This window comes from Triticum urartu, chromosome 2A (genome assembly GCF_056163025.1).
Source record: "Triticum urartu cultivar PI428250 chromosome 2A, HENAU_Tu73, whole genome shotgun sequence".
Lineage (NCBI taxonomy): Eukaryota > Viridiplantae > Streptophyta > Magnoliopsida > Poales > Poaceae > Triticum > Triticum urartu.
In genome coordinates, this window is record NC_141874.1 from 369382766 (window position 1) to 369454854 (window position 72089).

The window sequence follows — 72089 nt, forward strand, 5'->3', positions numbered from 1 at the left end:
GGGCACGCCAGGAGGCCCAAGTGCGCCCTGGTGAGTTGTGCCTACCTCGGGTGCCCCCCGGGCAGCCTCTTTGCTCTATAAATACCCAAATATTCCAGAAACCCTAGAGGCATCGACGAAATATTCATCCAGCCGCCGCAGAGTCCAGAACCACCAGATCCAATCTAGACACCATCTCGGATAGGGTTCACCACCTCCATTGGTGCCTCTCTGATGATGCATGAGTAGTTTTTTGTAGACCTTTGGGTCCGTAGTTAGTAGCTAGATGGCTTCATCTCTCTCTCTCTCCTCATTCTCAATACAAATGGTCTCTTGGAGATCCATATGATGTAACTCATTTGCGGTGTGTTTGTTGGGATCGATGAACTTTGAGTTTATGATCAGATCTATCTTTTTATATCCATGAATGTTATTTGAGTTTCTTTGATCTCTTATAGCCTCGTATTTCTTCTCTGATACTTGGTTATTGTTTGGCCAACTTGATCTATTTATCTTACAATTGGAAGAGGTGCTTTGTAGTGGGTTAGATCTTACGGTGCTTGATCCCAGTGATAGAAAGGGAAACGACACGTATGTATCGTTGCTACTAAGGATAAAACCATGGGGTCTATCTCTACATAGATAGATCTTGTCTACATCATCTCATCGTTCTTATTGCATTACTCCATTTTCCATAAACTTAATACACTAGATGCATGATGGATAGCGGTCGATGTGTGGAGTAACAGTAGTAGATGCAGGCAGGAGTCGGTCTACTAATCTTGGACGTGATTCCTATATAATGATCATTGCCTGGATATCTTCATGAGTATTTGAAGTTCTATAAATTGCCCAACAGTAATTTGTTCACCCACCGTTTGCTATCTTTCTCGAGAGAAGCCACTAGTGGAACCTACGGCCCCCAGGTCTTTCTTCTCATATTATTTGCCTTCGCGATCTACTTTTATTTGCATTTATTTTCAGATCTATTAATCCAAAAATACTTTGCTGCACTTTATTTTATTGCGATCTATTTATCTAATCTATTACAACCCTTTTACCATCATGCACCAATTTCTGCACCGTTACCCGAAAGGGGTTAACAAGCCCTTTAACACGTCGGGTTGCGAGGATTTGTTATCTTTGTGCGGGGGCTGTTTACGTTTTGTTGCTTGGTTCTCCTACTGGTTCGATAGCCTTGGTTTCATATCTGAGGGAAATACCTACCGCCGATGTGCTGCATCAACCCTTCCTCTTTGGGGAAATACCAATGTAGCTTCTAGCAACATCACATGTATGCTATATTGAATAATGATAGACATGAAACTTGTCATTGTGATTTTAATTTTGAATCCCATGATAGTTATTTTCTTGAGTTTTCTCCCACTACTATTCATGAGAATAAATTTGCTTATTTGGAGAGTGAGAAAATTTCTATGTTTATGTATCATGAAAAGAATACTTTATGTGATAGCTATTTTGTTGAATTCATTCATGATGCTACTAAAAATTATTATGAGAGAGGAACTTATGCTTTTACATATCTCAATAATACCAAGTTTCCTCTCTTTATGTTGAAAGTTTTGATGTTGCACTTGTTTTGCCTTCCTATGCTAGTTGATTCTTGTTCCCATAAATTGTTTGCTCACAAAATCCCTATGCATAGGATGTGGGTTAGACTTAAATATGCTTGCCATGTGATTCATGACGCTCTTGTTATGTCTCAATTCTTATCTTTTATGCGAGCATCATTGAAATCATCATGCCTAGCTAAAAGGCATTAAAGAAAAGCACTTGTTGGGAGACAACCCAACACTTTTACCTACTTTTTGTGTGTTAACATGATTAGGATATTGTAGTAATCATGTTTTATTGCTTTTTTTCAATAAAGTGCCAAGTAAGACCTTTGGGATGGCTTAAAGTGATAGTTGATTTGATCTTGCTGAAAAACAGAAACTTTTGCACTCAGGAAAACAATTCTCGTTTTTATCAGAAGCATGGTAAAATGCTAATTATTTTTGCCGAAGATTAATGGACAAATTTCCCAGGCTTTCCTAAGTTTTCAGAATTTTTGGAGTAGCATAAGTATGGTTAGAGTACAGATTACTACAGACTGTTCTGTTTTTGACAGATTCTATTTTCAATGCATACTTTGCTTGTTTTCTAGTTTCCATGGCTCATATTGCTCAATATAAATTGTGTAAATGATATGATACAGTAGGCATTGTGTGAGAGAAATTATGAATCTTTTCTTTGACAGTACCAAAAGTGAAATGGTTTGCTCTTTATCATACTAACCTATCTCACAAAGTTCCGTTAAGTTTTGTTTGATTGAAGTTTTCCAGATTTGGGTGAGATATCGATTTGAGGAGAATAAGTAGTGACAAGACCCTAAGCTTGGGGATGCCCAAGGCACCCCAAGGTAATATTCAAGGAAGATCCAAGCAACTAAGCTTGTGGGTGCCCCGGAAAGCATCCCATCTTTCGTCTCCAACATTATCGGTAACCTCACTTGGAGCTATGTTTTCATTCGTCACATGATATGTATTTTTCTTGGAGAATCAATTTATTTTGTTAGGATTTCCTTGCTGTTATTTATAATAATTTTTTCATCTTTTATTTCAATAAAGGTGGCAATCATAGCCTTTACTATGCTCATTTTGCAAGCCTGCATGTTGCTGTTTGAAAACAGAAAGTTTACCGCTGCTGCAAAAATTCCCTAGAAAAGTCAGAATGTGATAAAATGTTGAAACTTTTTAAAAAATAAGCTCTGATAAATTTTCTACAGAGTGGTAAATTTTCATAATCTTTGGATTTTAAGAAGTATTGATACTCTTGCATTCTTTACAGATTGTACTGTTTTGGCAGATTGCTGTTATGTTTGCATATGTTTGCTTGTTTAACGATCCTAGTTGAGGATAGGAGTATTAAATATGCAGAGGAATTTAGTATGCAATGTTGAATAATAATTTTAGTGATTTTATACAGTAGAGAATGATAAGGTTTTTGCATTTGTTTATACTAACTTATCTCACGAGTTCTTGTTGAGTTTTGTGTGTATGAAGTTTTAAGATTTAGGGAAACAATGATATAAAAGGAATTAAGGAGACACAAAAGCTCAAGCTTGGGCATGCCCAAGGCACCCCAAGATAATATTTCAAGAAGTCTCAAGCATCTAATCTTGGTGGGGCATCCCACCTTTCTTCTTCAACAATTATCGGTTAGTATCGGTTGAGCCTAACTTTTTGCTTATTCACATGATGTATGCTATTCTTGGAATGTCATTTTGTTTTGTTTTGCTTGCTGTTTTAATAAAATAGTTAGATCTGGAACTTTTTAAATAACAGAGAGTCCTCAAATATCTACCCATTTACATAACTACTCGCTTGATCTTCACTTATATCTTTTTTGGAGTAGCTTGTCATTTACTCTTGTGCTTCACTTATATCCTATGATTAAATTGTTGAATGAATTGAATATCATGAAGTTAACATTATATCATGCCTAGTGGTAGCTTCACATTGGGTTTAGAAAGTGAAATCTTTTGATGCTTGACAATCACAATATTGGTCATACAAGAAATTCATGAATGATTAGTAGAAGGAAGAGAACTTTCACATGAAAATACACTATCTTGGAAATCTTTTGTGATTGTGAGCCCCCATCAAAATATTATATGCCAAAATTGTTGACGTTCGACAAGGAAGACAGCGTAATGATTTATGTTTTTTCATATTCACATAGAAGTTATATTGGCATAGATCCTTCAACATGTGGCGCTTGCCCCCCATCTTTGCTAGCCAAACATTCCGCGCCAACTAGAGATACTACTTGTGCATCCAAAAACCCTTAGACCCAAATCCTATTTTCAAGAGTCCACCATACCTACCTAGGGATTGAGCAAGATCCCTCAAGTAAGTTGTCATCGGTGCAATAAGGCAATAAAAATTGCTTCTAGAAGTGTCAGATCATTTAGTGTAAGAGAAAATTGAGCATTGTACGAACTTGTGATGGCAAAGAATGAAAGCGACAGACAGCATAATAAAGGTTGCTATCATAAGGGGCAATATAACATGACATTCTTTTGCAGTAACGGGTTGAGCACACAAACAAAAAGTGCATGGCAACCTCTGCTTCCCTCTGCGAAGGGTCTATCTTTTACTTTTATGTATTTACATTCATGCAAGAGTCAAAGTTTTTCTCTCTATTCCTTTTTATTTTTCTCTTTTGGCAAGCATCATGTGGTGAGGAAAGATCTAGGCACACATATCCAGTTGGATATGGGTAGCATAAATTATTATTGTTGACATCACCCTTGAGGTGAATACGTTGGGAGCCGAAATTATAAGCCCCTAGATTTCTATGTGTCCGGTTGAGACATTTTGCTCATGTGTATGTGGTGAGAGTTAGCAATCATGGAAGACTATATGATGGTTGAGTATGTGGAGCTCTTACTTAGAATCCGTTGAATAAGTTGAATTGCAATTGCTTGGTGACTGAGAACATAGGTTGTTGAGTTTTAAGAGAATTCATTGTTTGAACCTTAACATGTGAATTGGTTGCTACTTTAACATGAGAAGTTTTATAAGAAAGAATTGTTGTTATGATGCTAGGAAAAGTGATTGAAATTGTCATTGATCAAACTTGTGCACTTTGCTAGCATTCACACTTCATAAATTATTTCTTTTATCATTTACCTACTTGAGGATGAGTAGGGATTAAGTTTGGGGATGCTGATACGTCTCCGACGTATCTATAATTTAGGAAGTATTCATGCCATGTTTACAAAAAAAATTATATGGTTTTGGTATGATTTGCATCGAACTAACACGGACTGACGCTGTTTTCAGCAGAACTACCGTGGTTTTGTTTTTTGTGCAGAAATGAAAGTTCTCCAAATGAGCTGAAACTTTTTGACGATTTTTTTTGGAACAAAAGAGACCCCCGAAGCTTCATGGAAGGACCAGAAGATGAAGGAGTAGGGCACAAGACACCAGGGCGCGCCTCGGCCCTTGTCCGTGCCCCGGTGGGTTGTGCTCACCTCGAGGCCCATCTTAGCGTGAAACTAACGCCAAAAGATCCTATAAATAGAGAAACCATCAGAAGTAACCCTAGATCAGAAGTTCCGCCGCCGCAGGCCTCTGTGGCCACCGAAAACCAATCTAGACCCGTTTCGGCACTCCTTCGGAGGGGGAAATCATCACCAGTGGCCATCTTCATCATCCCAGCATCTTCATCTTCACCGGTGTACCAGTAGCTATGTGTCTAATCTCTCTCTCTCTTGTGTTCTTGAGATGTCATGATCTTGATGTATCGCGGGATTTTGTTGTGATGAATTGAGTTTTCCCTTTGAGATTTTGTTTTATCAAATTTAATACTTTTATGGATTTGAGAGCACTTGATATATGTCTTGCATATGAATAATTGTGGTGACAATGGGGTATCGTACTGATTCACTTGATATATGTTTTGGCACTCAAGTCGCAGATTCCCGAGGTGACATTGGGGTAATCTACGCATAGGGGTTGATGCACATTCTTGTCTTTGTTTCTCCTGTAGAAATCTTTGGGCACTCTTTGAGGTTCTTTGTGTTGGATTGAGTATTATGAATCTGAAAATATTTGGTGTTATTTTTGTACGAGCTCTTGGATAGATCAATCAGAAAGAATAGCTTTGAGGTGGTTTCGTACCCTACAAATAATTTCTTTTTATGTTCTCCACCAGATAGGAACTTTAGAATGATTCTTCATCGCACTTTGAGGGGTGGTTATATGATCCAATTATATTATCATTGTTGACAGATTACACTAGCAAAAGTACGGACCCTAGGCCTCATTTTCAAGCATTGCAATACCGTGTGTGCTCACTTTTATCATTTGCTACCTTGCTGTTTTTATTTATTCAGATTATAAAAAAATATTTTTACCATCAATATTACACTTTTATCACCATATCTTCGCCGAACTAGTGCACCTATACAATTTGCCATTGTATTGGGTGTGTTGGGGACACAAGAGATTTCATGTATTTGGTTGCAGGGTTGTTTGAGAGAGCCCATCTTCATCCTACACCTCCCACGGATTGATAAAAACCTTAGGTCATTCACTTGAGGAAAAATTGCTACTGTCCTACAAAACTCTGTGCTTGGAGGCCCAACACAAGTCCACAAGAATAAAGTTGCGTACTAGACATCAATATTTCAGTAGGTGTGAGTTTATTCAAGTCAAGTCTTTTATATAAGTAAAAAAGGAATATCACTAACACCAACTCCTAGATCACAGAAAGCAGTTTTCACATAGTTTCTTTTGATGGAGCAAGGTATTGTTGGTATTCCCGGATCTCCAATTTTTTCAGGTACTCCATCCTTAAAAGAATAATTAGCAAGCATGGTGGAGATTTCAGCTTTAGGTATTTTCCTTTTATTAGTGATGATTTCTTTCATATATTTTGCATAAGGGACCATCTTAAAAATATCAGTCAAGCAAGTACGCAAAAAGACTGGCCTAATCATTTTGGCAAAGCATTCAAATTCTTCATCATCTTTCTTATTAGTTGATTTGGGTAAAAAGGGCATGGGTTTTTGAACCCATGGTTCTCTTTCCCTTCCATGTTTTCAAGCAACAAAGTCTCTTTTATCATATCTTTTATTTTTGGGTTGTGGGTTATCAAGTTCAATAGCTGGTTCTATTTCAACATCATTATCTGGTTCTTTATCTTTATCTAGTTGAGTGTCTTCATGAACATCGTCATTATATTTTTCATTATCACTAGATGAATGCTCATTACTAGATTGAGTTTCAGCATCAGAAATAGAAACATCATTATTAGCTCCAAGAGGTTTTTCTATTTCAGGTTCACTAGAGGTATGCAAAGTCATATCATTTTTCTTTTTCTTTTTCCTTTTAGAAGGACTAGGTGCATCAGTGTTAATTCGTTGAGAGTCTTGTTCATTTATTTTAGGGTGACCCTCATGATAGTGGTTCCTGAGTCATTTTACCTCCTCAAGTTGCTACTCTAAAAGCAAAGTCATTTATATTATTGTTCATTTTGTCAAGCAATTCTTTTGAGATGTAGCAACTTGTTCTAACTAGGTATGAACCATAGAGGCATGTTTTCCTACACCTCTGACATCATTAGTGATTCTAAATAACAAGTTACTCAAGCGAGCAATCATATCAGAATTGTATTTCAATTGTTTCATAACATTTTCATTGAAGTGATCTTGTTTTCTAATGTAATTATCAAACTCATAAAGGCATTGACTAGGGTGTTTGTTGTAAGGGATGTCACTTTCATCAAATTTCATTAAAGAGTTTACCACTACCACCCGTGGCGGTGGTATATCAAGTCCATGTATTTCTTCAATAGGAGGTAAATTTTTGACATCTTTAGCTTTAATACCCTTTTCCTTCATGCATTTCTTTGCCTCTTGCATATCTTCATGATTGAGATATAAGATACCCCTCTTCTTCGGAGTGGGTTTAGGCAGTGCTTCAGGAAGAGTCCAATCATCATAATTTTTCAATATGTTATTCAATAACTCCTCAGCTTGTTCAACAGTTCATTCCCTGAAAACACAACCAGCACAACTATCTAGGAAGTCCCTAGAAGCATCGGTTAGTCCATTATAGAAGATATCAAGTATTTCATTTTTCTTATGAGGATGATCGGGCAAAGCATTCAGCAATTGGAGAAGCCTCTCCCAAGCTTGTGGGAGACTCTCTTCTTCAATTTGCACAAAGTTAAATATTTTCTGTAAGGCAGCTTGTTTCTTATGGGCATGAAAATATTTTTTAGAGAAGTAGTAAATCATATCCTGGGGACTAAGCACACAACCAGGAGCAAGAGTATTGTACCAAGTCTTAGCATCACCCTTTAAAGAGAACGGAAATAACTTGATAATATAATACTACCGAATTTTCTCATCATGGGAAAATAGGGTGGCTATATCATTCAGCTTAGTAAGATGTGCCACAATAGTTTCAGTTTCATAACCATAGAAAGGATCAGATTCAACCAAAGTAATTAATTTTGGGTCGACAGAGAATTCATAATCCTTATCATCAACAAAGATAGGTGAAGTAGAAAACTTAGGATCACATTTCGTTCTAGCATTCAAAGATTTCTCTTTCAGTTTGCATAATAATTTCTAAAGATCATCCCTATCATTGCATGCAAGAAAGTCTCTAGTTGTCTCCTCATCAAAACATAACCCTCAGGTATCTTAGGTAATTCATATCTAGGAGAGCTAGGTCTAATATGTGTTTCAAGATTTTCAGTTTCAATAATTTCATTAGTTTCAGCATTCTCTATATCCTTAGCTCTGGCAAGTTGTTCATCAAGAAATTCACCTAGTGACACATTATCATCAAGCAAGGTACTAGCATCATCATAGGCATTATCCATAGCAGAAGTAGCATCATCAATAACTTGCGACATATCAGAATTAATGGCATGTGGTGGTGTTGCAAGTTTACTCAAAATAGAAGGTGAATCAAGTAAAGAGCTAGACGGCAATTCCTTACCTCCCCTCGTCTTAGAGGAAAATATCTTAGTCTTGGTATCCTTCAGATTCTTTATAGTGATAAATAGATAATAATCCCAAGTGACTCAACAAATATAGCTATGCTCCCCGGCAATGGCGCCAGAAAAAGATCTTCATAACACACAAGTATAGGGGATCGCAACAGTTTTCGATGGTAGAGTATTCAACCCAAATTTATAGATTCAACACAAGGGGAGCCAAAGAATATTTGCAAGTATTACTAGCTGAGTTGTCAAGTCAATGACACCTGGAGATTAATTATCTATGGCAAAGTGATTAGTAGCAAAGTAATATGATAGTTTTGATAATAGTGGTAACAGCAATAGTAACGGTAATAGTGATAGCAATGATTTGGTAGCAAGTGTAACAGTAGCAGCAGTAGTGGTAACTTAGCAAGAACAATATAAGAAAAATTCATAGGCATTGGATCGGTGGATTCGTTGGATGATATTCATCATATAACAGTCATAACCTAGGGCGATGCAAACTAGCTCCAGTTCATAAATATAATGTAGGCATGTATTCCGTAAATAGTCATACATGCTTATGGAAAGAACTTGCATGACATCTTTTGTCCTACCCTCCCGTGGCAGCAGGGTCTGTAAGCAAACTAATGGATATTAAGGCCTCCTTTTAATACAGAACCGGAACAAAGCATTAACACATAGTGAATACATGAACTCCTCAAACTACGGTCAGCACCGGAAAGTATCCCGACTATTGTCACTCCGGGGTTTATGGATCATAACACCTAATAGGTGAATATAACTTGCAAGATCGGATCTAGAACATAGATATAATGGTGAAAACATAAACGGTTCAGATCTGAAATCATGGCACCCAGGGCCAAAGTGACAAGCATTAAGCATGCCAAAGTCATACCAACATCAATCTCAGAACATAGTGGATACTAGGGATCAAGCCCTAACAAAACTAACTCGATTACATGATGAATCACATCCAAATCCTCACCGACCAGCGAGACTACGAAGTAATTACTCACTCTCGATGGTGAGCATCATGGAATTGGCGATGAACGAGGGTTGACGATGACGAAGATCGAAGATCCCCCTCTCCGGAGCCCAAAACGGACTCCAGATCTGGCCTCCCGATGAACAACAGGAGGTGGCGGCAGCTCCGTATCGTGAAACAAGATAATTCTTCCTACCTGATTTTTTCTGGAGAAATAGGTATTTATGGAGTCCGAATCAGGGTCTGCGGGGCCACCAGGAGGACATAACCCACCTGGGCGCGCCTAGAGGGGGCACGCCCTGGTGGGTTGTGCTCACCCAGGGGGGCCCCTCCGGTTGTTCTTGGCTCCAGTATTTTTCTTTTATTCTAAAATAAATCTCCAAAAAGTTTTGTTCCAATCCAAGAACTTTTATTTCTGCACAAGAACAACACCATGGTAGTTCTGCTAAATACAGCATTAGTCCGGGTTAGTTTCATTCAAATCATGCAAATTAGAGTCCAAAACAAGAGGAAAAGCGTTAGGAAAAGTAGATATGACGGAGATGTATCAATGCCCCTATGCAATTAAAGAATTCCTGAATAATACTTTTCCCTCTAATGTTCCTACTTCTTGCAAGAAATATTTTAGAATCCAAATTTGTGGAAATTTCAACTTTAGGAATTTTACCATGCTCACTTTTTTCGATAACGAACTCAGACATGATAGCAACTTCAAGCGACCAAACAAGCGAAAAGGCAAACGGAAAATATCTTTGTGTTTTTGTGAAAACGTTTTAGAAGTGGGGGAGATGAAAACGGGAGGCAAAAGACAAATGAAAGTAAATGCAAGGAGATGAAATTTTATGTGATAGTACTTGATAGGTTTTGGTGATGTCTTCCCGGCAACGGCGTCAGAAATTCTTCCTGCTATTGTGAGCTGCGTCGGGATTTCCTCGAAGAGGAGAGGATGATGCAGTAAAGTAGATATATGTATTTCCCTATGTTAAGAACCAAGGTTATCAATCCAGTAGGAAAACCACACAAGACCTCGTGAACATCACCTACACACAAAAGAACAAATACTTGCACCCAACGCGATCAAGGGGGTTGTCAATCCTCTCGGCGGTTAATTGCAAGGATCAAGTGTGATAATGGTAGATAGATAAACAAAAATACAATATAAAATAACGGTAAATAAATTGTAGAAAGATATTTTTGGATTTTTAATATATGATAAAGATAGACCCGGGGTCCATAGTTTTCACTAGAGGCTTCTCTCTCAAACAAAAAGCATACGGTTGGTAAATAAATTACTATTGGGTAATTTATAGAAAACTGCATAGTTATGATGATATCCAAGGCAATGATCATGTATATAGCCATCATGTACGAGACAAGTAGACCTACTCCTGCATCCATCTACTACAGTTACTCCACACATCGACCACTATCCAGCATGCATCTAGAGTATTAAGTTCATAAAGAACGGAGTGATGCCTTAAGCAAGATGACATGATGTAGACAAAGTAAACTCAAGATATGAATAAACCCCACGTTTTATCCTAAATGGAAACAATATAAGTACGTGTCTTGTCCCTTTTTGTCACTGGGATATAGATCACCGCAAGATTAAACCCGTTACATAGCACCTCTAACATTGCAAGATAAATCAATCTAGTTGGCCAAACCAAATGGATAGATCAGAGAGAAAGACAAAGCTATAATAATCATGAATAAAAGAGTTCAGAGAAGACTCAAATAATATTCATAGATAATCTGATGATAAATCCACAATTCATCAGATCCCAACAAACACACCGCAAAAGAAGATTACATCAAATACAACTCCAAGAACATCAAGGAGAACATTGTATTGAAGATCAAAGAGAGAGAAGAAGCCATCTAGCTACTAGCTATGGACCTGTAGGTCTATGGTAAACTACTCACACATCATCGGAAGGGCGGCAAGGTTAATGTAGCGGCCCTCCATGATCGATTCCCCTTCCGGCAGAGTACCAGAAATGGTCTCCAGATGGGATCTCCGAAGAACAGAAACTTGTGACGACGAAAAACGTATTTTGGGTGGATCTCTGTTGGTTTCTCGATTTTAGAGAATTTATAGAGGTGGAATTAGGTCAGACGGAGCCACGAGAGGCCTAGAAGGTAATTGGGCACGCCCAAGCACCTTGATTTCTCCTAGTTGCACGGTTGGTCTCCTCCTGAAGCTTCTAAGGTCTCTCTTGTCTAGAAAAAGTCATCAAAAAGTTTCGTGGCATTTGGACTTCGTTTTGTACTGATTTCCTGGAAAAAACCAAAATCAGGCAAAAAGTAGCACTTGACACTAAGTTAATAGGTTAGTCCCAAAAATGATATATAATTGTATATAAAGCATCCAAGATAGATACTATAATAGCATGGAACAATAAAAATATATAGATACGTTGGAGACATATCACCTGTCGTCTCCTGTCTGAGACCAGAATTTGAACAACAATGAGAGACAACTTTCCCGCACGAGCAGCTCAGAGGGAAGATCAAACGAAGGTAAATAGCCATCATCCACCACCACCGGGCGCATAGGAATCACTCCCGTGGCAGTAGGTAGTGGCTCGGCTCAAGATTGAAGGAGAAGCACATGCCAACCGGGTCGAAGGAGACGATGACGCGAGGCTTGGGCATGTCCGCAGCGAGCGGGACGGAGTGGAGGCAGCCCCAGTTCTCGTCCTCATGAGCGATCTCCTCGGCAGTGGAAAGATGGAAGGTAGCCATCTTGATGAGCTTCGGCATTGTTGAGGCCGTTGCTGGTTGTATGACGAGGGTTGTGGTCGCCGGTACCGGAACAGCAGACGACGAGGTGTGCACTCACCTTACCCTAGTGTTTCCTCGCATAGCTTGTAGATGTTGATGGTGAAGTAGATAAAGACGATGACACAGAGGAGGTGGAGATGGAGGAGAACTGATCACTCGGAGCAAATGGTTGCCGCTTGCAGAGTTCAGGTACAACTCGGTGTTTCACTCCACCCTGGGCAAAACCCATTCACGGTGGTCTATGTGCAAGAACCCATAGATGTGTCTGACCAAAGATGTGTCTATTTTTTTAAAGACGGCAGGAGAGCTGTTGTGATTCCATTAAGTAGAAGGAAGGCCGACGGCCAAAAAGATGTGTCTGTAGGAACGGGAGAAATACTTGTTTTTATATCACCGGGAGAAAAAAATGTCGTTGCTCCTAACCTAAAAGAATGTTGTTGTTGATTTTAGGCAAACAAAAGTGTGGTTGATTTGTCATATTGCCTACATTGATGAATAAAATATCGTTGGGTTGATAATATGGCAGTCAACCTCTAAAGCTAAAGCATGCATAGCAAAATCATGAGCCTCGACATTTGAGGTTCTAAATTCATAGCTAAGAAAGCAAGAAGAAAGTACAAAAGAATGACTCCCTCCGATCCAGATTAATTGACGCACACTTAGTATCTAGATTATTGATCCTAAGAAGAAAATACACCTTAAAGATGTCTGGCAAATGGGAACAGTTTACAGTAAAACTTGCAATCACGGCACTTGCCTGGTAGGCTCCTGCTCCTTCTAGGCTCCCGCTCTCACCCTCGCCGACGGCCGCTCCAGCCCCGGCGACCACAGCCTCCCGCTGCTCGCCGCACCGGCACTCGGCGGCCACTCTCCCGTTCCCTCCCCTCTCCCCTGCTCCCATGGACTCCCCGGCTGCCCCAGGTCGCAGACGCGATCGGCGCTGGCTCGAGTCCAGCCCGTCCTCCGGTGGCTCCGTGAGGCCCTCCTACCAGCAGGCGCTCTGCGGGTCATCGGCCACTGCCCCTCCTTCGGCCTCGCCCCCGCCCCCTCCGTGCTTCATCTTCTTAGAGATCAACAGGGTCTCCAAGGAGGAGCCCGTCAAGGAGTGCAAGTCGCTCGTGGCCGGTCGCAAGCGGAGGCAGCCCGGCCGTCGTCCGCGGCGGCATGCTCCCGCCGCGCGCTCGCCCACGCCCCATATCGCCCCGTCGGTCCGCGTTGCCGCTACCATGGCCACCCCAGAACCAAGTGCCGCTACGATGTCCGCTGCGCGCGTTGCGGCTTCTATGACCATGTGGTGCGCATGTGCACCAACCCATGCTCGCCGCGGTCCCCCTCGCCCTCGTGCCCGTTGCCCAAGCGTCTCCGGGAGCCTTCCCCCCTGCAGCCTTTGCCTTCGTCAGCGCCATCGGCTTCGTCCTCGTCCGTCCAGGGATCCTGGCAGCCTGTGTCTTTCGGGCTCGCCGCCCCCTCCCCCCACGCTTCCCAAACGGCATGGTCGGCCTCCTCCTCCGTACCCCTCTCTGGCCACCCGTCGCTGCGACCGACCATTGTGCCCGCGTGTTTCCTGCCCCTGTCTGCGGAGATCGACACCGCCGAGGAGGAGCTTCGACGCGCGTTGCTCGCCACCATCATAGGGTGCAGCATCGGGGTCTCATGCCTGGAGGTCTCCGACATGATCTGCTCGCGCTTAGGCATCCCGGCGGCGCGCTTCTCGGTTCACTGCCACCTGCTGGAGGATTTCCTCATCCGTTTCCAGAGTGCGGAGTATCGTCCCCTAGTGGCCAACGATGGCGTGCGAACCACCCGCTTCTGCCTGATTCTTCACCCGTGGAGCGCGCTGGCTGGAGCAGAGTAGGTGTGTGCCCGCTTTCGGGTGCACATTGAGCTCACCGGGGTTCCTGACCACACCTAGCACCGTGCCACCACGGTCACGCTGCTCTCACCATTCTACCTGGTGGAGCATTTCAAGCCGTGGACGCGTCGCCGCGTGGACTTGGACATCTGCAGGCTCACTGCATGGATGGCCAACCCAGACATGATCCCTCTCGCCGCCGACCTCTTCCTCCTGGTGCATGATGGCGTTGCCCTCCACGCGGATCCTGACGTCGCCGAGCGCCTTGGAGTGGACCTGTTGCGTTTTCCAGTAGTGATTCACGTCACCCACTACGAGGATTTCCCTGAAGGAAATATGCCCTAGAGGCAATAATAAAGTTGTTATTTATATTTCCTTATATCATGATAAATATTTATTATTCATGCTAGAATTGTATTAACTGGAAGCTTAGTACATGTGTGAATACATAGACAAACAGAGTGTCCCTAGTATGCCTCTACTTGACTAGCTCGTTAATCAAAGTTGGTTAAGTTCCTAACCATAGACATGTGTGGTCATTTGATGAATGGGATCACATCATTAGAGAATGATGTGATGGACAAGACCCATCCGTTAGCTTAGCATAATGATCATTTAGTTTTATTGCTATTGCTTTCTTCATGACTTACACATGTTCCTCTGACTATGAGATTGTGCAACTCCTGAATACCGGAGGAACACCTTGTGTGCTATCAAACGTCACAATGTAACTGGGTAATTATAAAGATGCTCTACAGGTGTCTCCGATAGTGTTTGTTGAGTTGGCATCGATCGAGATTAGGATTTGTCACTCCGTGTATCGGAGAGGTATATCTAGGCCCTCTCGGTAATGCACATCACTATGAGCCTTGCAAGCAATGTGACTAATGAGTTAGTTACGAGACGATGCATTACGGAATGAGTAAAGAGACTTGCCGGTAACGAGATTGAACTAGGTATGAAGATACCGACGATCGAATCTCGGGCAAGTAACATACCGATGACAAAGGGAATGACGTATGTTGTTATGCGGTTTGACCGATAAAGATCTTTGTAGAATATGTAGGAACCAATATGAGCATCCAGGTTCCGCTATTGGTTATTGACCGAAGATGTGTCTCAGTCATGTATGCATAGTTCTCAAACCCGTAGGGTCCGCACGCTAAACTTTCGATGACGATTTGTATTATGAGTTATGTGATTTGATGACCGAATTTTGTTCGGAGTCCCAAATGAGATCATGTACATGACGAGGAGTCTCTAAATGGTCGATACGTAAAGATTCATATATTGGAAGGTTAGGCTTCTGGAAGTTTTGGATAAGTTTCGGATTACTGGGGGTTACCGGACCCCCCCCCCCGGAAGTAAATGGGCCAACATGGGCCTTAGTGGAGAAGAGAGAGGGTCGGCCAGGAGGTGGCGCCCCCCTCCCTTGCCAATCCGAATTGGACAAGGGGTGGGGGCGGCGCCCCCCCCCCCCACTTTTCCCTCTCCTACTCCTTCTCTCTTTCCCCCTTTTTGCTACTCCAGAAAAGGAAAAAATGAGAAAGGGAATCCTACTAGGACTAGGGAGTCCTAGTAGGACTCCCCATAGTTGGGGCGCCCCTAGGGGGCCGGCCTCCTCCTCCCCCCTTTATATACGGAGGCGGGGGCACCACAAAGGCACAACAAACATCTCTTAGCCGTGTACATATCGTCGTAGTGCTTAGGCGACGCCCTGCACCGGTAGCTTCATCATCACCGTCGCCATGCCGTCGTGCTGACGGAACTCTCCCTCATCCTCAACTGGATCAAGAGATCAAGGGAAGTCATCGTGTTGAACGTGTGCTGAACACGAAGGTGTCGTACGTTCGGTACTTGGATCGGTTGGATCGTCAAGACGTTCGACTACATCAACCACGTTACTAAACGCTTCCGCTTTCGGTCTACGAGGGTAAGTAGACACACTCTCCCCTCTCGTTGCTATGCGTCTCCTAGATAGAACTTGCATGATTGTAGGATATTTTTTGAAATACCGCGTTCCCCAACAGTGGCATCCAAGCTAGGTCTATGCGTAGATGTTATATGCACGAGTAGAACACAAAGAGTTGTGGGCGATAATAGTCATACTGCCTACCACCAACATCTTACTTTGATTCGGCGGTATTGTTGGATGAAGCCGCACGGGCCGACATTACATGACCGCGTTCATGAGATTGGTTCTATCGACGTGCTCCGCACACAAGTGGCTGGCGGGTGTCTGTTTCTCCAACTTTAGTTGAATCGAGTTTGAATACGGTCGGTCCTTTTTGAAGGTTAAAATAGCACACTTGATGAAAAAACGTTGTGGTTTTGATGCATAGGTAAGAACGGTTCTTGTTAGAAGCCCGTAGCAGCCACGTAAAATTTGCAACAACAAAGTAGAGGACGTCTAACTTGTTTTTGCAGGGCATGTTGTGATGTGATATGGTCAAGACGTGATGAGATATAAATTGTTGTATGAGATGATCATGTTTTATAAAAGTTATCGGCAACTTGCATGAGCCTTATGATTGTCGCTTTATTGTATGAAATGCAATCGCCATGTAATTGCTTTTCTTTATCACTAAGTGGTAGCGATAGTCGTGGAAGCAATAGTTAGCGAGACGGCAACGATGCTACGATGGAGATCAAGGTGCATGTCAAGCTGGTAACAATGGAGATCATGACGGTGCTTTGGAGATGGAGATGAAAGGCACAAGATGATGATGGCCGTATCATGTCACATATTTTTGATTGCATGTGATGTTTATCCTTTATGCATCTTATTTTGCTTAGTACGGCGGTAGCATTATAAGATGATCCCTCACTAAATTTCAAGGAACAAGTGTTCTCCCTGAGTATGCACCGTTGCTACAGTTCATCGTGCCGAGACTCCACGTGATGATCGGGTGTGATAAGCTCTAAGTTCACATACAACAGGTGCAAGCCAGTTTTGCACATGCAGAATACTCGGGTTAAACTTGACAAGCCTGGCATATGCAGATATGGCCTCGGAACACTGAGACTAAAAGGTCAAACGTGAATCATATAGTGGATATGATCAGCATAGTGATGTTCACCATTGAAAACTACTCCATCTCACGTGATGATCGGACATGGTTTAGTTCATATGGATCACGTGATCATTTAGATGACTAGAGGGATGCCTATCTAAGTGGGAGTTCTTAAGTAATATGATTAACTGAACTTTAATTTATCATGAACTTAGTACCTGATAGTATTTGCATGTCTATGTTGTTGTAGATCAATGGCCCGTGCTACTGTTCCCTTGAATTTTAATGCGTTCCTAGAGAAAGCTAAGTTGAAAGATGATGGTAGCAACTACACGGACTGGGTCCGTAACTTGAGGATTATCCTTGTTGTTGCATGGAAGAATTACGTCCTGAAAGAACTACTAGATGCAAGACCCACTACAGGATCAACTCCAGATGTTATGAACGTCTGGCAGAGCAAAGTTGATGACTACTCGATAGTTCAGTGTGCCATGCTTTACAACTTAGAATCGGGACTTCAAAGACGTTTTGAACATCATGGAGCATATGAGATGTTCCAGGAGTTGAAGTTAATACTTCAAGCAAATGCCCAAATTGAGATATATGAAGTCTCCAATAAGTTCTATAGCTGCAAGATGGAGGAGAATAGTTCTGTTAGTGAATATATACTCAGAATGTCTGTATACCACAACCACTTGACTCAACTAGGAGTTAATCTTCCTGATGATAGTGTCATTGACAGAGTTCTTCAATCACTGCCACCAAGCTACAAAAGCTTCGTGATGAACTATAATATGCAAGGGATGGATAAGACAATTCTCGAGCTCTTCGTGATGCTAAAGGCTGCGGAGGTAGAAATCAAGAAGGAGCATCAAGTGTTGATGGTTAACAAGACCACCAGTTTCAAGAAAAAAGGCAAAGGGAAGAAGGGGAACTTCAAGAAGAACGGCAAGCAAGTTTCTGCTCAAGTGAAGAAGCCCAAGTCTGTACCTAAGCCTGAGACTGAGTGCTTCTACTGCAAAGGGACTGTCACTGGAAGCGGAACTGCCCCAAGTATTTGGCGGGTAAGAAGGATGGCAAAGTGAAAGGTATATTTGATATACATGTTATTGATGTGTACCTTAGTAACGCTTGTAGTAGCATCTGGGTATTTGATACTAGTTCTGTTGCTCATATTTGCAACTCGAAACTGGGGCTACGGATTAAATGAAGATTGGCTAAGGACGAGGTGACGATGCGCGTGGGAAATGGTTCCAAAGTCGATGTGATCGCTGTTGGCACGCTACCTCTACATCTACCGTTGGATTAGTTTTAGACCTAAATAATTGTTATTTGGTGCCAGCGTTGAGCATGAACATTATATCTGGATCTTGTTTGATGCAAGAAGGTTATTCATTTAAATCAGAGAATAATGGTTGTTCTATTTATATGAGTAATATCTTTTATGGTCATGCACCCTTGATGAGTGGTCTATTTTTGCTGAATCTCGATTGTAGTGATACACATATTCATAATATTGAAGCCAAAAGATGCAAGGTTAATAATGATAGTGCAACTTATTTGTGGCACTTCCATTTAGGTCATATTGGTATAAAGCGCATGAAGAAACTCCATGCTGATGGGCTTTTGGAATCACTTGATTATGAATCAATTGATGCTTGCGAACCATGCCTCATGATCAAGATGACTACGACTCCGTTCTCCAGAACAATGGAGCGAGAAACTAACTTATTGGAAATAATACATACTGATGTATGCAGTCCGATGAGTGCTGAGGCTCGCGGCGGGTATCGTTATTTTTTGACCTTCACAGATGATTTGAGCAGATATGGGAATATCTACTTGATGAAACATAAGTCTGAAACATTTGAAAAGTTCAAAGAATTTCAGAGTGAAGTGGAAAATCATCGTAACAAGAAAATAAAGTTTCTACGATCTGATCATGGAGGTGAATATTTGAGTTATGAGTTTTGTCTTCATTTGAAACAATGTGGAATAGTTTCACAACTCACGCCACTTGGAACACCACAGCATAATGGTGTGTCCAAATGTCGTAACCATACTTTATTAGATATGGTGCGATCTAGCTATGATGTCTCTTGCTGATTTACCGCTATCGTTTTGGGGTTATGCTTTAGAGACGGCTGCATTCATGTTAAATAGGGCACCGTCTAAATCCATTGAGACGACACCATATGAACTATGGTTTGGCAAGAAACCTAAGTTGTCATTTCTTAAAGTTTGGGGATGTGATGCTTATGTGAAAAAGCTTCAACCTTCTATCACAGAGAAATGTGTCTTCATAGGATACCCAAAGGAAACTGTTGGTACACCTTCTATCACAGATATTCGTTGCTAAGAATGGATCCTTTCTAGAGAAGGAGTTTCTCTCAAAAGAAGTGAGTGGGAGGAAAGTAGAACTTGATGAGGTAATTCTACCTTCTCCCGAATTGGAAAGTAGTTCATCACAGAAATTAGTTCCAGTGATTCCTACACCAATTAGTGGGGAAGCTAATGATAATCCATGAAACTTCTGATCAAGTTATTACCGAACCTCGTAGGTCAACCAGAGTATGCTTCGCACCAGAGTGGTATGGTAATCCTGTTCTGGAGGTCATGTTACTTGACCATGACGAACCTACGAACTATGAGGAAGCGATGATGAGCCCAGATTCCGCAAAATGGCTTGAGGCCATGAAATCTGAGATGGGATCCATGTATGACAACAAAGTGTGGGCTTTGGTTGACATGCCCTATGATCGGCAAGCAATAGAGAATAAATGGATCTTCAAGAAGAAGACTGACGCTGATGATAATGTTACTGTCTACAAAGCTCGACTTGTTGTGAAAGGTTTTTGACAAGTTCAAGGAGTTGACTATGATGAGACCTTCTCACCCGTAGTGATGCTTAAGTCCGTCCGAATCATGTTAGCAATTGCCGCATTTTATGATTATGAAATTTGGCAAATGGATGTCAAAGCTGCATTCCTTAATGGATATCTAAAAGAAGAGTTGTATATGATGCAACCAGAAGATTTTGTCGATCCTAAAGGTGCTAACAAAGTGTGCAAGCTCTAGTGGTGCATTTATGGACTGGTGCACGCCTCTCGGAGTTGGAATATACGCTTTGATAGTGTGATCAAAGCATATCATTTTATACAGACTTTTGGAGAAGACTGTATTTACAAGAAAGTGAGTGGGAGCTATGTAGCATTTCTAATATTATATGTGGATGACATATTGTTGATTGGAAATAATACAGAATTTCTGGGTAGCATAAAAGGATACTTGAATAAGAATTTTTCAATGAAAGACCTCGGTGAAGCTGCTTATATTTTGGGCATCAAGATCTATAGAGATAGATCAAGATGCTTAATTGGATTTTCACAAAGCACATACCTTGATAAAGTTTTGAAGAAGTTCAAAATGGATCAGTCAAATAAAGGGTTCTTGCCTGTATTACAAGGTGTGAAGTTGAGTCAGACTCAATGCCCGACCACTTTAGAAGATAGAGAGAAAATGAAAGTCATTCCCTATGCCTCAGCCATAGGTTCTATCATGTATGCAATGTTGTGTACCAGACCTGATGTGTGCCTTTCTATAAGTTTAGCAGGAATGTACCAAAGTAATCTAGGAGTGGATCACTGGACAATGGTCAAGAACATCCTGAAATACCTGAAAATGAGTAAGGATATGTTTCTCGTTTATGGAGGTGATAAAGAGCTCGTCGTAAATGGTTACATCGATGCAAGCTTTGACACTGATCTGGATGACTCTAAGTCACAAACCAGATACGTATTTATATTGAATGGTGGAGCTGTTAGTTAGTGTAGTTCCAAGTAGAGTATCGTGGCGGGATCTACGTGTGAAGAGGAGTACATAGCTGCTTCGGAAGAAGCAAATGAAGGAGTCTGGATGAAGGAGTTCATATCCGATCTAGGTGCAATACCTAGTGCATCGGGTCCAATGAAAATCTTTTGTGATAATAATGGAGCAATTGCCATGGCGAACGAATCCAGATTTCACAAGAGAACCAAACACATCAAGAGATGCTTCAATTCCATCCGCGATCAAGTCAAGGAGGGAGACATAGAAATTTGCAAGATACATACGGATCTGAATGTTCCAGACCTGTTGACTAAGCCTTTCTCACGAGCAAAACATGATCAGCACCATGACTCCATGGGTGTTAGAATCATTACTATGTAATCTAGATTATTGACTCTAGTGCAAGTGGGAGACCGAAGGTAATATGCCCTAGAGGCAATAATAAAGTTGTTATTTATATTTCCTTATATCATGATAAATATTTATTATTCATGCTAGAATTGTATTAACCGGAAACTTGATACATGTGTGAATACATAGACAAAACAAAGTGACCCTAGTATGCCTCTACTTGACTAGCTCGTTCATCAAAGATGGTTAAGTTTCCTGACTATAGACATGTGTTGTCATTTGATGAACGGGATCACATCATTAGGAGAATGATGTGATGGACAAGACCCATCCGTTAGCTTAGCATGTTGATCATTCGGTTTTATTGATATTGATTTCTTCATGACTTATACGTGTTCCTCTAACTATGAGATTATGCAACTCCCAAATACTGGAGGAACACCCTGTGTGCTATCAAACATCACAATGTAACTGGGTGATTATAAAGATGCTCTACAGGTGTCTCCGATGGTGTTTGTTGAGTTGGCATAGATCGAGATTAGAATTTGTCACTCCATGTATCGGAGAGGTATCTCTAGGCCCTATCGATAATGCACATCACTATGAGCCTTGCCAGCAATGTGACTAATGAGTTAGTTATGGAATGATGAATTACAGAACGAGTAAAGAGACTTGCCAGTAACGAGATTGAACTAGGTATGAAGATACCGACGATCGAATCTCAGGCAAGTAACATACCGATGATAAAGGGAATGACATATGTTGTTATGCGGTTTGACCGATAAAGATCTTCGTAGAATATGTAGGAACCAATATGAGCATTCAGGTTCCGCTATTGCCTATTGATCGGAGATGTGTCTCGGTCATGTCTACATAGTTTTCGAACCCGTAAGATCGGCACGCTTAATGTTCGATGGCGACTTGTATTATGAGTTATGTGATTTGATGACCGAAGTTTGTTCGGAGTCCCAGATGAGATCACGGACATGACAAGGAGTCTTGAAATGGTCGAGAGGTAAAGATTCATATATTGGAAGGTTACATTCGGACACCGGAATGGTTTCAGGAAGTTTCGGAGTACCGGGGGTTACCGGACCCCCCCCCCCCCCCCGAAGTTAATGGGCCAACATGGGCCTTAGTCGAGAAGAGAAAGGGCCGACCAGGAGCTGGCGTCCCCCCCCCTTGCCAATCTGAACTGGACAAGGGGTGGGGCGGCGCCCCCCCTTTTCCCTCTCCTACTCCTTCTCTCTTTCCCCCTTTTTGCTACTCCGGAAAAGGAAAAAAAGGAGAAAGGGAATCCTACTAGGACTAGGGAGTCCTAGTAGGACTCCCCACACTTGGCGCGCCCCTAGGGGGCCGGCCTCCTTCTCCCCCCTTTATATACGGAGGCGGGGGCACCCCAAAGGCACAATAGACATCTCTTAGACGTGTGTGGTGCCCCCCTCCACAATTTACCAACTCGGTCATATCGTCGTAGTGCTTAGGCGAAGCCCTGTGCCGGTAGATTCATCATCATCGTTGCCACGCTGTCGTGCTGACGGAACTCTCCCTCATCCTCAACTGGCTCAAGAGATCGAGGGACGTCATCTTGTTGAGCGTGTGCTGAACACGGAGGTGTCGTACGTTCGGTACTTGGATCGTGAAGACGTTCGACTACATCAACCGCGTTACTAAACCCTTCCGCTTTCGGTCTACGAGGGTACGTAGACACACTCTCCCCTCTCGTTCCTATGCATCTCCTAGATAGATCTTGTGTGATCGTAGGAAAAAATTTGAAATACCGCGTTCCCCAACATTCCGTCGCCATTTCCCGCCGCCTCCCACTACAAAAAAAAGACACATCCGTGACATTTTGGGCCAAACGAAAAAAAATTCTATCATACTTATGACACTTCTATGACGATAATTGTGACAAAACCCGGTATCATCATAGATGTGGTGGGCTCCTACTTCTATGACAAAAAATCATGACAGAAAATGGGCTTTTCATCCTAGGCGGGCCTGAGACGCAGCCAGATGTCATTCTTTGTGCCGTCCATGACGGAAAAAACCATGGTAGAAGCGAGGGCAAGGAAAATATCGGGGTGTTCCCGGTTATGGTGGGTGGTCGGGGTCGAGCGATGCACGGATGTTTGCTCGTTTCTCTCATACACGGACGCGCGTGGGTGCAAGGCGTTGGACTCTAACTGAACCCGAGCGATTGCACTGCAGGCTACGTGTTACTGAATCCGAGCGATCGATCGATGGCTGTTAACTGAATCCGATCGAGCGATTCCTTTGCTACTGCTGCTAACTGAAGCCGATCGATGCTGCCTTTGGATGAACAGTGAGTGTTGCTGGGGGGGTTTGGATGAACAGTTCCCGGTGGGGATGGATGAACAGAACCCCGTGGTGTTGCCTCTGGATGAACAGGACCCCAATCGATCGAGCCGGTTGGGGCTGGATGAACAGGACCCCGTGGAGGGCTGGATGAATAGGACGACCCCATGGAGGGCTGGATGAACAGTAGACGGTGGAGGGCTGGATGAAGAGTAGCCCGTGGAGGGGTGGTTGAACAGGAGCCCCTGGAGAGGGCTGGTTGAACAGTAGTCGGTGGAGTAGTGTGCGATGGAGGCTGGATGAATAGGAGCCCGTGGATGAAAAGTCGCGGGTGGAGGCTGGAGAAGGTCGACGGTGGATGAACAGTAGCCCGTGGAGGCTAGAGGGGGTTGACGGTGGAGATGAATAGTATCCCGTGGAGTCCCGTTTTGCGGTACGCCACACCCGTCCCGATGAACAGGACCCCTGTTTCGACCATAGCGCTCCAACACAAGTCTGTTTCCTCCATTTTGCGGTACGCCACACCCCTCCCGATCCATAGGACCCCGTTTCGACTGTGGGAGGTCTATTTCCTCCATTTTGCGGTACGCTAGACCCCACCCGATGAACAGGATCCCGTTTCGGACGTGGCCGATCGAACACAAGGTCGTTTCCTATGTTTTGCGGTACGCCAGTCCTCGTTTCCATCGGGTGTTCCGTCCAAGCCCTCCCGATGAACACGGCGACGCATTTCATTCCGACCCAGCCGGTTGGCTCCCCATGAACACGACGACGATGCAGTTTCTCCGTTCCGACCCAGACATGTACACGAGCCCTGGCCATACGTATGCGCGAGTAGGCGTTTGAGACCCCGCCCGTATGTACGTACGTGGCCGTATTTTCTTTCTTGCACACTGGCCGATGTACGTACGTCTAGATGCTACATGCGCGCCTCTACTACGACACGTGCGCGCTCTACATCGACCGGTATGTACGTACACGTTCGTGACCAGAATGACAACGCTACATACGCTTCGACCAGGTGGGTCCCGACTGTCAGGCACTTCCTTGCGTGCGAAGATATAGCTGGTGGGTCCCAGCAGTCAGGGGGGCGAATCGTTTTTTTTGCCCGGACGCACTTCCTTTCATGCGAAGATGTAGCTGGTGGGTCCCAGTAGTCAGGGGGAAACTTTTTTTTCGTGAAATACGGTGGCCCGTCCGGTGGGTCCCCGCTGTCAGGTGCAGGAATAATTATTTTGCGCGTAATAAGGAGGCACTTCCTTGCTGCTGCCGTGGACCCAGTTGTCAGCCTCTCCACATACAGTACTCTTCCGATGGAAGTCGGTCGTTGACCACATTGACCACACCTAGGGCCGGGCTGGCAAAATCCGGGGCCCTGTGCGAAACTAAAAAAATGAGGCCCTATCTTACTATAAAAATGAACTAACAAGCAATAATAATGTATATGTATCTCGCAGAATTTTTTTATATAGTATATAACATAAGATGTACTAATTAAATTATGTTCTTTCTTTTCTCTTGCGCTTATATGGACCAGACTAATTTTTCCTCATGATGACTCAAATCTGTATTATTGAAACACAAGATAAAAAAGATGAATAGAAGTTATACAATATCATATATCAATTGAAGATCATGCGTTAATATTTTGCAATTAAACGAACAGTCTAACTCACCTAGTTGGTCTTGTCCGGTTGAACTACTAGACTGTGATATTTAATCGAGGAGGTAAGAACCAATATGTAACGAAGTAATGGTTCCTACAAAAATAATTAGGAATTAGGAATTAGGAGTAGGAACCGAAGTTAATCGGAAAGGAGGATTCGCTAAGCACCTGGAAGCTGGAGTCGGTCAGTCGGTCATGGATAGGTCCGATGAGGCGATCTCGTTTCCTGTAGCAACAGCGAAAGAACTATAGCTGACTAAAGTATCAATCCCAGAAAATTGGGAGAGGCAGCTACGAAGGCAACGACAACAGCTCGATTCTGATCGCTCTGATGAGGCAAAGGCGACAACCGACGAGACGATCTTGTTTCGTGTTGCGCCGCGGACGGGACTGCTGTTGCGGTTTCAGATCAAGGCGATTCCGATCGACTGCTGGAGCGATCCCTTGTTTTTAGACCGAGCAGTTTCCTTTTTTTGAGAACATCGAGCGATCCTTTTTCCATCGAGTGATCTAGGCACCACCGCTTGATGGCCTCGACTTGGCCCAACTCCAGCGCCGAGCGGCCCAGTGCGGCAGAGCCTTGGCATTTTTTTAGAAATACTATGCCTATATAAAAAATTTGGGGCCCCTCAAAATTATAGGCCCTGTGCGGGCCGCACATTTGGCACCACTATGGGCCCGGCCCTGACCACACCGCGCCGAGAGCACCAAGGTGGTGGACGATGGCGAGGCCTAGAAAGGGGACGACGCGGAGCCAGGGAAGACGTGGCAGTGGATGCCCACGCGGAGAGGAGTACGAGGGTTCATTGGTTCGGCTGTGGTGTGAGGTTGCCGTCGCCGCAGAATAACAGGGGGTGTGGTGAGTAGAGGGATGGCCTGGCCAGCGGTGGGAGTAGTAGGGGCGGTGAGGCCTCTGCGGCATCACAACCGGCCACGGGAGGCAGGAGCACGCGGCACGACCGGTGCTGGTTTGGGCGACTGGAGCAAGAAGACCAGAGGTTGAAGAAGCACTACGGCCGTTGGATGGACATCATACGGTCACTAGAGCTAGAATCGTTCATATATTGACTAAGTTGCCAAAGCCCTCCGTCCCCGTCAACTTAGTAGGCCCACAAGTTAGCCTCCCACTATGGTGGGTCCCAGCTGGCAGGGGGGTATTCATTTTTTGTGCACAATAAGGAGGCACTTCCTTGCGTGCGAAGATATAGTTGGTGGGTCCGACCTGTCAGCGGAGGGAACATTTTTTCATGAAATACAGAGGCCCTTCCGGCGGGTCCCAGATGTTAGGTGGAGGAATCATTATTTTGCGTGTAATAAGGAGGCATTTCCTTGTGTGCGGCCATGGACCCAGCTGTCAGCCTCTCCACGTACAGTCCACTTTTGATGGATGTCATTCGTTGGCCATGTTGACCACGCCGTGCCGAGAGCACCAGGGCAGTGGACGACGCCGAGGCCTACGAAGGGAACGACACGGAGCGGGGGAAGACACAGCAGTGGCTCCCCACGTGGTGGAGAGTATGAGGGTTGACTGGTTCGGCTGTCGACACCGGAAAATAACAGGAGGTGTGGGTGAGTAGAGGGATAGAAAGGCCAGGGATGCGAGTATATGATGGGGTCGTGAGGCCAGCCTGGCGGCACAGCCGGCCATGGGAGGCGGGAGCAGGCGGTTCCGACGGTGCTGGTTTGGGCGGCTGGGGCAGGAAGATCAGAGACTGAAGAAGCACGATTGCAGTTAGATTAACATCTAACGGTCTGACGCTGGTAGAGCCGATTGTTGACTAAGTTTCTTTTTTGAGAAACCTTGTGTACGCATGAACTTAGTAGGCCCACAAGTCAGCCTCCAAATCTGTGGCTGACAACATAGAGCCCATTTTCTATTTTTTTAATAATTTGCAGCCCATTTGCTAATTCTTAAGTAATTTATTACAGCCCATTTTCTGCCCAGGACCACGGTAAAAAAGTTCAACCTTATTTTGCATATTTCGGTGGAGTCCGAACTTTTGTAATCCCAAAATGATAAACATTTTTTAAGAACTTATTGATTTGCCAAAAAAATCATTTTGTTTTTGTAAGCAAATAAGACGTTGGACAATTGAGTTGGTTTAAGGGAAAACCAGTGGTAAAAAAATCAGCGCTGGGAGGGAAAACAACAACAAAAATAAGGATGTAAATATGAAAAGGGAATTTTATGTATTTTCAATATAATGATACGTGTATATGAACTAGTAGAACTAAAGGTAGAGATTACAAAACAGATGTAGGACATGCGTTTCAAGAGGTAAATAGAACTGGGCTGTGTGTTTGATTCAGTAAAAAAACTGCCTGCGGATGTTGTAAGACAAAATATAACTAACGCTGGTGGGCCAGAGGCCAGTAGATACCTGCTGGATCTTTGTGCCCCGTTGTCGTCATGGGTTGGGCCTGTTAAAAAAACTAAGCCTGGGCAGTCTACAGCCCAGTTGAAACTTGCTCGACCTGAAAAAACCATATACGTGCTCAATGACGGGAGAATTCTGCAAGTACACACTGATAACTAGGATGCATGTAACATCCCAAAATTTCAATTTGGGATGTTATACATTAGATCAACTTTGCATAGCATATTTTACTGCTTTTGGGCCTGATCCAGAAATTCTACGCAACTCAAGGACCCACGGAGAGAGTTGGGGATTTCGTTATTTTCATATTGGGGTTTTCTCAAATTTTGAAAATAGGATCATTTGATTTTATTTATTGTATCTTCAATTATTTCAATTATAAAAATAAGTGAGAGGAAATAAAATGACTTTCCCAAAATAAAGAAATATTGAGGATTTAATAAAAAATCAAATAAGATTTTATTTTGGAGTTTTCCGCTGTTTTATTTGAATTTAGGAAAAATGTGCGTTTTTTAAAATTGCATTTAGGCCCCAAATAAATATTCACTTTCTCCGGCTTGATTTTAGAAGTCGGGGAAAATTTATTGCAGGATTTCTGGAGTCCGTTTGGTATTTCTTTTCTTTCTTTTTCTGCACGTCAATTTATTTAAAAAAACGAACCCACCTAACCGGGCCGTGTCCTACTAGGACACTTGGCCGGCCGGCCTTTATAAGCTGCCCCGAGGCCCGCTGCAGCCACCCCACCTGTTGAGGATATAACCACTAAGGGTAAACCGCCCAGGAGGGGCCGGTTCACCTTCACCTAAACTGAAGCCCAAGGAAACCCAGAAGATGGCGCTTTACGGATGAGGCCTAGAGGCCCAGAGCCCGCAGGCGATTTAGGGCCCATGGTAGTAAACCACCATGATTGTATAAACTTGCATTGTAAGATAGGAAAGAGGAGACCGAGGCGGACACTTGTACGAGCCAGCCTCGGGACACTGTAGACCGGCCGGGGTCCTCCTGCTTATATAAAGGGGTCACCCAGCGGCGGTTCAGGGACAGACAACAACTCGAGAGCCAGACAAAGCGGATTCGCTCCCTGGCCTTCGAACCCATAGCAATACCAATCACAACTAGACGTAGGCTTTTACCTTCATCGAAGGGGCTGAACTAGTATAAACTCTTGTGTCCCTTTGTCCGGTTTAACCCCTTCAAGTTAACCCGTAGTGATGGCTCCACGACTAAGTCCTTTCACGAGGACATCGGCCATGACAAACCCACGACACCACCCGAAACCCTAGCCAGAGCCCGCCGCCGCCCACGCCGCCTCGCAGCCGCCCGTGCCGCCTCGCCGGAGCTCGCCGCCGCCCCGCCAGACTCAGCCGCCGTCGCCGACTCGCCGGATCTCGTCGGAATCGAGGTAGCTGCCGGTTTTTCTTAGAAAATCGATCGCTTTTTTTTTTGAAAACCTAGATCCATTTTTTCTCAGATCCGGTTCAGTTTATTTTCGACGGTTTAGTTATTTAGCAAACGGCCTCTTTTTCGTTCGTTTTTACGAACCGTTTTCGTCGTTTAGCCGCAGACAGCGAACATTCGTTTGTTAGCCTGTTCGTCGCTTTTCTTTTTCTCGGATTTTCCGCGATTATTTCTGATCGCGATTTCTGATCCGATTTTCGTTTTAGTTTAAATTTTCGCTCGTTTATCGGAATCAGGCGATTCAAGCGCCTGGAGTTTCGTCTCGAAACCCACTTTCCGTTTAACCAACTCAAACAAGGTTCCGCATCTGTAAAAATTGATCTAGATCTAGATTAGTAAACGAAGCTTGTTTCTTTCGCCGTTTGTCTTTCGTTGCTTCATTTGATTTGATCCTTTTTGCGAACCGGAGTTCTTAAGTTGAACTTTCTGCTTGTATTTCTTATTTGAGTTTTACCTGTGCATTAGATGAGTGCCTATTGTGTGTTTGTTTGTTTGTGATAGAATACCTGGAGTGCGCCGCTTGCTACTTTAAATCTCTAGGTTTCACGGATCATCACCAAGGCAAGTAACACTTTGATCATACCTCTTACTACCCAGTTTTATTGCATTAGATCAATCCTCACACATTGCATGATTAGGATCTAATTAAATTGTGAGTTCTGGGAAAGTAGATGAGGTAGTACCTATTACTTGTTTTATTATCAAACCCTTGGGAGTTACTTCTACGTTTGCTTAAATTGACATGCTATGCTAGTAGACGTGGATTGGGTGAGTGTATCCATGAAAGATCTGAGATTGTTAATCAAAGGTTTATTTAAGGTGGCAACTTTAATACACATCTGGGTGGATTGAGGCACCTGGGTATTCCAGCGATTGCTTGTGTTTTTTTATGGACCGCCACCTAGGCTCAAAGGGATCATGAGATTATTCATACTAGAAACTTCCGTGTGCAACCACAAGCTACTATGGGCTCTAGCATAGTTGACTAAGTCGTGCGAACTCTTACAGTGGTAGACTAGCAGATGTAGGGGAAAGTAGGTGTAACGGTCTACCCGATCGTAAGGTGCTAGCGCTTCTGAAAGACTATGTCTCGGTCATCCGTTTCTCAAACACCATGTAGTGCGAGAATCCCAACGGAGGAGATCGAGTCTTGTGGGGAAAAGTGTGCAAACCTCTGTAGAGTGTATAAACTAATCATGGTTAGCCGTGTCCCCGGTTATGGACGTCTTGAGTATCTAGTACTTGGATTATCATGTGAATCTCATCATGTTACTTTAATTAATTTTGTTGGGTTTTAATGGTGATGTTTAATTGGGATTGAGAGGGCGTCTACACTCTCAATGTTTAACAACTACCATGACAGTTAAATAAAATTTACTCCTTTGCAGTAGGGAAAAATTGGCTTTACGCAAAACTGTAACCATAGAGCTTTCCACCAGCCATATATGCATGTAGTATAGCTTTATTTCTTCCATTACTCTCTATGTGTTACATTGTCAGCATATTCCATGTGCTGACCCATTTCGGGCTGCAACATTCATGTTGCAGACTTTTCAGACGATGAGTAAGGTGCCTTTAGGTTATGGTTCTATACTTAGTGATGCCGTTGGAGTTGATGGACTAACTTATCTTCCAAGCCTTCCGCTGTTATCATTATTAGATGGCCTTAAGCCATATTTTACTGTATTAAGTTCTCTTTTGAGACATTCGATGTAATAAGTGTGTGATTGCTACTCTGTTATAAATCCTTCAAGTATTGTGTGTGTCAGCATTACTAATCCAGGGATGACACTAAAGCACAGAGATCAGACCGTTTGAGGTCTGGTCGCTACAAGATGGTATCAGAGCACACGCTGACTGTAGGACACGACCACTAAGACAAAGACCTAGATCACTACTCACTCTTCTCATTTTTTGACTCCTCATCTTTTCTACTATTTTAGGATGGCGGATGCAAGGAACAAGTTCACACAACCGGATGAAGATACACCCTTTGGACGCCACCTGAAGGAAATCACTAAGTACCTGAACATTGGAGTACCAAGCTTCACCGGGACCTACAACGCCACTTTACCCGAAGAGGAGCGCTGGTTGATTCAAGGTCAAGTTCCAGGAAGGACGTTCATGCCTTTCACCGCGCCCATAGAGTTTTCCTTTGATGCACCAACCTGGTGTCTAGTAAAGAGCATGGCAGACCACATCGCCATGGGACGCATTGGAGAAGTTTACCGCAATGATCTCAAGGATACTATCTACCAGATTTGTGGGCGTCGAGATGAGCATTGGGAAATGATCAGCACCAAGAAGGACAGATCAATCGCAGCTTATATCCAGGAGTTAAACCAGCACATTCGATGTTAGGAGAACCAGATGTGCGCAGACATGATAGATCTAAAGAAGGCGATGACAAGAATCACGGAACTGGGAAGAACTCAAGGCTACACGTGAAGATTATGAGGAGGAAATCATTGTACTAGTGGAGAAGAATGACGACCTGATCAAGAAGATCGGAATATTCATGGGAGACCCTACACCAGTAGAAGAAGACGAAGAACCCAAGGAGATCCGCATGGAAGACTACATCATCATCGACGATGCCGACTCTGACCTGAGCGATGATGACTATGTTGACGAAGCTGGAGCAGATATCATGGAGTCTGCAACCGAAGAATATTTCTAGTAGACCACCCCATCAGTAGTAGTATTCCACCATGTAAATAGAGCAATCTTGAGGATATCGCTTATCGTTATCGTCTCGGTCAGCTAGGGATTAGAGATTAATCGGAAATCGGCCGATTAATCGATTTTATCGGTCGACTATTAATCAGATTTTTTTGCAAATCTCAGGTTCTCAACACTAAAATATGCTATATTCAACACCAAAACAATATTTGATAGAAGTGTTACCCTTATTTCTAGCCTTTGAATCCTCGTATTAATGATAAAAAATAGGACAAAAGTACATATTTCGTAACAAGGTCCACAAAGCATAAATAAACATAGTTTTTGCAAACATAGTGCTATGAATAGGTTTGATTTATCGGTAGATTCCCAATAAATCGCTTCTCAGAACGATAAATCGGTCCAAAAGATAAATGGCAAAGATAAGGCATAATCTTATCGGTCACCCCCCGATTAGCGATAAATCGGAAGATTAATTGGTGAATCGGAAGATTTCTTGAACAGTGAAATAGAGTAGTCCGAGCACTTTTGCGATACTTAGACCGAGTGTATGCCCTTGTTTGATTGAATGAAGTGATTCTGTTTGCATTTGCCTGATGTGCATATGGGTAGTGTTTTCTCTCTAGACCTCTCTCTATTCTTAATTCTCATCTTTTCGGAACCCATCAGATGCCTCCGAGACATGACAATGGATTTGCATTTCCACCGGAGCTCACTCAGTTGATCCAGCAGCAGAATACGTTGATGCAGTTACTAGTCTAGAATCAGAATCAGGGGAACAACAACAACTCACCACCAGCACCACCACCTATTGATCACTTAACCTGTTTTCTTAGGCTGAATCCGCCGGTGTTCTCTAGTAACACCGAGCCTATAGTAGCAGATGAATGGCTCCACAAGATTGGAAGGGAGTTAACCACTACAGGATGTACTGATGTTGAGAAGGTGCGCTTTGCCGCACATCAGTTGGATGGACCAGCTGCATCATGGTGGGAGAATTACACTGTCACCTATCCTATAGCCATGGTGACATGGGACCAATTTCAGCAGGCTTTCCGTACTACCCATGTTTCAACAGGAGCTATGGCCATGAAGAAGCGTGAGTTTTGCAACTTGCGCCAAGGAGGACGGATAGTTGGCCAGTATGTGGATGACTTTAGTAAACTAGCACGTTATGCCCCAGATGACGTAGCTACGGATGCAGCTAAGCAGGAGAAGTTTCTGGAAGGGCTGAATGATGAGCTGAGCATGCAGTTGATGGTAGCAACTTTCAACAACTACCAGGAGTTCGTAGATAGAGCTCTCATGATTGAAGGGAAGCAGCAGCAGAATGGGAACCGCAAGAGGAAGTATGGACAAGGGAAGTACAATTCTAGAGCTCAGCAGAAGCCACGTTTTACCCCGAAAATGGGAGGACATTTCTAGCATACCCATGGAGGGGGTAGCTCGCACAATCATAATGGCACCAAGAATGGTAATGGGAATGGAGGAAGCAACGGCCAGAACCGTACCAACCCATCAACACCAGCCAAGAGAGACCTGAGCCAAGTCACTTGCTATAAGTGCCAGAAGACTGGACATTACGCCAATGAATGTCCTGAAGACCAGAATGGAAATGGCAATGGAAGCTCAGGGAAGAAGCCGAACCCTTTCAACATGGGACAGGTGAACCACGTTAATGTGGAGGAGGTTGAAGCCCAGCCAGATGCATTAATAGGTAAGTTTTTGGTTAAGTCATTTACTGCAATCGTTCTTTTCGATACTGGTGCATCGCATTCATACATATCACGGGGATTTGTGGATAAGTATAACCTACCCACCAAGGCTCTTAGAACACCTATGTTAGTAAGCTCACCAGGAGCGGAGTATATGGCCAGTCAAGGATGTTTTCAAGTGCCATTGAGTATAGGTAGGCATGTTTTCCCCACGGATTTAATCATTTTGGAATCACAAGGTTTGGATGTAATTCTGGGTATGGATTGGTTATCGATGTATGCAGGAAACATCGATTGCGCCAGTAAGTCGATTTTGCTTACCACCCCAGAAGGAAGAAGGATCAAGTATGTATCACGGCATGTGTCGATTTTGCTCACACATTGCATGATTAGGATCTAATTAAATTGTGGGTTCTGGGAAAGTAGATGAGTTAGGACCTATTACCTGTTTTGTTATCAAACCCTTGGGAGTTACTTCTACGTTTGCTTAAATTGACATGTTATGCTAGTAGACGTGGATTGGGTGAGTGTATCCATGACATATGTGAGATTGTTAATAAAAGGTTTATTTAAGGTGGCAACTTTAATACACATCTGGGTGGATTGAGGCACCTGGGTATTCCAGCAATTGCTTGTGTTTTTTCTTTATGGACCGCCACCCAGGCTCAAAGGGATCATGAGATTATTCATACTAGAAACTTCCGTGTGCAGCCACAAGTACTATGGGCTCTAGCATAGTTGACTAAGTCATGTGAACTCTCACAGTGGTACACTAGCAGATGTAGGGGAAAGTAGGTGTAACGGTCTACCCGATCGTAAGGTGCTAGCGCTTCTGAAAGACTATGTCTCGGTCATCCGTTTCTCAAACACCATGTAGTGCGAGAATCCCAACTGAGGAGATCGAGTCTTGTGGGGAAAAGTGTGCAAACCTCTGTAGAGTGTATAAACTAATCATGGTTAGCCGTGTCCCCGGTTATGGACGTCTTGAGTATCTAGTACTTGGATTATCATGTGAATCTCATCATGTTACTTTAATTAATTTTGTTGGGTTTTAATGATGATGTTTAATTGGGATTGAGAGGGTGTCTACACTCTCAATGTTTAACAACTACCATGATAGTTAAATAAAATTTACTCCTTTGCAGTAGGGAAAATAGGCTTTACGCAAAACTTTAACCATAGAGCTTTCCACCAGCCATATATGCATGTAGTATAGCTTTATTTCTTCCATTACTCTCTATGTGTTACATTGCCAGCATATTCCATGTGCTGACCCGTTTCGGGCTGCAACGTTCATGTTGCAGACTTTTCAGACGACAAGTAAGGTGCCTTTAGGTTGTGGTTCTATACTCAGTGATGCCGTTGGAGTTGATGGACTCACTTATCTTCCAAGCCTTCCGTTGTTATCATTATTAGATGGCCTTAAGCCCTATTTTACTGTATTAAGTTCTCTTTTGAGACATTCGATGTAATAAGTGTGTGATTGCTACTTTGTTATAAATCCTTCAAGTACTGTGCATGTCAGCATTACTGATCCAGGGATGACACTAAAGCATAGAGATCGGACCGTTTGAGGTCTGGTCGCTACAATGCAGCAGGGATATTGTTTTTTCATCGTGATAATAAGTGCATGCACTTCTTTAGAAAAATTTGGAGAACTGGGAATTCGAACGGCAGGTGCTTATGCTACCCATCAAATAAAAATCAGGTGCCTGAAAATTCATTTTGAAACAAATGATTCAGCTTTATATCCACGTCGACCCTCGGCATGATAGTTGGAAGAAAATGCCAAGTTCATACCAAAAGATCGTTAACAACAATACCAACTTGCGATCGACAAGGTAGTACAAGTACCAATACCAAACTAACTTATAATCTTTTTACTCCTGGCCCTAGTGTTCGTCTAGTAGAAAATCTTGCAGAGGACCAGCTCCCGCTCCTTCTCTTGCTCTAGGTCCCCGAGGTGGTACTGGTGCATCACCCAGTTGGTCCTCTGCTGGTCAAAGTTCTTGTTGGTGTGCAGCACCAGAACCTTTTTGCTGCCCGTATGCCTGTCGTTGACCATCACCGGCAAGGTATTGTAGGTGTTGTGCCACATCGCGTGCATGCCGCACTCCGACTGTATCTTGCGATGCATCCACGTGCCCCTTTTGAACGAGCTGGAATTGCCCTAGAAGAAATGCTTGCTTAGGCCACTTAGTGTGATACCTGCAGTATTGTCGAATACAGGTTTTAGTGTACGTACTTGGCATTTTCATAACATCTTTGGCATGTTGCAGTCACTTGTTTCACTTTTTATTAACTGTCAAATTGTAATTGCTTCACCAGGTCTGCGTCTAAAAAGGAAAATAGAGCTATAAACAAAGGAATATGTTTGTGCAAGTAGACGGCCGATCGGTGTCTTACCTGGAAGTTTCTCAGGATGGGTGTAGCATATGTCATGCTCGCTGTCGATGGTTGGTATGAACAAATCGATGAGAGGGTGAGATATCGCGTTGTCAGCACTCACTTTGGCCTCAAGGTGCTCGATCAGCTCCTGATCTGTGGGATCGAACTTGACGCCAGCCGGCAGCATTGACCAATCCTTCTTCAACTTGCATCGGTTAATTCCAGTTATATGGTACTCAATGTATGATCAATCGACTATTTTAAGTGAATAATGAAAGATTTCGACAGATAAGTGGTACTCCAAATCTGAAGTCCAGAATACCCGAACACGCCGTCGGGATTCTTGTGTCACCTCACGCGCAGCGTGTTGTCACGTCAATTCAATGTGTGGACATGATGAATAATTTGACCAACGTATACTAGTACTGCTACTCTACTACTTACTAGACGTATTTAGTGTCACATTTTAACCATAGGTTTAACTAACAAGTACGCACTTGAAGCCTAATTTATATATATACTGCATAGCATCTCCATCATCATTATCAGTACATCCTGTGCAGGTGAGTTAGGATGCACTTGATCCCAGAAAGGTATCTATCCTTCAAACCAGAGGAGTGCTTCAAACTAACAACAGTACATAATATCCAACAAAAGAGGGTCGTGCTACAACAGCAGAATACATGGCTTAGTCTAGATATTAGTACGAATCAAGTTGTGCATATTTGCTGTTGGCATGAACCACATCGCCGCAAGTCAGGTTTGCAAAAGCCATCCATCGCATGGAAGCTTGATGCCTTTCACACACTGAAGATTATCTAGCAACAAGCTGTGTCAACGAATCTCTGGATATGGTGATTCAGCAAACCCATGGTATGATGTGTAAACACAGTCCCCCTGGCGAATGGAAGTTGCATAGCACGGTAATCATCGCCGGTGATATGATTGATGATTGGTTGGATGATCGGATAATTGAGCCCGAGGAACATGGAGTGGTTGCCGAGGCTGTAAACCCGCCTCCAGTTGAATATGCCTGGCCCAACGGAGCTGGGATCTTTCTTGAACATGAAGCAGCCATAGCCATCAATGTCACGAACGCCCCAGGCATTGTGCTGCGTGTGGTTTGACGTAATGGTTTGGTCAATTTTGTACATGCGAATGAGCATCAAATGACCGCCGTCAGCTGAACAAGCGATAAACCACCACCCATCGGCTGGTATGATTCCAGGTCCTGGAATCATGAAGGCCAGCGCATTTGTGTGTGCTACAACAATTCAAATTGGAGACCAAAAGGACAAAAAGAAACAATCATGTTCAGAGTATGTGTGGAATTAAGATTATTATAAGAGTGACACATATCATAGACAGAGAATTCCAATGTCGTGGTCATAATCATACCCCAAGTTAAAAAAATGAGCCAATGGCTTTCATATTCTAGCAATATGTCATGGTTCAAACATCATGTAACAATGAGAGGAAAACAGCTATGATAGAGCCTACTCATATTCTACCATAGCACTTACTACTACTGTTCTCATATCAACTCTAAGCAATAACATGCGTTGTTATAAAAATCTTGGAAATCAATCATGATGTTATGCTCATAATATCTATTCTAACAATCATTAGATGCCAATTGTTCTCATATAAACTCTAACAATAACATGTGTGGTCATAGAAATCTAGGAAATGAGAGGAACATATAGCAATGATGTGGTTATAGACATACTATCTATTCTAAATTTGTAACAATGAACAGGCAGTCGTATTCATAAGGTAAAGATGATATGAGATAGAACAATTACACGAAGATAGATTCCACCAGTATAGGCAACCAATCTGTGCGTCGACCGTGTAAATGATGCCATCGTGCACTATAGCATCAGACAGAAATGTTGCCTCAACAGGATTGACGATGAGCCATAACCATGTATGGCGACTGGATTCCAGATAGACTAATCCCATGTTGAACAAGGCAATGAGCTTGTAATCCATGTAGTCTTCTGATGGTGTGGGCACTTCGTAGATTACAACTTTCAGCAAACAGAGGATGAGCCAAAAGCTTGACGCGTCTCATGCGTAGTAGGCAGGAGTGTCTGGCGGGCTGCGAGGCTCGATGGCGGCGGTATCCAATGATGGAAGGGTGATCTCTCACTGGGTGTAGATATCCACGAGATGCCACGGACTACCGGATTGGTGGATGAGGACGATCCAGTTGGCCTTCATGCCCGCCCAGTAGTGGTCGCGCATGAAGGATAGGTGGACAGGTAGTGGTAGCATGTCGAGGGGCACCACAACAACCTCCGTAGGATCGTCAAGTCGGTGTCTGGGCCACCAGCGAGTATTGGGCATCAGCAAGCAGGGTGTCTTGAAAAGAGCCGGGCGGTTGCAGACGAGTAGACGGTACAAAGACACCAAGCATGCGGCTAGACGACGGTGCTAAGTAGGTCCATATGATTACAGATCTGCTCCAAGAGAACATCGGGAGGGAATTCCAATCGTGGCTCTGCGTGTCAATCGGTTCTACCATTGGAGTTTTCGGAGCCTGCGAGCCAGCGGGGAAGTGGATTGGGGCGGGCGAGCGAAGAAGCTTCTCCTCGTGTGGCCGAGCAGTGAGCGGGGGGATATGGTATGCGCGAGCTACCAAGGAAGATAGCGCGGGCAGGCGAGCAGTGAGCGGGGGAAATGGTGTGCCGCCGACGATGGGGAAGAGAGGAGGAAGAAGAGGAGAGGAGGAAGAAGAGTGGAAGACGGGGAAGAAAGTGCATTAAATCTCAATTCTACTACTACTACCAGGATATACCGTCCTTTGGAGTGTAAATAGTTACACCGATGACATGTGGGTCTACCACAAGAGGGCCCATATGTCAGTTAATGGAGGACAGAAGCGTGCTCTACTAGCAAACATGATGGCAGTACTGGGTAAGGCTAATTTAGTAAAGCTAACACGCTGGTTCAGCTTATTAATTAAGTGTCCCATCTGCTGCAGCGTGTATTGTCACTTCACTGCGAAGACTAGTTGAATAGTTGTCTCTGACCGAGATGGGGAATAATGGATCGCAAAAACATCCTTTCTACATTATCCTATGCCTCTACGCTCACTTCACTCATTTTGCTCCGTACGTAGTCTCCGTATTTGGGAACAAAGGGAGGATTTTACTTCGTATTTGGGAACAGAGGGAGGATTTTACTCCATATTTGGGAATAGAGGGAGTATCACCATATTGAGGGAACAGAGGAAGCTTGAAATATGAACATGTCAATGGGAGGGAGTAAGCCCCATGCATGCATTCATGCAACATGCAACACTCACACGTACACATGGACGCACGCAACACTCACGCACCCATGCGGCACACAGCACACGACGCAACACACACGCTCACGCTCAAGTGCTCAACCTACTCCCTACCTCCATGAAAGATTGTACATTTAGAGATTTACACATTGACCAGGGCATAATTAACGCCCAAAAGTAGTAGACTTATGTGTGCATGCGACCATTGAGAGAAGAAGATTAAATGAAGGTCGTTGCATGCTGTAATTAAGGATAGACATGTAGCCTATACCTAGAGCACAAGTTGGTGCATTAGTCAATCAATATCGATTTAGATTAAAGGCTAAATGCATTGGAAGTGTAGATGTACTACACTCTTTGTTTTTTAGCCGATGTACACTCTTTGTTGGAAGATCGAGGGAGTACACGTGCATGCACTCACATACACAGCCAGGGTGGTTCGCGCGCAAGGGTTGGACTCCTGTCGCGCCTGCGTAAAGTTTTGTTTAACTGATTTCTTTGCTCTGCTAACTGACATGTGGGACCTAGAAACTAGGTGACAGTTTAACCAGTCAACAAAGTGCCACGTCGACTATATGGCCGGTCAATAGGGTGCAATATAGTGCTCTACGATGAGCTAGTGATTGTATAATCACCGCAAAACTATATATAGTGACTGTAAAGAGTGTATTGTTACATACGTTGACCGCCAGTATATTTTTCTCGTTTCAAATTAAGCCATATTAACCAGAAAGGACGTAGTATGGACTAGTACTAGTACTACTTTGATGTGTCCCGTCAACTCGCCGAACGAGGAGAAGCTTGCTTACTACGCCTCTCCCTCGCCCACGCGCGTGGTGGTTCACAGGACGAGGAGAGGGTTTTGACTATAGCACCCTCTCCCTCTCCCTCGCCCTCTCCCTCGCCCTCGCGGTGGACGTATAGCAGTTCAATTGGTGTCAGATTGCCAGAAGCATATAGTACTGTAGTATCATCATTGTTGGACCTTCCGAAGAGGCGAAGAGCCAAGTGCATGGTTCACACGAGTACGAACTGTTGAACCTCCCGAAGAGGCAAAGAGCCAAGCGCAAGGTTTTATAGGAGTTGTCGTCCTAGTAGGAGTGTACTACAACTATAGCGAACGATGCTACTGTATGATGCCGCCACATCACGTATATCCAAAGCCGTGCCACCTTTTTCTCAAAGAGCGTGTTGGAGCCCGTGCAACAACCACACAAGTTGCACGTACACATAACACATTTACTAGTAATAAATTCTAAAGGAAAAATGCCAGTATGCCACACAAGTTCATCTCCAATTCATGTGATAAATTTGTGCACAACTAGTCTACATATATTCACAGCGCTACCGTTCACAATTTACCGTACTCCACTTACACGTTATAGATGGGCTACATGTCCTCCTCCAGGTTCTAGTCCCGGGTGTTCTTCATGGATGGCACGATCCATAGCGATGGGCAACGGAATCATTGTCGCAGCTTTCTAGTCCGGTTCCACACGATGGAGACTCATCCAAGCTGAAGTGGCATAAATCAGGGATAGCATGTCCCAGCATGTCGTTCATTCGGCGGTGCGCACTGAAGACACAACCATGCTTCATGAATGGCAGGCCTTCCGTGTCATGCATGGAAGGTGGCATCCGCTTCACAATGGGGTAGCTGTCCCCAATGCAAAGCAAGTACTCTCCAAGAGTGTTCCTCGGCACCCACGTAGCATCACAGGGGTCGAACTCGGCGCCGTTCAGCTGGTACACACGGCATCTCAGATCTGGACACATGGTGACGTACATAGTCAAGGTCCATGCATAATAATGTTGTGCTCAAATATGGCGGTCAGTAATACTATGCAGCAAATAGTGCTACTCCAGTATAGAGGAAGTAAAATAATCGGCTTATTATATATAGCTACTCTTGGCTACATGGATGAGATAGTAAGACATGGAAAAACAAAAATGGTGGCAGCTAGTGGGTTCAAGTCTTCAAGGGCCTAGCTAGCTATGCGCATCCTCCAAGGTAAAAAGAACTCCTACTAGTACGTAAGTAGAGTACTAGTACAACAATGAAAGAGAAGGCGAGAGGGTTAAAAATGGAATACCTGGGTAGATGGTGACGGTCCGATCGTGGTAGATTGTGTGACCATGTTGCACATCAGTGGTACCATGGGTAACGACTGCTAAGATAGTTGATCCCAATATGCCAAAGTCAGCTACAAGGTTCCAGGTTAGACTGAATCGCGGATGCAAATGCACATCCAGCATCGGCGATCTTATTTTGATCGCGGGATGACTGGTCCCTGCAAAATAATGGAGTATCGTTAGGGATGCAAATGATGGTTTGTGCATTGCGTTTGTAATCTCCTGTACCATAGCATGGCAACCAGATGAAACAAGTCCCATGGCTTGTCACCGTGAAGATGCAGCCTAGATGGCGCATGGCATCTTCGAACGTGTAGGGGTACAAATCTGTCACCGCCAACATGCGCCAGCCTCTGCTGTTACTGCCTCTTGAATTGATAGCAATCCTTATGTTGAACACCATGATGAGATAGTAATCGTCGTAGCCGCGTCGCTTTGTCGGCGGGTCCACAATTGCTATCTTCTTCAATCTCATGTAGGCATCATCATACGTATTCAAGCCCAGCCAGTCCGGAAGGCCGATCCCAATGGTGGAGAAGGGGTCTACTGGAACGGCCGCGCTGTTGTGGATGTTGTGCAAAATGGTGGTGGTATCCGGCCAGAGGTATGCAAGCCAATCTTCGTTGGCACCGACCCAGACCTATATATAAGACGGTGGGCAGCGGAGAAATTACGGGATGGAAATGGAATAACTAAGTACTACATGATCAAACTCCATTACTGACCTGCTCATCGGACAAAATCCGACTACCTCTCAACGTCGGCAACTCTAGCGGAGTCAACGTGCAACCATGGTCAGGGAGCGGTGGACTGTTCGAAGGATTGTCCCATAGAAGAACCTTCTCCTCGAGGACGCATGGAAGACCAACAAGCATGGCCTTTTCCCAAGCCTTTTTAAGCACCGTCTTGAAAAAGTTGGTGCAGGAAGCACCGAGTCTTGCGGCGGTGAGGACGTCGGAGCGGCGTGCGATTTCTCCTAGAGGATCGTCGTCCAAGGTCTCCCAGCCCCGACGAGGAGGAGAACCGCTTGGCGAATCCATGGGAGCAGCGACGAACTGCCTTCTCTTCGAGGGGAGGGGAACTGGCAAGGAGGAGATAAAAGCGTAGTAACCGCAGGGCCTCATCCCTTCCAACTGTAGATCGTTCCTTAGCGAAGGAGTGAGGCTATTATTTACTACTAGTACTAGCATTATGGGACGTTATGGGATTGCATTATACTGTAAATAATAGCACTAGTAAGAAATTTTTGGCACTAGCTAGTAGTTTTTGGTGTTGATTAAGAAATTTTGGGTATGTTTTTGCTATTTTTTGTACACGCCAACTAGTGTCAAAAAATGTCTTACATTATGTGACGGAGGAGTACGTACTCGTACTGTAGTAGTACTAATACTACTTTCTCAACTAGTAGTGTGATGTACTGTACTTCTAGTATAGTGCACTAGTTTTGAACTCTTGAATCTCAGGGCCAAGGAGCTACAGTTGGAAGTGGAGGGTACTACTGTTCTCTAGAACCATCGATGTACTATCAATGTAGGGAAAGTACACCGGCGTAGTGGCCTAGTGGGTACTTTCGGTGCTTTATTGAGCCGCTCCTCTCACGTAGCTGGCCTACTCAGTCGCTCCTCTCACGCACACACTAGCAACCTGTTTATCAGCGATGGTTACTGCGGGGGCAAAACATTTGAGTTATTTGATACAGTGAGACTAGGCTTTTCGCTTCCGTCTCTGGAGGTGTAATAGATCCCGTCGAACTTTGTTAGTAGTTCCTTCTTTATGAATGAGATGAAGCAAAGCTTCTGCCTCCGTTTCAAAAAAATACGTCAAGAGGAATTTCTTTTATAGTAGAGAGCCGATAATGGAGTGAAGTCCATGCGTGCAACGCCACAAGCTACAGAGTAGTAGTAGAGAACTTTATGTACAGATCCATATTGCATAGTTCCCAATGCCCTGCCAGGCTTTTCCAGCTCCTCGGGCTTAATTGGGAGGCGCTAGTTTAAATATGCTACTAGCTGATGAGGAAGCTGCAAGCGAGGTGCGGCTAGGGCGAACACGCGAGCCACGAGATGCTGGGAAGGAAAACCCGTTCACGTGGCTAGGCTATCCAGTGCACCCAGATTGTGGTGCCGCATGTCCGTTTGACTTCAAAACTCAAACTACCCATGTATTGGCTCACAACGAAGTTACTATTTAAAAAAAGGCAGCCGTGCATTCGGCCGGGATCGAACCCACAAAACGAGGTATACACTCCCGCGACCACTAGTAGTACTCGTTGGAGTACAACGCAACCTAGAATCGCCTTTTGTCGCTTGTAGTACATTGTTCCTTACAAGAAACCCCTAATAATGCAAGAAACCACTAATAATGCTAAGAAACTACTACCACTTTCATACATGGCAGACTTAAGATAAGACTACCTTATCAACCATTGTACATGCTCTTACCAACCAGCCCTACCAAGAAACGACTACTCTACAAAGTGTCGTTATAGGCACGTTTCAACCCATGGCCCTGTTTGGATACATTTGTTGTCAATCTAACCCTGCCATCCAAACACCACTTTGGTTAGAGTTTGTTCAGGTTTAGAATCTAACTCTAACCTCTGACTTAGAGTATCCAAACAGGTCCCATGTCGCCCATTAAGTCAATGCCTTCTATTCGACCGGGCGTTATGACTTGTGGGACCTACATGTCAGTCTGCACAAAAATCCCCGAGTGACCTCTACCTCCGGCCCATCCACCTAGTCATCCTCGGCCATGGGACGCGGCTACCTCCGCCGGCAGAAGGCGAGGTCAAAACCGCCGGCGGTGCAGAGCCCATCTTGGGCAGCCAGGATGCCAGCTCCGTCCGGCGCTCGCGGCTGCTAGCTAGCCAAGATAGCTCCGTCCAGCTGCTTGTCTGCAAGGTTTGCTAGCTAGATTGGCACGGCGGCACAGCGTCTTGCTCGCGCGCGCCGCGCTAAGGCCAGCCATCTGGCTCAAGCGAAGGCCAGCGTGGCGGCTTGCTCACTTATGAGTCACGCTCGGGCTAGCCTGCCAACCCGTGCGGAGGCCAGCGCGGCGTTCGGCCCGTCCGGCGGAGCGGCGGCCAACTCGCTCATCACCGGCGCCACTGACGAACACGCATCAGTACTATTAGAAGTAATGTTTAGGAAAAATAATGATTTGAGGGGGGAATAACAGGATAGAAGGTCAGATGTGGGTCCCTCGTGTCAACGATCAAACAAAATGTGTTGGTTTAAGCTGCCTCGTCAGCACGGACGTGTGGGCCAACCTTGCCATAAATGGGTTTAAACTAACCTAATCGGTACTCCCTTTGTCCCATAATATAATATGTTTTTGCAAGCTAAACTAGCTTGCAAAAACGTCTTACATTGTGGGACGGAGGGAGTACTAGGTAGTAGTTTTTGGCGTGGATAAAGAAATTTTGGGTATGTTTTTGCTATTTTTTGTACAATAGATTCTTCCTAGGGCTGGTTGAAAGTGGTAGTTTTTTGTTAAATACTCTACATATTGTAAGTAGGAGTGAAAGTTAAGCTTTGGAACCCAATAAGCAAGGCTAGTTACATAATGCATATGTGTACATGATTGAAAGTAAATATCAACCATGAGTGACTAATATCTTGATGGAAAACTCGAAACTATGGAATACTAGGAAAAAATTGCATGGTTGGAAATACTAGCAATGTTCATGTGCGTTGCAACGAATCATAATTAGAATAATACTTATTCACAAACTTGATACAAAACACTCTAATTTTGATATACATATATCACTAGAGATATATTATGTTTCAATTAGAATATATTCCTTGGGCTGTTTTGGTGAGGTCAGGGAGAGATGTGGTTGGTTTTAAGATACTAATTATGGGTTTTTCTGCAAATAGGTAGACAAGTGGGATGTTGGTGAGAAAAGGTAACAACTAATCTCACGGTCGTTAGATGTAGATCTAATGGTCACAAACGACGGATGGCACACACACCATCATCACCAACTTAGTCTTATGTAGGAGTACTAGCAAGATCTGTGCATTGCACGGAACATCAAGATGCATTTTTTTTATAAAACACTTGTTGTGATTGACCCATGCGGGAGTAATCCCATGTGTAAAAACTAATGATGTCTCGAGAAATAGGATATAAGGTGAAGAGGAGTGGGGTGTGGTGGTGATTGGTGGTCGGACTGAGCGGGGCATGGGGATTGACGACGCCAGCAGTGGCCACCAGGCTAGTTTGTTCCAGAGGCTTCCTTTCTTAATTGCTCAACAATGAGATTGTTGGAGATAAGGATGAACGAGGTAAGGCTTTGTCTGCAAATGTGGAGAGGGGTGTGGGTATCTTTTAGTTTAATTTCCATCCGTCAGATATAGATCGGACGGTCTATATTGCAAGATGGCACGCGTACCATCATCACCAACTCGGTTTTTATAAGAGAAGAAATATAAGTATGGAGATACAAACGTATTATCGATACTTGTTTCCGTAAACTAGCATCTACATTCTATTCAACGCCTCAGCATGTGAGGCCTTAGCACAATTACTTCTCGACTGTGTAAAACAAAGGTTTTCCCATCGCCAATAAGGAGGGGGTGACGGCGGCGCGCTTTTTGGCTTGCTCTAGTCCTCGTAGTCGTACTAGGTGGTCTAAGCACGTGTAGATTTATTCTTTTTCACGTCTTGTGTTCGCCGTACTGCGACGACTGTTGATGAATAGACGGTAAGTTATCCACGGGGAAACCCTTATTGAGCGCGTTTGCAAGAGAGAGAGAGGGGGGGAGGGAGGGAGAGAGAGAGAGTGCGTGTGTGATATGTCTAGAGACTAAGGCAATGATAACAAATTCTTTGTGTCTATGTGTTTGGAGGATAGAGAGAGACATGTACATGGGGCTTTGTGTTGTGTAACATGGAGACACATATACATAATTAGAGAGTGAGTGTGTGAGATACACATGCGGACATGGGGAGAGATGAGGATCCAGATTAATGGGTGTTTGTGTGTGTCTGTGTGTGTTTGTGCGCACGTTTGTGTGTGAGAGGGAGTGTGTGTATGTGGAGTAGAGAGACCACTAATGATGTAAACCTAGTATAAGGGAAGGGGGAATGGTGTGACATGTGTAGTAGCGGGATAGCATGGGTGCGGGTGGGGGAGCAGACTATTTGGAAGAGACATCGAGTGTGTGTGGGAGAGGGGTGTGAGAGCGAGAGAGAGAGAGAGAGAGAGAGAGAGAGAGAGAGCTAGCGACGGAGAGAGAGAGAGAGAGAGAGAGAGAGAGAGAGAAATAGAGAGAGAGAGAGGAAGAGAGGGGGCGTTTGTGTCCATAAATGGCGTATAGATAGGGAGACAATGTTGACATTGTTTGCAATTGGCCTATGTATGGAAATGCAAGGGAAGCGAGTCATCGTGTGTGTGATGGGGACTTCATGAGAGATCTAGAATAGATGGTGTAGAGAACAATGTGCGAGATCAAGAACGATGATACATTAGGGAGCTATGGAAAGAGTCACGACATATATGTATACAGGGAGGAGCTGGGGGCGGGTCCGCATGTGGGAGAAATAGAAAGAGGAGAGTGGTGCACAAGGAGACAAAGTGTGCTTGTTTGCAGTGGGAGTGGTGTGTGAGGTGAGTGTGTGAGAACCACATAACTAGGGAGATAGACATTTGGGGGCGATGTTTTGTGTGTATGGGAAAGATACACTCTACATAGTGCGTGTGCTTGGGAAAGAGAGATGCCGGGAGACCTAGCTAGAGAGTGGGGGAAGAGATGTGTGCATTCCCAAGAGACAAAGTGATCGAGACCTATATTGGGGTCCGTACTTTAGAAGAGAGAGGGGTGTTGATGTGCTCGTGTGTTGGTGTTTGGGGGAGAGAACAACTTCTTTGTGTGTGGGGGAGGCGACGAGGGGGGGTTGGCTTCAGATAAAGAGTGAGGTGTCTATATTTGAGGGACTTTACCGTAATTGAGATATACATGGTCAATAGTGTGTGCACTCATGGTTGATCAATTTGTTTCACAGTTTGGACTATGAGATAACGATACTTTTGAACATGCGTGATATACCTTGATGTACCAGAATTACAAACCTAAGATTGGAATTTGGAATTCGACTCCATCATTAGCTTTTGTAATTCATTTAAACAGAGGTACATTGTTTAAGTCGGGATTTCGTGATTTCAAATTCATATATCAAACCTAGAGATATACACATACGGTCATGTTCAAACTTTATAATCATCCACTTTATTCATACACATACATATTTTTGTTTTTGTCATCATATTTAGGATAAACACATTTGGAATTTCATTTGAATTGGATCGTATGATGGTATTTGCTTGTAGTAGCTCAATGATCCATATTTGAATTGAATGGACAATCTAAGTTTCGAGTTGGAGACATTGATTTTCAAAACTTGCACTTCTTTTTGCGCGCAAAACAAAAAAAAAATTCGGCCATGATATCATAGTCGGCCGTACAAGAGCAGAATATAATTTCAGGCGCCAAAAGCTTTCAAACTTCCCACTCACATCGAAATAACTCGCGCCCGAAAGTTTAGCCCTGCGATATTCCTGTTTTACCCCTGCCACATGAACGGAAAAGGGCTACTTTGGTAAATCCATTGTTTTCCCCTCTTTGCCCCTAACATTCTTCCCTAGAGCCCCTCCCCTTCCCCACCCCGACCCACCCCCCCCCAACCACGGCAATCCACCGAATCTAGTCCTCCACTGCAGCGATGGACCTCACACCCCGACGGATCTACCTGCCGCACCTTGGAATGCCCAACTGCCAACTCACCACTTCACCGGAGCCGCTTCAGCGACTAGCTTGTCCACCGCTCCAGATCTCCTTGACCGCCATCATGGTCCACCGCACCGGATCTGCTTAACCAGCGCCCTCCTCCACCACAGTGTAGGCCCTTCACTTACTCCCTCGTATGTCCCTTCGCTGGCCCTTCATACAAGCCCTCGTCCACCACAACAGATCCACCTCACCGAAAGCACTGTACAATGCGCCCGCCGAAGCCTTCATCCACTGCATCGGACCCGCTCCACAGACGCCATATTCAACTCCACCGGCCCTGCTTTACCGACGCCGCGGCCTCATCAGGTTATTTCGATTTGTACTCCTTCGGTTTTTCTCTTTATCGTGCAACTGTTCACTTACCACAGATGAGCTTTCTTGTATGTCGACAGGCGCCGCAACCGTAGCACCGGAGCCGCTTCAGCGACGGCGACAGCCGGCCCAAACTCAACCGCAACACGAGCATCATCGACGATCCTTAGCTATCAAGTATGCCAATGATACCCATACACCACCGAGAATCGGGTACTATTATCCAACGGCTGGCCCCTACGTTCACTTTCTTAGCATAAGCACCGCACCTTTGAATTTCTTCAGGGCATCATTCAGTTTTTCATGAGATGTGTTATTCTGGTTGCACCTGTAGGGCCATACTTCTGGCAGTGAACATGTTATATGTGCTAAATTACATACCGCTACACATATAGTTAATATGCTTTAGTTTTGTCCTAAGTATTACTGTACTTCCTAGATATCACTACCTACTATTTTACTTCTTGCATGCTATATTTATGATAATGGTGTTGTTCTGATGCCACTTGTTGGTTCCATGAGACTGCTTCATGTTCTCTATGCTTAATTACACATCAGCAAACTAGCATGTGGTTCCGCTGGTTTTTGTTTGTTTTACCCTACATTTTCTAATGCTAGCTATTACATCACTGCTCCGAGCCTCTGTTCATTACTTTTTTGTGTGTTCTTGATCTTCCCAAGTTGCATGACTAATTTGATGCTTCTATTAATTATGGAGCTACCAACCCCATCAAGCAAAATATTTGTTCTTTTGGGGCTGGCACCTCGAACAAGCATAAAAATAGAGGGAAGCAGATATATTGTCGTGTATGCACACACCCTTCTTTCATTAGTTAAGATGAACCATTGATGATCAATTCGAACCAGTGCATGCGATTAAAATTAATTTTACCTAAATAGAGGGTGCAGAATAAACTACAACAAGTAGATTTGCAACCACGGGATGCTGACGATATCTTCAAAGAACATTGCAACAGCAGTGAGGCTTCACAGCAACATATGGTAAGCCAGTGTGTTTTAGTACATGTGAAATGTAATGCGTGTGGGCTGCTTTCTTGGCTTGTGCCCTCAACCTGTAATCCTACAGAATAAAAAATAGTTCAGTTGTCTACTTTGTTGTATTGCTTGATTCGAATGCTTGTTTGTTACTTGTTACTCTATACATGAGTTGGCCAATATGTCAGCAGTGCCTGATGTACTATCGTAAAGAAATGCATGCCTAATTCATTTGAGTCCTTAACTTTTCCTCTGAACTTCATCACAAGACTGTCTTCGTAGTTTATATGAGGCCACACTGTTAAGTGCTTTCCCAAATTATTTCAACTTCTTAGATGCCTTGGCAACTTAAATATAGCGGTGGTACACTCCCTTTCAACTAGGGATGTCAACTGGGTCCCGTTTAATCCCGATTAAAGTCCACTAGTGGTATGATAGTTCAAAAGAGTTTTTGTTTTTTGAGGAAAATGAACTAGGGAGCTAGCAAAAACTAACTAGATGGGACTGGCGGATGTCGTTTATTTGCCACTTACATCCCTAGTTTCATCTCACCATTTTAATTTCTTTTCGGTTGTTGCTGCTTCGAACCATTTAAATATAGCTTGCCATGCTCGGCAATAATTCTTATGTCGTTTACCATGTAAGATTACTGCCTGGATCATGCGATAACTATCTCTTACTTATGTCCAGCGGAAACCTTTCAGGATGTCGTTCACACTAGGACACAATGTACAACCCCAGAATCTATTTCTGGAAGCAGTGCGCCATCCATGTTACCAGATGGTAGCAGTTCAGAGGCAACACCGCCAGAGAGCAGTCTGAGCACATATATTATAGTTCTTGAGGCTCTACTAGAGGCAAAAAGAGATGGTGTGGCTGCCATGAATGAGGTAATCTCGATCTTGAAGCTGGAAATTATGCAATTAGTTGCACGCAGTATGCAAGCAACCCAAGAATTGGAGGAAGTAAGAATGTTGCATTTGAAGACGGAGGAGGTCCTGCTGCTTCTGCTATCTGAAGCCCAGGGTAATCCCAGTTCTTCTTTAGATAGCAGTTGAAATTGTCATTAGATTATTGTACTTGCATGTTGTGTCATGTCTCTGAATGGATTATGTTGTAAGACCCCCCCCCCCTATGTTGTCCATGTGTTGTAATGATCTGAATTTTTTAGGCAAGGTAATCCTCAGTACTTGTATGATTGACATAAGGTGAACTGTTTTTTGTGTGAGCATATTGTATTGGATGAAATAACTGTTTGACTCAAAGTGTATCCAACCTACTGAATTCGAAGATCACGGCATTTCTAAATCATAATCATATATAAAGGTGGAATAAATCTTTGTTGTGGTTTTGAAGAAATAAATAACAAAACGTAGAATTATCTATGGATATTCGTAATCGAATAAAAATTGGATTTGGATTTAGTTGCCAGGGCCCAGAGCAAAAGTTAATGCTAATTCTCCCAAGTTTTGAACGAAGCGGCTAAACACCCACTATCATTTGTGGGCTGCCCAAAGCAAGTGTTTGCGAGATGGAAATTACTGTCTACCCCTAACACTTGACATCCTTATCGACCAGATTTACACTGTTGTCGATAGGGGTAGACTAGTAACTTCAATCAGACGTGACACGACGGCCTCTGAGCCCATTCAGATACGGTGGGCGCCAAACGTGGGCGGCAAAACACATTTGATTCAAGCTCGTCCGAAAGACATGTGTCTCTCCCTCCATTTCCCCATACATCCACGGTAGGTGGCAAAACAAACTCTCCTCATCCGAAATCGATGTAGGCTAATATTTTAAATAGGGGCAGATGTGTAACTTCCCTCAGACGTGACACGACCGCCCTACCTGCCAGCCCCGTTCATACACTGTGGGTGCCAAACGTGGGCGGCAAAACACCCTCTCCTCGCCCAAAATCATTACCGGCAAATATTTGGGAGATGCAAGGTTACCGTCCTATCCCCAACCGACATGATGTCCAAAATTTTAAATGGGGGATAAGTTCGTAACTTTCCCACATTTCAGACAAGCACGTCCCAAAGTTTGAGATACCCCCTCCCCCTCCATTTCCCCATTCATACACCGGCGGTGCCACGACAACCTCCCTATTGCGGCCAGCCTCCTCCATCTGCCACCCCATCCTCCACCTTGCTGGAGCCGCTACCCCTACCCCATCGTCCACTGCAAGAGATGGACGTCTCTCATCCACGGCGCCGGACCAGGATCCTTTCATCGCGTCGTCTCGCTTCATCGGCACCGTCGTCCACCTTGTTGTTGCCGCTCCTACGACCGCCTCGTCCATGGCAACAGGATTTATCCCCTGACCCGGCCGTCTGCCATCTAAAGTCTTCTTCCCCGCCGCCGATAGCCGTCGCACCCGCAGCACCCTCAACATATCAGCAGGGGCCTACATGGCATCGCAAGAGAGGTGGTACTCTTCCATATGTGGTTAAGTTATTGATCTCACTCGGAAAATAGATCTTAAATTGTTTACTATACTTTTCTTGTTCGTACCAAATCGTAGTAGCTAGCTGAATGCAAACATTGGTTGCGAAGTAGCTTTGTCCAGTTTGCACCTTCACATCCTCCATGTCACAGTCACTATACCTGTAAAGCTTATGGTTTCCCCCCTTTATATTCACTACCATCATCGTAGGTGCTTCACTGCTTCGTGTCGTGCTAGCACTGCTCCTCAAGACCTCAACCCATCAAGCGAAACAACTCGCCACTCATAATTCCAAAGCTTACGTGTTGAAATACGAATCTGATATGATTGCTCATATTACTAAAACAGAGAATGTTTAATTGGTCACCTAATGTTCCTATATTCGTTTCGAAAAGCATGTGTGCCACCCACTGGTCCAGCTAGTTCCACTTTCCTGATTTTACTCTTGATGCTTAGGGTTTTCCCCTTTTATCTACTCTACTATGAGCTGTGTAGGTGCTTTCTGTCGTACTAGCATTACTCCACCCTTCAAGCTAAACAACACAACACTCAAAATTCCAAAGCTTAGTTGTTCAAATATGATTGTGATATGATACTAATATTAGTTAACAGACACATTTAATTGGTTAGCTAAAGGTCCCACTTGAGTTTCCAAATGCATGTCGCGACATATAGAGAGACAGCAGAATTGCATTTCTTTGTCACTTGTTGACTGTACTTTCTTGTCCATACCAAATCTTAGTTGTTATTTCAAAGCAAACATTGGTTGCTCACTACCCTTTGCGCGGTTTGCAGCTTCAGATCTGCCATCCCACTGCCATGGTCAACACTACACTCATCATGCTTACGGTTTCCCCATTTTATGATGACCACGATCAGCCTACGTGGTTCGTGTCGTAATAGCACTGCTCCACCCATCGAGCTAAACAAGCTTAGTTATACAAATTCAAATATGATATTATGCTGATATTAGTAAAACTGAGAGATGTTTAATTGGTCAGCTAAATGTTCCTACTTTAGTTTCGAAATGCATGTGAGCCACATATGGAGAGACCGGAAGGAATAGTATTTCTCTATGCGCTCTGGTTCATCATGGGTGGCCAACCGACATTGTATAGAAAGACTTGTAATATCTTCAATCTGCTTGCTCTTCTGCTCTTCTTTTGCGGTCGACTGGTCAGGTCGAGTTATTCTCCCTTAGTATATTTTAAATCTTTTAGGTCAGGTCGACTTGTTCTTCTTTACTATATGTTGAAGCTGTCATCTGTGAAGTATCATCACTTCTGGAGATCTCATATTTTGAGTAGTAGGACACATTATATTAATGCACACACCAAATTACAGCATGCATGGCACCTCTTAGAAGAATTGCAGAGATAGCACAAAGGGGTTTACAGGGAGGAAGTATTGGATTATAATCACTTCTGCATTACAAAGATAATCTCACTTGTTTTTATGTTTTCATGCATGTCAGGTATTGAACATTATCAACATGAATATGAGAATGGGCGCATGAGAGGAATATTGCGGAACAATCCACTGGCTAACAAACTTGTCATGGTGGAGGATGGCCTATCTTATTCACCCATCGAGGTACATGCTCTAACTTGGCAAGGTTGTATTGGTCGCACATATTTTGCATCTGACCTCTTGCATTACCTCTACTTTGTTACACCATCTGCTTAGTTTAAGCATCATATATGAGTATATGCCATACCTATCCATTTTTTGTACCTATTCCATGTGTCATCATACTATGTTTTTGCAGTCAAATGTTGTTCTTTCGTAATAGATGTCCAAAAGGAAGAGGGTGAGTGCAGATCCTCAAGGAGTACAAACTAGGTATTTGGAAAAGGTAGTGATACCTATTAAATCAGATAGATCAGCAGCCACAGAAAACACAGGCCCAACTGTACCAGACTTTACCCCTACTCTAGTGGCCAAACCCCTATTAGAACTGCTGAGAGCCCAGCGTCAGGTACTATCTATGATATCAATTCAAAATTTGAACTCCTAAATTTTTACATGTGCCTTACCTTCTCTCTTGTATGAAAACTAATTTCAAATGAATCTCCTTGCTCAAAGGATCATAGGATCTCACGACAATACTGGGCTCTGCGTTGCTCTTGTCAGTACCTCTTTCCCTTTGTCAGCATACTTACACTCATTGTTGTTTGATTATGTAGCATCACTGTAAATGTTCGCTTCTTTATCCTTCCTTTGTTTGAAATTATAAGATCTATTTACTCTTAGATAAATGTAGAATGAACACAATGGTTATGAAGTTTTGGATTGCTCATGTAAGTACCTGTTGTCATGTACTCCCTCTGTATCGAATTAATTGTTGATCAATTGGATGTATTTAGAACTTAATAGTGCTAGATACATCCATTTGAGTGACAAGTAATAACGGACGGTGGTGGTATTACTGTACATGCATCATGAGATAGTTGATTGTCTAGCATTACTCTGCATCTTATCTGCCCTGCCCTCCACTTTCTCCAAATTATCATATATACATTTACTCTTACCAAAATGTTGAATAAAGCCAATGCCACTACACACATTGATGTCTGCATTCCTCTTGTCAGTACCTTTTGCCTTGTAACGCTGTACTTAATTAATTGCTATTTGATTATGTATCATCAGTCTGCACCTGAGCTTCATTATCCTCTATTTCTTTCAATATTATTTGATCTATATTTACTCTTTGCAAAATGTAGAATAATGGCAACGCTTATAAAGAATTTTCTTTGGGGAATTTATTGAATTATCCTTCCATCAACATGGAGAAGGGCTTTGTCCAGCCCGTGTTAACATGTAATGTAAGTTCATCCTTCTCAAGCCTTCAAACTTTGTTTTAGTATAGATTTGGATAGGCATCATTTCCTCCACTATTGTTTACATCTAATTGGATGTTTGCAACAACTACCAGTTTTAAATTGTAGTTGTAAAAACATGTTCCTTATGCAGAACAGATCCATTTATTTGCTTATATAATTGTGAAACCCATTACGTGTCTCCTTGTTTCTCTTTCAGAGTCGTATCTCTTATGTCAGGCAGAACTTTAGGAAATATAGTGAGCTAAACAATGGGCCTTCTACGGTTCGTAGAAACAATGGGCCTCCTACGGGTCGTAGAAACAATGGGCCTTCTACGGGCCATATCATCAATGGGACTTATACGGGTCGTATGATCGATTGGCCAAACATGGGCCAAAAACAGACCGCATTATGGCCGTAAACGGGCTAGAGTTGGAGTCGTCCGTTCATGGGCCGACCATAACTGGCCGTCGTTAATAGGCCGTATTTGATGATGCTATGAAAACGGCCCAATGTATTAACGGGCCACAAACGGGCCGACTGTAACCACGGGCTGAATTTGGCCCACAAGCAGAAAATGGTAGTAACGGGCCGTAAGTAACCGAATGCTGGAAATGAGCCCAAGAATAAATGGGCCCTGAGAAGGCCGAAAGATAACATGGGCTGCAAATGGCCCAATGGATTAATGGGTCGTTAATGGGTATAAAGTGATACACTGTTCATTACGGGCCAGTTTCACCACGGGCCGTTAATGGGCCAATGTAACACCCCGGATGTAACTTTCCCAATTTATACTCCAACTCTTGCCATTTCCGGCCTTAAGTTATTTTATTTTCTCGGGTTCGGGTTTTTGTCTCCGTGTGTTGTTGTCGTTGTCATGCATCTCATATCATGTCATCATGTGCATTGCATTTGCATACGTGTTCATCTCATGCATTCGAGCATTTTTCCCGTTGTCCGTTTAGCATTCCGGCGCTTCATTCTCCTCCGGTGGTCATTTCTACCTTTCTTTCGTGTGTGGGGATTAAACATTTCCGGATTGGACCGAGACTTGCCAAGTGGCCTTGGTTTACTACCGGTAGACCGCCTGTCAAGTTTCGTATCATTTGGACTTCGTTTGATACTCCAACGGTTAACCGAGGGACCGAAAAGGCCTCGTGTGTGTTGCAGCCCAACACCCCTCCAAGTTGGCCCAAAACCCACCTAAACCCTCTCCATCATCTAGAGCGTTCGATCACGATCGCGTGGCCGAAAACCACACCTCATTTGGTCTCTCCTAGCTCCTCCTATGTATAAATAGGCATCTCCCCCAAAAATCCAGGATCCATTCCTACCCTAACCTAGCTCCCCGTCTCTCTGCGCGCCGGACAACGTCCGGACGTGCCGGACATCGCCGCCGCCCCAACCGGAGGCCGACACGTGGCGCGCGGGAGCCCCACATCACCGCCGCCGCCCGAGGCCCGCCCGGCCCGCTCGGGGCCCCCGCGGCCCAACCGCCGAACGCCGCCGCCTGCCTCTTCCTCCGCCCGAGCCGGCGAGCTCCGCCCGCCTCACCTTGCTGCGCCGCCGGCCGCGCCGATGCCGCCCCGCCTCCTCGTCGCCGGCGCCCACCTCGCCGCCCGGGTCACCGCCGACGACCGCCGTCGCCCCCTCGTGCTCTCTCCGTCCTCTGGCGAGCCCTCCTCCGGCCCGCGGCCACCTCGCCTCTCCGGCCGCCGTCGTCTTCGTCAACTCCGGCGAGAGCGCCGCCGCCTCAAAGTCCGTGCGCCCAGATCTGATTCGGTGCTACAGTAAACCCTAGAGAGGGTTGACTTTCTCTCCACTCCCCTTAAGTTTTTGGCATTTTTCATCGTGCTATAACTCTCTCTCCGTAGCTCCGTTTTGGGCGTGTAGCATATCAAAATGTTCGTCTCAGAGAGTACATCATTTCATTCCATTGCATCATTTTCATTCGAGTTCATCTTGATGCCCTAAATGCTGTTAAAAGAGGGCTACTTGAGATAATTGCCAGATTTGCTGCTCCATTTAGATATTTGTCATTTTTGCCATGATTTTTGTGTGCATGATATGCCCATGAGCTCTGCATATGTTTTGTTAAGGGTTTTGCCATCTTTCCAGAGGTGCAACCCATGTATTTTTGTGATGTGTGTGGTGACTAGCACGAGCTTGCAAAGTGAGGCACTTGGTAACGCTGATTTCAGGGACTTAGCATTTCCACTAAGTCCTTGAGCTGTTTATCTCATATAGCCATATGTTCATGTTGTTTCCTAGTGATCCGTGCCTCTTTTGAGGATGATCAGTAGGATGTTTTGTTAATCTTGTAGTGCTCTATGCATCCATGTATTTTTTTGCAATTATGGAGCACCCTAGCTTGAGTCAATCGAGCTCTACTTTTGCTACTTCGTGAATCTGGGCAGATTGTCTACTTGTTAGCGATTTTGCTGATGATGTTGTAGTTGATCTGTGCATGCTATGTTATTGTTATTGCCATGTATAGCTTGTATTTTGTGTATTCTTGATGGGTTTATGCTTAGATTATCATGACTTGCTCCGTAGTGAGTGCATCGAGCTCGTAAACATGCCTACTTGATATCTGTTTCAGCATGCTCCAGTTTTCACTAAGTCTGAGAACTGATTATGTTTTTGCCATGTTCACATGCTGGCAATTGTATTTTCTGATCCCTTTTGGCTCAAGGTCACTAAGGGACTTTTGTTAAGCTCTTTGAGTAGCTCCATGCCATACTTTACTTTGCCATGTTCAGGTCCTGTAGCATGTAGTTTTGCTGATCCGAAGTGTGCTACCTGATCTGAAATTCCAGACAAGTGTTAATTTCACTAAGTCTGAAATCTGTTTGCCATATGCATTTTTGCCATGCTTGTTTGAACCTGTTAATGGATGATTTGGCCGTAGCTCAGTGCTAGACTTTTTTTAAGCATCTTGAATGAATCCCTGCCATGTATTTTGTTGCCATGTTTGGGTGCTGTAGCTTGTTCATCTCATTGCATTTAGATGGCTACTTACTGTAAATCGCGGACCGGTGTCATATTTGAATCGCTTGCCATTTCCAAACCGTAACTCCGATTCCGGCGTTCTTTATATCATTTTCAAGTGATTTCATCTCACCTTTACAGTGGAACACTTGGATTCCCAAGTTGAGTCCAGGTTCATGCATCCCTTGTCAAATCTTGCATATGCATCCCGCATCGCATCCCGCATAGCATATCATCTTTGCATCATATTGTTTGAGCCTTGCACGTGGTTGATTGTGTCCTTGTTGCTTGTTTGTCTTGTTTGGGTAGAGCCGGGAGACGAGTTCGCTATCGAGGAGCCCGTTGAGTTTGCTTTCGAGGATCCAGTCAACTCTGACCACTTTGCAGGCAAGATGATCATACCCTCGAAATCACTACTATCTTTGTTTTGCTAGATGCTCGCTCTTTTGCTATGCCAATGCTACGATGCCTACCACTTGCTTTCAAGCCTCCCAAATTGCCATGTCAAACCTCTAACCCACCATGTCCTAGCAAACCGTTGATTGGCTATGTTACCGCTTTGCTCAGCCCCTCTTATAGCGTTGCTAGTTGCAGGTGAAGATTGGAGACCGTTCCTTATTGGAACCTTATTTACTTTTTAGGATATCATTATATTGCCATGTTATCTTAATGCATCTATATACTTGGTAAAGGGTGGAAGGCTCGGCCTCTCGCCTAGTGTTTTGTTCCACTCTTGCCGCCCTAGTTTCCGTCATATCGGTGTTATGTTCCCGGATTTTGTGTTCCTTACGCGGTTGGGTTATAATGGGAACCCCTTGATAGTTCGCCTTGATTAAAGCTTTTCCAGCAATGCCCAACCTTGGTTTTACCATTTTCCACCTAGCCTCTTTTTCCCTTGGGTTTCCGGAGCCCGAGGGTCATCTTATTTTAACCCCCCCCCCCCCCGGGCCAGTGCTCCTCTGAGTGTTGGTCCGACTGAGCTGCCTGCGGGGCCACCTCGGGGAAACTTGAGGGTTGGTTTTACTCGTAGCTAGTCTCATCTGAGTGTGCCCTAAGAACGAGATATGTGCAGCTCCTATCGGGATTTGTCGGCACATTCGGGCGGTGTTGCTGGTCTTGTTTTAACCTGTCGAAGTGTCTTGAAGAACCGAGATACCGAGTCTGATCGGAACGTCTCGGGAGGAGGTCTATTCCTTCGTTGACCGTGAGAGCTTGTCATGGGCTAAGTTGGGACTCCCCTGCAGGGATTTGAACTTTCTAAAGCCGTGCCCGCGGTTATGCGCAGATGGGAATTTGTTAATGTCCGGTTGTAGATAACTTGAACCTTAACTTAACTAAAATGAATCAACAGTGTGAGTTACCGTGATGGCCTCTTCTCGGCGGAATCCGGAAAGTGGACACGGTGTTGGAGTAATGCTTGCGCAGGTTGCTCTCTAGTTTCTCGCTCGCGCTTTGCCTCGTCTTCTCGCTCTCTTTTGCGAACAGGATAGCCACCATATTTGCTAGTCGCTTGCTGCAGCTCCACATATTTACCTTGCCTTACCTATAAGCTTAAATAGTCTTGATCGCGAGGGTGCGAGATTGCTGAGTCCCTGTGGCTCATAGATTACTATTACACCAGATGCAGGGCCTGATGATTCCACTCCAGATGGCGTGCTAGAGCTCAAGTGGGAGTTCGACGAGGACTCTCAACGTTACTATGTTTCTTTTCCTGATGATCATTAGTGGTGCCCAGTTGGGGGTGATCGGGACCGTGTCGCATGTTGGGTTATCTTTTATTTTGGCGCCATAGTCGGGCCATGAGTGTTTGGATGATGTAATGTTATTTATGTACCTTGATTGACGTGACGAGTGTAAGCCAACTATGTTATCTCCCCTTTTATTATCTATATTACATGGGATGATGTGAAGATTGCCTAACTTGCGACATATGCCTGCAATGCGATTATGCCTCTAAGTCGTGCCTCGACACGTGAGAGATATAGTCGCATCGAGGGTGTTACAAGTTGGTAATCAGAGCCTTCCCCGACCTTAGGAGCCCCATTGCTTGATCGTTTTAGAAGCTGGGTTGTGTCTAGACAAAAATGTTTTGAGTCATTTAGGAATTATATATCGGAGAGTTTAGGAATTCTTTTTACTTCCCAGTCTCCTCATCACTCTGGTAAGGCATCCTGACGTAGAGTTTTGACTTTTCTCTTCTCAAATTTCACTAAAAAAATTTTAGGATCACGCGGGTATCTTGGAATCGTTCCGATGGTTTTATGACGAGAACATTGTCTTGGTGCCTCCTGTCAGGGGTTTTGTGGAAGTGTCCCGGGGAGTTGAGCTCTGAGGTGTTGTCGTCATAATTTTATCGTTGCAGTTCTGGAATACCTGAGTTTAGTACGCCGACATCGAAAATCTCTTTTATGCAGTTCGTTGGTGAGATAACCTCGACGCCACCCAGTACTGGGGCGGGAGTTCGGGAGTATCGCCATAACTTGTATAACGGATGCTTTTCGAAGGTTGAGGTAGATGGTTTCCGAAGTTTTTCTTGGTTATGTGCTGAAGGATGGATACAGTTGGATGTAGGATTTGCTAGATTTGGGTGAGATATTATGCTTCCCCTGTATCCCCAACACCTGATTGCATAACCGGAAAGGTTCGGGAGTTTCATAGGTGGGAATTCTTGTAGCTCTAGTTCTTCTTCCACGGATATTGGTTTGAGATTGGGATTTCTTACCGAGTATTCGTTCTTGATCCGTACCTTGTTGATTTATTTCTCTACCTAAATTCTAAGTGGCTTCTCAATTTATGGATATGTGACCATTTCAAGAGGAATGCATTCGTTCATTTTGTTCGGATGTGAAGACTATATGTTGCAATTTTCATTCCGTTGGATTCAGCTTCAATATTTGTCTATCAATGTGCTAATGGATGTCAACCTCTTCAGGATGGCTCCTCCAACGCGCACGACTCCGAATCCTGATCCACCACCACCTCCACCTCCTCCGGAGGCATGGCAAGCTGTGATGGCCGCAACCAATGCAAACACACAGTTGATAATGCAAATTCTCTAAGAGTGCAATCAAGGCAACCAAGGGAACCAAGGCAACAATCAGAATCACTTTGCTACACTCAACCAGTTCCTTGCTAACGGGCCAAAGACTTTCAGCAATTGTGTTGAGGCAACTGATGCTGACGATTGGATCGTGGATCTGTGCAAGCATTTCGAGTGCAGTAACGTCAAGCCTGAGGACTTTGTCAAGTTCGCTTCCTTCCAACTCAAAGATCGATCTGCAGAATGGTTCCAGCAGTACAAGGATTCCAAAGGTGGACGTGTTATTACCTGGGATGAATTCCGTCAAGATTTCAGAGCTCACCATATTCCTCAGAGCGTGGTTGAAAGCAAGCGTGAGGAATTCCGCAACCTGAAGCAAGGCTCTTTGTCTGTCTATGACTACAACAAGTTGTTTCAGAAGCTCGCCCGCTTTGCCAAGCAGGACGTACCTGATGAGAAGAGCATGATATACCAGTTCAGGGGTAGTCTCAGAGAAGAAATTCAGCTAGCTCTTGTTGTCTTTGAGCCCTTGAGATACGATGAGTTCTACAACATGGCACTGAAGCAAGAGGCCACTCAACTGAGGTGTGATGCTTCCAAGAAGCGAGTCAGAGATGTTACTCCTTCTTCCTCTACTCAAGTGGCCAAGCAGCAGAAGTATTGGCTTCCTCCTCCTCCGTTTCGTTAGCCGTATCAGAAGAGCAAAGGTGGCAGTGGATCTTCCCACCCACCCAACCCTGGCTTTCAGTACAAGACTTCGTCTCAACCTCCAAGATCGAGTGCTCCGTACCACCGTCCGCTTTCAGAGGTCACGTGCAACAAGTGCCAACAGAAGGGTCACTATGCCAACAAATGTTTCAATCAGAGGCATCTTCCTCCTCCTCCTCCTGTCAGATCGGCAAGTACAGCTGTTGTCAAGCATAACCCCAAGCATGCCAAGGTCAACTTGATGAATGCAGCTCAGGCAGAGGACTCGTCAGATATCATCATGGGTAACCTTCCTGTTAATGATATTCCTGCAAAAGTACTTTTTGACTCCGGTGCATCGCATTCCTTCATGTCATTCCCATTTGCATCGGAGAACAATTTTAGTACTAAGGCTTTACCTAGAGCTATGCAAGTCGTCTCTCCGGCTAAGCGTCTGAGTTCTAGTATGATGGTTCTGGATATTTCTATCTTGATGGGTGATTTCAAGTTTCTGGCTTCTCCAATGGTTCTTGGTAACTCAGATATTGATCTTATTCTCGAGATGGATTGGCTTTCTAAGCACAAGGCTCAGCTTGATTGTGCAGCCAGACAGATTCAATTGACTCATTCGTCTGAGGATGTAATTGTCTTTACCGCTCGGGATAATACCATCCGTCTTTTTTCTCTCAATGAGAAGGGTGGACTGGATGCTATCTCGCAAAAGCCAGTCGTTTGCGAATATCAAGACGTTTTTCCAGAAGAGCTTCCAGGAATGCCTCCGCACCGGCCAGTTGAATTCGTTATTGATCTTGAGCCTGGCACGGAACCAGTGTGCAAGCGTCCTTACAATCTCGGACCTGAAGAGTTGAAGGAGCTGAAGAAGCAACTCGATATTCAAGAAAGAATGGGTCTCATCCGGCCTAGTTCTTCTCCGTGGGGTTGTGGTGTTCTTTTTGTGAAGAAGAAGGATGGAACGGGCCGACTTTGTGTTGATTACCATCCATTGAACAAGAAGACCATCAAGAACAAATACCCACTTCCCAACATCAACGAGATGTTCGAACAACTCAAAGGTGCCCAAGTTTTCTCCAAGCTTGATCTCCGTATGGGTTATCATCAGATTCGAATCCATGAGCAAGATATTCCCAAGACGTCTTTCAGGACAAGCTATGGTTCATATGAATACACTGTCATGTCTTTTGGCCTCGTCAACGCTCCTCCGACGTTCTCTCGCATGATGAAGTTCATCTTCAATGCCTACACCAATGACTTCGTTTTGGTCTATCTCGACGACATTCTAGTTTTCTCGAAGAACAAGGAAGATCATGCCAAGCACTTGCGTTTGGTACTCGATAAGTTGAGGAAACACAAGTTCTACGCCAAGTTCTCCAAATGTGAATTTTGGCTCGATGAGGTTCTCTATCTTGGTCATATCATCTCTGCCAAGGGCATTGCCATGAATCCTGAGAAGGTGTCTGCAATTGTGAATTGGGAACCTCCTCAGAACGTGAAGCAACTCCGTAGCTTCCTCGGTCTCGCAAGCTATTGCCGAAGATTCGTTGAAAACTTTTCTAAGATCGCGAAGCCTCTCTCAAATCTTCTCCAGAAGCACGTCAAGTACGTTTGGTCTCCGGAGTGTGACATTGCTTTCAACACTGAAAGAGAAATTGATCACTGCTCCAGTTCTGACTCCGCCTGATGAATCCAAGCCGTATGAGGTCTTTTGTGATGCCTCTCTCCAAGGTCTTGGCGCAGTATTGATGCAAGAGAAGAAAGTTGTTGCTTATACCTCTCGCCAATTGAAGCCCAATGAAAAGAACTACCCCACTCATGATCTCGAGTTGGTGGCAGTTGTGCATGCTCTTTTGACTTGGAGACATCTCTTATTGGGAAGAAAAGTGGACATTTTCACTAACCACAAGAGTCTCAAGTACATCTTCACTCAGCCTAATCTCAACCTCAGGCAAACTCGATGGGTCGAAATGATTCAAGAGTATAATCCGAGTATCGAGTATACTCCAGGCAAGGCCAATGTGATTGCTGACGCATTGAGCAGAAAGGCTTACTGCAACAGTCTGATTCTCAAGCCTTATCAACCCGAGCTTTGTGAAGCTTTCCGCAAACTTAATCTGCAAGTTGTTCCTCAAGGTTTCCTCGCCAACTTTCAAGTCTCTCCTACCTTGGAAGACCAGATTCGCCAAGCCCAGCTTCTTGATGCTATGGTGAAAAAGGTGAAGATTGGGATTGCCAAGAGTCAACCCAAGTACAAGTGCTACCGCCTTGATGACAGGGATACTCTCTTCTTCGAGGATCGTATTGTTGTACCCAAAGGTGACCTCCGTAAAGTTATCATGAACGAGGCTCACAATTCTCTCCTCTCCATCCACCCTGGGAGCAAGAAGATGTATCGGACCTCAAGCAGGCTTATTGGTGGACTCGAATGAAGCGCGAGATTGCTCAGTTCGTGAATGAATGTGATGTCTGCAGAAGAGTGAAGGCAGAACACCAAAGGCCAGCTGGTCTCCTCCAACCTCTTGCCATTCCAGAATGGAAGTTTGACCACATTGAGATGGACTTCGTGACTGGGTTTCCAAAGTCCAAGCGTGGCAATGATGCTATATTCGTTGTCATCGACAAACTCACCAAAGTGGCTCACTTTCTGCCTATCAAAGAGTCAATCACTGCAGCTCAATTGGCGGAACTCTATACCTCTCGAATTGTCTCTCTGCACGGTATTCCACAGGTGATCTCTTCAGACCATGGCAGCATCTTTACCTCCAAGTTTTGGGGTTCTTTTCAGAAGGCCATGGGCACCAACATCTGCTTCAGCACAGCTTTCCATCCTCAAACTAGCGGTCAAGTCGAGCGTGTCAACCAGATTCTTGAAGATATGCTTAGGGCTTGTGTGATCTCCTTCGGCATGAAGTGGGAGGATTGTCTTCCTTATGCTGAATTCTCCTACAACAACAGTTTTCAAGCAAGTTCGGGCAAGGCCCCATTTGAATTCTGTATGGCAGGAAGTGCCGTACCCCTCTCAACTGGTCCGAAACCGGTGAACGTCAGCTTTTGGGTAATGACTTAATCATAGAGGCAGAGGAAATGTGCAAAGTCATTCGAGATAACCTCAAAGCAGCCCAATCCCGTCAGAAGAGCTACTATGATAGTAAGCACCGTGATTTGGCTTTCGAGATCGGAGATCATGTTTACCTCCGCGTCTCTCCTATGAAAGGTACTCGACGCTTCGGTATCAAAGGGAAGCTTGCCCCCAGATACGTGGGACCTTTCAAGATTGTCAGTAAGAGAGGCGACCTCACCTATCAACTCGAGCTTCCTTAAAACTTTGCAAATGTTCATGACGTGTTCCATGTCTCTCAACTCCGAAAGTTCTTCAAGACTCCTGACCGCACCGTCAACTTCAAGGACATTGAGCTCCAAGAAGATCTCTCTTATCGTGAGCACCCAGTTGCTATTCTTGAAGAGACTGAACGCAAGACTCGCAACAAGTCAATCAAATTCCTCAAAGTCAAGTGGTCACACCATTCCGACCGTGAAGCTACCTGGGAACGCGAGGATCACCTCCATTCTGAGTACCCGGCGTTCTTTCAGTCCTAGATCTCGGGACGAGATCCTTTCGTAGTGGTGGAGTGTTGTAACACCCTGGATGTAACTTTCCCAATTTGTACTCCAACTCTTGCCGTTTCCGGCCTTAAGTTATTTTATTTTCTCGGGTTCGGGTTTTTGTCTCCGTGTGTTCTTGTCGTTGTCATGCATCTCATATCATGTCATCATGTGCATTGCATTTGCATACGTGTTCATCTCATGCATTCGAGCATTTTCCCCGTTGTCCGTTTAGCATTCCGGCGCTTCGTTCTCCTCCGGTGGTCATTTATACCTTTCTTTCATGTGTGCGGATTAAACATTTTCGGATTGGACCGAGACTTGCCAAGCGGCCTTGGTTTACTACCGGTAGACCGCCTGTCAAGTTTCGTAACATTTGGACTTCGTTTGATACTCCAACGGTTAACCGAGGGACCGAAAAGGCCTCGTGTGTGTTGCAGCCCAACACCCCTCCAAAGTTGGCCCAAAACCCACCTAAACCCTCTCCATCATCTAGAGCGTTCGATCACGATCGCGTGGCCGAAAACCGCACCTCATTTGGTCTCTCCTAGCTCCTCCTATATATAAATAGGCATCTCCCCCAAAAATCCCGGATCCATTCCTACCCTAACCTAGCTCCCCGTCTCTCTGCGCGCCGGACAACGTCCGGACGCGCCGGACATCGCTGCTGCCCCAAACGGAGGCCGACACGTGGCGCGCGGGAGCCCCACATCACCGCCGCCGCCCGAGGCCCGCCCGGCCCGCTCGGGGCCCCCGCGGCCCAACCGCCGAACGCCGCCGCCTGCCTCTTCCTCCGCCCGAGCCGGCGAGCTCCGCCCGCCTCACCTCGCTGCGCCGCCGGCCGCGCCGACACCGCCCCGCCTCCTCATCGCCGGCGCCCACCTCGCCGCCGGGTCGCCGCCGACGACCGCCGTCGCCCCCTCGTGCTCTCTCCGTCCTCCGGCGAGCCCTCCTCCGGCCCGCGGCCACCTCGCCTCTCCGGCCGTCGTCGTCTTCGTCAACTCCGACGAGAGCGCCGCCACCTCGAAGTCTGTGCGCCCAGATCTGATTCGGTGCTACAGTAAACCCTAGAGAGGGTTGACTTTCTCTCCACTCCCCTTATGTTTTTGGCATTTTTCATCGTGCTATAACTCTCTCTCCGTAGCTCCGTTTTGGGCGTGTAGCATATCAAAATGTTCGTCTCAGAGAGTACATAATTTCATTACATTGCATCATTTTCATTCGAGTTCATCTTGATGCCCTAAATGCTGTTAAAAGAGGGCTACTTGAGATAATTGCCAGATTTGCTGCTCCATTTAGATATTTGTCATTTTTGCCATGATTTTTGTATGCATGATATGCCCATGAGCTCTGCATATGTTTTGTTAAGGGTTTTGCCATCTTTCCAGAGGTGCAACCCATGTATTTTTGTGATGTGTGTGGTGACTAGCACGAGCTTGCAAAGTGAGGCACTTGGTAACGCTGATTTCAGGGACTTAGCATTTCCACTAAGTCCTTGAGCTGTTTATCTCATATGGCCATATGTTCATGTTGTTTCCTAGTGATCCGTGCCTCTTTTGAGGATGATCAGTAGGATGTTTTGTTAATCTTGTAGTGCTCTATGCATCCATGTATTTTTTTGCAATTATGGAGCACCCTAACTTGAGTCAATCGAGCTCTACTTTTGCTACTTCGTGAATCTGGGCAGATTGTCTACTTGTTAGCGATTTTGCCGATGATGTTGTAGTTGATCCGTGCATGCTATGTTATTGTTATTGCCATGTATAGCTTGTATTTTGTGTATTCTTGATGGGTGTATGCTTAGATCATCATGACTTGCTCCGTAGTGAGTGCATCGAGCTCGTAAACATGCCTACTTGATATCTGTTTCAGCATGCTCCAGTTTTCACTAAGTCTGAGAACTGATTATGTTTTTGCCATGTTCACATGCTTGCAATTGTATTTTCTGATCCCTTTTGGCTCAAGGTCACTAAGGGACTTTTGTTAAGCTCTTTGAGTAGCTCCATGCCATACTTTACTTTGCCATGTTCAGGTCCTGTAGCATGTAGTTTTGCTGATCCGAAGTGTGCTACCTGATCTGAAATTCCAGACAAGTGTTAATTTCACTAAGTCTGAAATCTGTTTGCCATATGCATTTTTGCCATGCTTGTTTGAACCTGTTAATGGATGATTTGGCCGTAGCTCAGTGCTAGACTTTTGTTAAGCATCTTGAATGAATCCCTGCCATGTATTTTGTTGCCATGTTTGGGTGCTGTAGCTTGTTCATCTCATTGCATTTAGATGGCTACTTACTGTAAATCGCGGACCGGTGTCATATTTGAATCGCTTGCCATTTCCAAACCGTAACTCCGATTCCGGCGTTCTTTATATCGTTTTCAAGCGATTTCATCTCATCTTTCCAGTGGCACACTTGGATTCCCAAGTTGAGTCCAGGTTCATGCATCCCTTGTCAAATCTTGCATATGCATCCCGCATCGCATCCCGCATAGCATATCATCTTTGCATCATATTGTTTGAGCCTTGCACGTGGTTGATTGTGTCCTTGTTGCTTGTTTGTCTTGTTTGGGTAGAGCCGGGAGACGAGTTCGCTATCGAGGAGCCCGTTGAGTTTTCTTTCGAGGATCCAGTCAACTCTGACCACTTTGCAGGCAAGATGATCATACCCTCGAAATCACTACTATCTTTGTTTTGCTAGATGCTCGCTCTTTTGCTATGCCAATGCTATGATGACTACCACTTGCTTTCAAGCCTCCCAAATTGCCATGTCAAACCTCTAACCCACCATGTCCTAGCAAACCGTTGATTGGCTATGTTACCGCTTTGCTCAGCCCCTCTTATAGCGTTGCTAGTTGCAGGTGAAGATTGGAGACCGTTCCTTATTGGAACCTTATTTACTTGTTGGGATATCATTATATTGCCATGTTATCTTAATGCATCTATATACTTGATAAAGGGTGGAAGGCTCGGCCTCTCGCCTAGTGTTTTGTTCCACTCTTGCCGCCCTAGTTTCCGTCATATCGGTGTTATGTTCCCGGATTTTGTGTTCCTTATGCGGTTGGGTTATAATGGGAACCCCTTGATAGTTCGCCTTGATTAAAGCTTTTCCAGCAATGCCCAACCTTGGTTTTACCATTTTCCACCTAGCCTCTTTTTCCCTTGGGTTTCCGGAGCCCGAGGGTCATCTTATTTTAACCCCCCCCCCCCGGGCCAGTGCTCCTCTGAGTGTTGGTCCGACTGAGCTGCCTGCGGGGCCACCTCGGGGAAACTTGAGGGTTGGTTTTACTCGTAGCTAGTCTCATCTGAGTGTGCCCTGAGAACGAGATATGTGCAGCTCCTATCGGGATTTGTCGGCACATTCGGGCGGTGTTGCTGGTCTTGTTTTAACCTGTCGAAGTGTCTTGAAGAACCGAGATACCGAGTCTGATCGGAACGTCTCGAGAGGAAGTCTATTCCTTCGTTGATCGTGAGAGCTTGTCATGGGCTAAGTTGGGACTCCCCTGCAGGGATTTGAACTTTCTAAAGCCGTGCCCGCGGTTATGGGCAGATGGGAATTTGTTAATGTCCGGTTGTAGATAACTTGAACCTTAACTTAACTAAAATGAATCAACAGTGTGAGTTACCGTGATGGCCTCTTCTCGGCGGAATCCGGAAAGTGGACACGGTGTTGGAGTAATGCTTGCGCAGGTTGCTCTCTAGTTTCTCGCTCGTGCTTTGCCTCGTCTTCTCGCTCTCTTTTGCGAACAGGATAGCCACCATATTTGCTAGTCGCTTGCTGCAGCTCCACATATTTACCTTGCCTTACCTATAAGCTTAAATAGTCTTGATCGCGAGGGTGCGAGATTGTTGAGTCCCTGTGGCTCACAGATTACTATTACACCAGATGCAGGACCTGATGATTCCGCTCCAGATGGCGCGCTAGAGCTCAAGTGGGAGTTCGACGAGGACTCTCAACGTTACTATGTTTCTTTTCCTGATGAGCAGTAGTGGTGCCCAGTTGGGGGTGATCGGGACCGTGTCGCATGTTGGGTTATCTTTTATTTTGGCGCCATAGTCAGGCCATGAGTGTTTGGATGATGTAATGTTATTTATGTACCTTGATTGACGTGATGAGTGTAAGCCAACTATGTTATCTCCCCTTTTATTATCTATATTACATGGGATGATGTGAAGATTGCCTAACTTGCGACATATGCCTTCAATGCGATTATGCCTCTAAGTCGTGCCTCGACACGTGAGAGATATAGTCGCATCGAGGGTGTTACAGCCAAGAGTTACGAAGGGCCTTATATGGGCCAAAAGACGTCATGGGCCATACATGGGCCGGAACATAAAATTGGCTGGAATCATATTGGATGGCCCAGATGACGCTACTGGTCCTAATTCGGATAGGTCGTAACGGGCCCTGGGTTAGCGGGCTATAAATGGGCTATATGCGAACAGGCCATTAACAGGCTTGCCGTGGGCTGGCCCGCCACCTTTTGACCAAGTCAAACGGGCCGGCATTTTCACAGGAATGGCCTCTGTTCGGCCGTGCCACGTGGTGACGTATCATAGGCGCCTTCGGTCCAATGATTGGATGACATCTGTCCCAACGGTGAGGCGACACGTGTTTTCTCCAGCCAATGATGATTTTACACGTGGAAAATCCCCATTGGTCGGGGCTGTTAGCAGGTTATCGGATCCAAAACCGGACCCGATAGCTTAACGATGTTCCGTTACGGTGGATGCCACGTGTCGATCACCCTTGACGAAAGCACTTCTGTGACGCGCAAATTATCGTCATGGAAGTGGACACTTCCGTGATGATAATTTTGGTAATGTCATGGAACACTTCTACGATAGCACAGGTATGACTATCTTGATTCTGTCATAAAATCTTCATGGATGTACATGCATTACAAAAAACGCGACCTACTGTGACAAACACGTATCATCATGGAAGTGTTTTTTTTGTAGTGTCCGTCGCCGCGTAATTCTCCCGGCTCCGACTCCGATGGTGGTGCCGGCCCCGGCCAGGGCTCACCACCTTGCCCCGAGCCATGGCCGCACCTCTATGATCACCCTCTCGTGCCACCACGTCGTGATGTTGGCGGCCCTTCACACCGGTCTGGTCGTTCCAATCGCCGCCGTGGGGGATGTCGACACAACCGCCCGCTCGCCGTTTCGTGCATCTGGCCTGCGGTCCTCGGACCGTACTCGCCAGTCGTGCCTGGCGTCACGCAGGCCCCGGCAAGGCTGCACTTGGGGGACAAGGCGGCTTTCCAGAATGTCGCGGCGAGCGTGGGCTCGGAGATGGCCATTGGGCATCCCGCCCCGTCCGATGTTGTGGGCGCGGCCAGTTCAAATTTGTACTCGACTGACCAGGTCGTCACTCATGTGCCTTCTGCCCCGCGACGCGCCAAAGCGCCATCGTCCTACACACCTGCACGCCTTTTGGAGACAGGCGCATGCTCCCAGATAGATCTCGCGCCCGTGGCCTCTTCTGGCCTGCTCCTGCTCTGTGCGACCCCAACGGGGATCGAGACCAATCCTGAGGCGTGTAACAATGGGCCACCCTCCTCGCCTCATGCTGGGCAGTTGGCCCTGTCTGGCCACGTTGCGGGCCCCCCGAGCCCTTCGTGCGGCCCCGCCATCAAACCACCGGCCTTCCCCACCTCGGGTCCTACCATGCGTGATTTGCCCGCACCGATTCCGAGTGATCCCGTGCCCGCGATGCCGGATCCCACCCATGCCACCGCTCCAGACTCACCACGTGGAGCGCATGCCGACGTGGAACCCTTGGATGCATTTTTGGAGTCCATCCAGCGGCTGATCGCGCAGATTCTTCCTGTGCCTTCCTCCCACAGCCGTAGAAAGGAGTTGCCGCCAAACTCCACACCTCGAAGAAGTGGCAGGATCGCCAAGGCGGACTGCGGCTCAGCTGCAAACTCAAGGCCAAAAGGCTAGTCCTACACGCCTCGGGCTTGTCTCGAACGACGTCCCCATCTCTGCAGCAACCCTGGCGAAGTACGAGCGCCTCTTTCAGAGGCCGCTGGCGCATGATGTGCTAGAGGCGTTCACCGACCTCTTCGGCTGGTGCATCCCAGAGCTCCTCAACCCGCCCGCCGGCTTGCTCTCCCTCCTGCCTCGTGCTGTCGAGGCCTAGTGGTTGTCTAGGCCACCACAGGACCCTACCGTTTCTCCATGGATTACAACCTTCGCATTGTACTTTGGAACGTGCGTGGCCTCAATGCCCCGGCCAAGCGCACCGTCGTTCGCAGAGTGATCACCATTGCATCACCTTGTATCGTTTGCATCCAGGAGACTAAGATGGCTTCCCTTTCGTCCTCGCTTGTCACTGAGACGCTCGGCCCTTCCTTTTCTGAGTTCTTCTTCCTTCCCGCGGATGGGGCCCGTGGGGGCATCCTGCTTGCTTGGCGCTCGGACATGATCGCGCTTTCTGATCCATGCCGTGGCGAGCACCACATCACCGCCTTAGCCTCCTCTCTTGATGTCACGCATCATTGGTGGCTTACTGATGTATATGGCCCGCGGGAAGATGATGATAGGATTTCTTTCCTCGGTGACCTTAGCGAGGTTCGATCGTCGTGCGCTGGCCCTTGGATCCTTGGAGGCGACTTCAACATGATCACAGGGGCGGCGGACAAGAATAACTCCTGGCTCAACCATCGGGTCATGTCCCGCTTCCGCCGCTTCCTCGCTGATGAGGAGCTGCGCGATATCTATCTGCATGGGAGGCGCTATACATGGTCGAGTGAGCGCGGCACTCCGACCCTCACACGCATCGACAGGGTCCTCTGCAATTCTGCTTGGGAGGAACTCCACCCGCAATGCATGCTTCGCTGCCTCTCCTCCGCAGCATCCGATCACGCGCCTCTTCTCTTAGATTGCACCACGTGCTCGCATGGCACCAAGAGATTCCACTTGAGAGGTTCTGGCCGCGCACCAATGGCTACATGCAGGTCGTGCTCGAGGCCTGGGCTACCGCGGCTGATGAGCCGGACCCGTT